Below are 71,199 nucleotides of genomic sequence, written 5' to 3'. Positions count from 1 at the left end.
AATAATAATGGTTAATAATGTTCTTCGGAGGAATTAAATAGAAGCTCAATTTATAATGCTGCTCGGCATTCAAACCAGAGTGTTCCACCTTCCTTGTACATGATAAACATTTAGTAATTAATCCTCACAAAGCCTCAGTGAGGCAGATCTCTTCACAACACTGATTCTGTGTATAAATGGGAACAAGAAGGTACAAGATGCCTCCTTTGAAGCAGTGGTTGCATATGTCTTCAAACAAGATTTGGGTCTCTGGGACCCCACTCAGCATCTGTGTTTGAATAATGAGAGGTTTGTAAAAAGCCTAGGAGCCAGGATCAGATGTCAAGGTCTCTTTGTGCCCCTTCAGTGTGCTCAGACTATCGTGGCACGTTTCAGTATAATCCTGTAGTGCAATCTCCAGAATACTGATAGTTTCCCCACATGGTCACATGGAATGGTATTTAGAAGAAAAGCTCATCGTCTTAGGTCTACAACCTGTAGGAACTGGCCCATAACAAAGCTGTTAATTATGTTGAGATTCAAAAGAACAAACTTACAACCAACTGAAAGCCGTTTTTTGCAGAAGACAGATTATAGATAGATATAAGATCGATGGGATCTGGGTTGTCAAATAAAAGCAAATTTAATTTACATCAGAATGGTGGACTACTCATGGCTACAGACAAATTAGAATTATCTAGTGCCATTTTAAATCTCCTGTCTCCCTGTCACTGTTTAAGCACAGCATGAATAAACACGGGGTGTAATGAAAGGGAGTTTCCACCCAGCAACTAAGGTCCCAGGTAATCCATGCTTTGAAGAGTTTAAAGTGTCACTGTGGTGGCCTAAGAAGTAGTCTCCTACTTTTAGGCACCACCAAGCTTAGCTGAAATTCTGGCTTGGACAAGGAAGCATTTTTTCCAAATAATTTGTGGCTAAACCACCCTTGCTACAACAAAAGTAGTAATTCCCCAAAAGAACAACTCAGTATTGGGGATGGACTGTCCAGAGAAAGCAGCACACTTTTTATATCCTTGGTAAAAAAAAGGCAGCTCAAGAGTTTATTACACTTTTTGATACATCAGAATTGTCACTAATAATAATTTAAAATATGTTGGAAAGAAAGAAAATGCTCTTTACTAGCTGTAGAGAGATTGGCCCATGGTTAGTGCAGGTCAGAGTCCCTTTCAGGGGAGCCAGAAGATTACTCCCACCCAACTCATCTTCTCTTTGAATTAATTAACATTAAAACTATGCTTTTACAAGACAAGACACACTAGATAAAGCTCTGATTCTCTTGAAATCAACAAAAATTTGTCCACTGCTTTCAATGAGGGCAGGGTTTTTCCTAATATTTCTAACATTCTCTTATAAAATAGTGTTGAAAAAGACCTCAAGGGCCATCCTATTTCTCTTCTTGCCGCAAGGCAGGATCAGCTACATCCATGTCAGTGCTGATGGATGTTTGTCTAACTGGTCCTGAAAGAGCTGCAACACTTAATAGCACCTTGAGCTCTGCTTCCATTTTCACCTGCCCTGAGACAGGAAAAGAAAAAGGGCTTTTATCCCCAACTGTGCCAGGATTTTTTGCTGGTTTAAAGGACCAGTGACAATTTTAACATTTGATGTCCCACGGTCTGCTAAAGATAGAAGCTAATACTACCAACTCCAGGGAGCTTTCCCATGATTTATTAACATTTTTCCCTTTTATCTCTTCTTCTTGAGATATCTGACATGAAATCATGCCGTTCTGATTTCCATTTTCTCTTTTTCTCCACCATTTCAATTTGGGTCTGATTTCAGTGGCTGTTCCATAAGAACCCATAGTTAAAACTAATGCTTTCCTCTCTCTGCAGGCCTGTCAGTCTTCCAGTGGTGCAGTGTAAAGTGGGCAACTCTAATTCTAGGACTGAAATGCCAACTACTGTAATTATGTTGGCAATGTGGAAAGGCGGGAAGGCAACAGAGCAATAACAACCATGCGGGATGGAGCCTTGAGAGGAGGCAGGAAGAGAAGGACAGGTGGGCAAAACAATATTCAAGTTTGGTCCTTGCAGAAGAGAACCCCCATGGTTTGGTTATGCTTCCAGAAAGAAACATCATCAGTCATTAACTGCCCTTTGCCTGCAACCCAGTGCTCACAGAAACAAAGTCTTTGCTTTGGTTTCAAGAAGACCTGGATTGCAGTCAGAAATAGTAAAACATAGTTCCTAGTTCCTCATTGACAGGCAACTCGAAATACACTACTTGCATACCCTGAAACTACAGGAAACCTGCCCACAGCTGCTCAAAATACATTTATCATTTAGAATGGGAAACACGGACACAAGGATTAACATTTACAGCTGGTATTTCTGAACGTAAAGGTCTGAGACAGATGCTTACACACAGCAGATGGGGAACGAGAGGTGAGTTTCCCATGCATTCTCTCTCATCCCAGAGTACACCATGCATTAAGATTTCACAATAAGTATTTTTTTAAAAAAACTTGCTACATAGAATCCAACAGCAAATAGCACAATTTGTTGTTCATAAAGTATGTGAGAAGAAGCTTGGTACCCTTAACCCTTACCAAGGGTTTTATTCCCCAAATACAAACACTTAGCAGTCTTTATGGGTGAAAGACAACATGAACCACGTTTTCAGCCAAGTCATAAAAAATGTAGCTTCATATGTAATCACAAAACCTCCTGACATTAAAGGGTCCTATCTTTGCACATGGGGCAAAGTTGATTAATGCTGTGAGTGACCAGCAGTGGCCAAAACATTTCAGATCTGACTCTTTGCCAGTGGATTCCTCTGCACCACTGCTGCCACAAAACAAGAGTGTCACTGGGGAGGTGGGAGGAACAGAGCGGGGCACTGGAGCAAGGATGCCATGCTGCTCGATGGAAAAACCCTTACATGCTGCTTGCAGGAGAAATAGCAACTAACTTAGAGTCTGGGATGGAGGGCCAGACTAGAAAATGGGACTGTTGCTGGGACGTACAACCCTTGGGGATGCATTTTTAGCATCACCTCAGTATCTGTGGCTTTGAACTTCCTCAGAAATTTGTCAGGAATCATCAACATTTGAAATCAGCTTCCTGGGGCAGCAGGAAAGCTTTTTCGGATCACTACTGCCTAAAGAATAGGTTCCTGAAGGCATTGTTGTAGTTTTTATTGAAAGCAGTGTAGATGAGTGGATTAAAAAAGGAATTTGAATAGCCCAGCCATAGAAAAATGCTCTTCCAAATGGGTGGGATGTCACACGAGCAGAGTGGGTTGATGAGCTCTGTGATGAAGAAGGGGATCCAGCAGAGCACGAAGACCCCGATAAGGATGCCCACCATGAGGGCAGCTTTCTTTTCCTTCTGCTCTCTCCACGTGTCTCCGTCCGTCTGGAACGTAACAGTGGCATGACGGACAGTGAAGACCATCTGCGGCTGCTGGGCAGCTTCTTTTACCTGCCAAACACAAACACAGGTTGCACCGTGTGTACCTCAGGCAGCTGATCCCACACAGCAGGTACAGAGCCAAACAATGTAAGCAGTGGCCAGGGCTCCCAGGGAAACACAGGCCGTCTACGTCGTGCTCTAATTGAGGAGAGAGTGGCTGTATGACCCTCTTCTGGGTAATGGAGACTATTTTAAGTGAGGCTTGAAACTAGAAAGAGTAGTGATCTGTGGGGACTTGGGATTGCTCACACAGGATAGAAATAACATTATTTCCCCACTTAGAGTCTGATCAGCAGAACAGGCACACACCCACATGCCATGCACAAAAGTCTCCTTGCTTTCTCTGAACCCATTGAGTTTGAGTCCTCGGTAGGAGAGGCAAGAAAACAAGGACACATTTGCTTCGTCCCTGCAAGAAATCTTTACAGTGCACAGTCATCGTGCCTCGGATGAACTGACACGATGCAGCCACGATTAGGAAGGATTGACAAGGACATTCTGCACGTGTGTCTTCTGTCTGAGTAAATTCACAGTCAACCCAAAACCACAGCCGGTTGCCAGGTTATCATCCCCTGTGGAGACAGGACCCCATCCATACACCCTCCCCTCATCTCATGGGAAGGACAGTGACCCCTTACTCATGCTGGCAAGCACTGATTCAGCATTCCACAGGGGGACATCTGTGAGTCACCACTCACCCACGTGGACTTCAGATTCACAATCTGGCCCAAAGTTGCTTTAGCTACACTTTGTGTGCTCTCAGCTGGGGGTTCAGAAGGAGCCAAAAGACAGGGCTTGCAAGCTTTGCAGTCAGCTTTCCCTTGGAAGCCTCCGGGATTCAGAGGGCTTTTATGGGATGCTGTTTGCTTGCACACTTGAGCTCTAAGTTTTCCCCACTTCTGCAAGGGCTTGGCTGCTGCCAGCGCTTCACCTGAGCAAAATGCAACCAAGCTGACCTACCTCCAGGGCTTCTGGTGTAATGGGGGTGATGGAGTTACTCTTCCGAGATCCAATTCGAAACTTGGCAGCCTTGTAGATCTTCCAGTACACAAAGAGCACCACACACAGGGGTAGGTAGAAGGCCCCAAAGGTGGAGAAGATGGTGTAGGAAGGTTCCCGGCTGACTTGGCACTCTTCACTGTCCTCTGAATAAGTCTCTCCCCAGCCAAAGAGCAGCGGGGCCAAAGAGATGAAGGCAGAGAGTGCCCAGGTGAGGGCAATCATGACGTTGGAGATGCGGCGCCGGGTGCGGAGCGTGTACTCCAGGTGGCGGGTGATGGACCAGTAGCGGTCGAGTGCGATGGCCGTGACATTCCAGATACTGGCGGTGCAGCACAGCACATCGAAGGAGATCCACACCTGGCAGAGTGACCGGCCCAGTCGCCACCGCCGCCCAGACAACTCGTGCACCAGGCTGAGGGGCATGACGAGCGCTGCCACCATCACGTCGGAGATGGCCATGGAGGCCACCAGGTTGTGGGGCACCCGGTGGAAACTGCGCACGCGGAGGATGGTGGCCAGGACCAGCCCGTTCCAGAGGAACGTGGCCACCACCAGCATGGCCAACAGGGTGAGGACCAACACGCTGAAGACTGAGAGATGGGCCTGGCCGCTCTCGGGGCCGGCAGGGGACCCGCTCCTGTTGCCCGTGTCCGGCGTCGCATCGGCGAAGCAGCTGAGGTTGAGCGGGCGTTCCATGCCGGGCTGCTCCGGGCTCCTCCGGGCGCGGTGGCGGCGGGAGCGCGCTGGGAATTGGGGGGAGGAGGGGGGGAAGCACCGCCCTACCGCGGGCGCGGGGGGTCCCCGGCCGCCCCGAGTGTCGCCGGGCGCGGGGGCTCCCGGCTGCTCGGCGCCGGGGGCTTCATCCCCGGCAGGAACAGCCCTGCGTCAGTCGCGGCTGACGGCAGCCCCCGGCCCGCCCCGGCGGCGGGAGGCGGCGGCTCCGCGGGCGCGGGGGGTGCGCGGCTGGAGCGGGGTTGGAGCGGGGCTGGAGCAGCGGGAGCGGAGCGGGGCGGCGCTGGCGGCGGCGGAGCGGCCGGAGCGGGGCGGAGGAGCGGCGGCCCCTGCGGAGGAGCGGCGGGCTGGCGGGGCCGGGGCGGGCAGGTGAGTTCCCCGCCGTGCGCGGGTGCGGGGCGGGCGGCGCGGCCGGGGAGCGGAGCGGCCGCGCCGGGCGAGGTCCTGCTTAGTCATGTCCGTGCGCGGGTCGGGACCGGCGCCGGGCCGAGCGGGGAGGCAGAGCCGGCCGCTGCCCCAGCCGGCTGTCCCTGCCCGCTTCCCGCTGCCCCTGCCCCTTCCCCAGCCCGCTTCCCGCTGTCCCTGCCCTGCCAGCTGCGCATCCCCTGCCCGCCCGCTTCCCGCGCCGTGCGGGAATCAGCCCCGGCTTTGTCTCGGGGTTTCTTCTCTTCCCCTCGGGGCGTATGCCGTGTGCCAGCCGCAGAAAGTTAGCATCCTTGTGAAATTGTCCCCAGGCTCCTCTAAAAATGTCACAGTGAGGCGCCGCGGAGATTTCCAAGCTCCCAGTTATGCTACGGTCTGCGCCCAGCAAACCTGTTAGTAATCCTGGTTATCCTGTGTAGGGGGAATGTGACAGGGGATTATTTCTTTGAGAACTTCTGTGATGGCATTTCCTAACTTGTTAACAATTGTAGGGCCTTTTATTAGAAATATTCATTCACTTGGCTGCTGTTATTAATTGTTCAATTAATAGCATTAGCCATTAATGAAATGCTTGAGCATTTCCCCTGCTTTTTAGCACGTTGCTTGTGGTGAGTGGTGGGATTCTGGGCCTCATAGCAAAAGTCAGAATTTTACCCCACGGAGCAGGTTTCCCTGTGCCCCAGTTCCATGAAGGGATGTCAGCCAGCTCCAGCCCACAAGCCTTGGATGGCATCCAGATAGGGCTGCACCGGTGCTGGCACACGGCTTCTCCAGACAGTCCCGGGATAACGAGTCCCAAGAGCTGTGGAGTCACAGTGATGTGAGAAGCTGCTGGGCACTGACATGGGGCTCACGGTCTGCATCTCTGGGGAGAGAAGGAAGGAAGGGCATCCATGTTAAGATTTGGTGACAGTGACATTTGCCAGTGAACTGCACTTTCAGAGAGTTTGGGGAGAAGACACAAGCAGAGGAGATGTTCAGGGAGCACCCAAATCATTCCATGCTCGCAGTATATGGAGGGTAAAACAAAACTGGTGCTTTCTGCTGCCTCTTCTGAATCTCTCTGGAATTTTTGATGAAAAACAGCAAAGGAACAATAACAAGGGGTAATGAAACAAAATGTTTTCTGGTGCTGCTGCTTGTTTCTCTGTGCTGTCAAATGAAATGCAAGGCAGCGTATCCAAAACAGGTCCAGGACCTTGTTTTGGTGGGAGGGGATTTTCCCCATATGGATTCATTCTGTGCTGCTGCTACTTGTTCTCAGAGCTGGGGATCTGGCCTGTTGTAGTTACTGGAACAGATGTAGCCTTAGAGACTATAACATAATTTTGGAAATAAACTGCCATCTCTTGGGGGGAGGAATTATTATTTTATCTTTTATAGACAAGGATACTGACAATTTTGGAATGAGTAGTTTTTTTACTTACAACTTAAGGGACAAATGGGGTTTTCAGGCTTTCACAAAGACTCTTGATTTCAAATTCCTGGTTAGCAAGTGCAAAACATCCTTGACTGTCATTATATTGATCAAAACACTTAGCAACTGCCAGGACTGAGAGCTTTTTGTTGTGTGGGCTCTTCCCAGAAAAACCTATGACCCAGAATTAATAGAATCAGCAACAAATTATGGAATATGTGCTCCTGAAAATACATTATTATTTTTTCCTTCAAGAACAAATAGACAAAAATTACATTTAAAGGGAAATGAAAATAAAATTTATTAAATCTGAAGAATTAAAACTAGATTATGTTCTCATGAAAAATTATTAATATTTTCAGTATCTCACTTACTTGACTTTAAAAAATATATATTGGCAGATTCTGGAGCTGAATGGGTCAGTCGTAGTATCAAAGTAGAATCAGAGTAGTAACAGAAATAGAGAATGTAGACAAATATATATATGTGTGTGTATATATATATACATATATATATATGGAAGCGCAAAGATTAAGGTGAAAATCTTGCTGCTGTCTCCAGCTGCCTCAGGGGTGGGTGTACAGGGGGTGAAAGCAAAGTCTCCTTAGAGGTGCACAGCGATCAGATGAGATGAAATCAATGAAAGTCACAACATCAGGTATTGACCTGGGGGTGTTGGTTGATGAGAAGCTCAACATGACCCAGCAATGTGCACTCACAGCCCACAAACCCAGCTGTGTCCTGGGCTGCATCAAAAGCAGCGTTGCCAGCAGGTCAAGGAAGGTGATTCTGCCCCTCTGCTCCTCTCTGGTGAGACCCCACCTGGAGTGCTGCATCCAGCTCTGGGGGCTCCCAACATGTGAAGTACGTGGAGCTGTTGGAACAAGTCCTCCAAGAGGAGGGTCACAAAGATTCCTAAAGGGCTGGAGCATCTCTCCTCTAGAGACAGGCTGAGAGAGTTGGGGTTGTTCAGCCTGGAGAAGAGAAGGCACTGGGGAGACCTCCGGTACCTAAAGGGGCTACAAGTGAGCTGGAGAGTGACTGTTTATGAGGGTATGGAGTGATAGGACAGAGGGTAATGGCTTTAAGCTGAAGGAGGTTAGGTTTAGATTGAATAGTAGGAAGAAATTATTTCCTGTGAGTGTGGTGAGGTACTAGAACAGGTTTCCCAGAGAAGTTGTGGATGTCCCATCACTGGAAGTGTTCAAGGCCAGATTGGATGGGGCCCTGAGCAACCTGGTCTAGTGGAAGGTGTCCCAGCTCATGTCAGGGGGTTGGAACTGGATGGTCCTTCAGGTCCCTTCCTCCCCAAAGCACTGTATGATTCCCTATTCCAATTAGAAACTGGGAAATAAATGTTCACCTGGAGAGTGATCAAACACTGAAACCAGTTCAAAGAGGCTGTGAAATCTCCATCCTCGGTGATGTCCAATCTGGACAGCACTGCGAGTCACCTGATCTGACTTTGAAGTTGGCTCTTCTTTAATGGGGGTTAAATTAGGTGGTGTCCAGAGGTCTCTTCCAACCTAGATCATTCCACAGCTCTGATTCTGCAATATTTAGGCATGTTGGCTGAATGTACCAGATTCTGGAGGTGACTGAATTTTGTTATTTTTAAGGACAAAATGCTGTTTACTTTACACAGATTAATAAAACCAGTCATTTCCTCAGAACTGTTGATATTTATAAAGCAAGTGGAAGGATGGGATCTGTAGCAAGCAGATAATGTTTGTGGAATGATCACATCAATGAAAGTCTCTGAGAAAAGTTTTTATGCTACAAAGTCAGGATTATCTCACATCCTCATTAATGGAGCCAGAGGAATTAAAAGTGACGGGACTTCCTCAGATTTAGCAGAATTCCCTCCGGTAAAGACATCAAATACTGCTTGCTACTAAATACCATTTACTGGAGGTACCTTCCAATTCAAAATACATACCTGATGGTTGGAGATTAGGAGGGAATTCCCAGTGTAATCAGTGCCACTGCCTACATGCACATCCAAGTAGTATCTGCTCTTGGAAACAGGGTGAATGGACTCACATTGTTAACCTGTGTGCAGATCTTCTGAAGCTCTGCCCTTATAACAGGTAGAAAATGGAGAGGAGATGGCTCAGGAGGAGTTTTTGCTGGGCATGCTTAATGAGTGAATGAGAATTTCTGTCTACAGGGTAGGTGGAGCTGCTAGGTTAAACAAGGATTACAGGAACACATATTCTCACTGTATATATATGCACCATCACTGGAAGCTCTGCTCAGTTGCCAGCCAGACTGCTCAGTAAGTGCATCCTGTCTCGGCAATTTCTAAGCCTCAGATATTCATCACTTAAATTTTGTTTAACATTCAACCAGCCTCAGTCCAGCCTCACACTACATCCAGCCATGCCTTGGAACACAAACGCAGATCACCTGCTCCTCTCCCGTAACAAAAATTTCAAGCACAAACACAGTTAAAATGCACAGACTGTGAGGTTATTCTCACACCCTCAGAGCCCATCCACAGTTCTGATGTTGCTCTAGTCTTCTGAAACCAAGATCATAGAATCATAGAATGGTTTAGGTTGGAAGGGACATGAAAGATCAGCTCATTCCAACTCCCTTTCACCAGGGGGACAGGGACACCTTCCATTAGACCAGATTGCTCAAAGTCCCATCCAGCCTGGCCTTGAACACTTCCAGCGATGGGGAAATCCACAGCTTTTATGGGCAACCTCTTTCCATGTGTCACCATGAGCACAGTAGAGTGAAGAAGAAATCTTCCTTACATCTGATCCAAACCTACTCTCTTTCAGTTTAAAGCCATTGCCTCTAGTCCTGTTACCCCATGTCCTTGTCAAAAGTCCCTTCTCCAGCTCTCTTGTGGTCCCTTTAGGCCCTGGAAGGTGCTCTAAGGTCTCCCCAGAGCATTCTCTTCTCCAGGGTGAACAACCCCAACTGTGTCCATAGGGGAGGTGCTCCAGCCCTCTTATCATCTTTGTGGCATCCTCTGGACTTGGTCCAACAGGTCCATGTCCTTCTTACGTTGGGGGCCCCAGAGCTGGATGCAGCACTCCAGGTGGGATCTCACAGGGTCAGAACTGAGGGGTAGAATCACCTTCCTTGACCTGCTGGCTATGCTGCTTGTGGTGCAGCCCAGGGTGTGGTTGGCTTTCTGAGCAGCAAGAGCATATTGACAGCTCAAGTTAAACTTTTCATCCACCTCATCTTCAGGGATGGCCATTATCAGCACAGTGATTGACTCTCAGAATGTTTCACCTCTGGCTCAAGTGACCCATGCCGTTAGGACTGTCATTCTGGGAGTGAAGTAGGGAAATGCCAAATCATGGACTTCTACCAGCTTTTATGAAACTCGTCTCTTTGTCCAGTTCATCCCATAAAAGCTGTCTCAGGTTCAGGGTAGCAGCTCGAGTTGGGAGGAAGACTGGGTGATTCCCTCCCTCTCCAGGTGTCCATGACAGCATGTCCTTGGAGCATAGGCAACCAAGGTTCAAAGCATTGCAGCTCAGGCTGTGAGCTTGGATCATGATGCTTTGTAACTCATGTAAGCATTTCCACGGCCAAGCAGCTACTCTAGGTAGCTATCTCCCAGGTTTGTGGCATTGAAGCTGGTTAATAATCACATACTTACTGGAGCATGAACTTACCTGAGGTTTTCTAACATCCCAGCCAAGAGCCAGAGCAACCGAAAGTTGGAGTCAGCCTTTCCCTCCCAGTAACATGTAATTACTTACTGCAAAGTGGAGCAATTCCCACTGACTGAGAAGCAGAGATCAATCCTGTTGTGTATTAGTAGGAGACTCAGCAGGATTGTGGGAGTATGTCAGAGCAGGAACAAGGAGGACCTGAGTGCCCCACATCCCCACGTGTCCCATTGACTGACCTGTTTGCCAAACTGGGTTCTCTTCCTTCAGATGCTTATTAAGAACTTAGAAAAGTCTCTCTGTCTTGGGACAGAAATTAAAACAATGAGTTGAAATCCTGTTGGTTTTTTATTTGTATGACTGGAAAACTATTCCCCAGGCAGGTCTAATCCAGTTCAGATCATCCAAGCTTTCCTTTAGGGAGGCACCAACTGAATGACTGTCATCCCAGCTAGGAACTAAGTACCATGCAGCCACTTCCTCCCCTCCCAAATGGGGAGGAGAGCTGGAAAAAATGAGTAAACTTCATGTAGTGAAATAAGAACAGTTTAATAATTGACACAAAAATAATGATTTTACACTTGTATTATATATATTATGTAATGCTTCATTCACATGAGGAGCAGCTGAGGGATCTGAGTGGGCTCAAACTGGAGAAAAGGAGGTTCAGGGGCACCTTCTGTCTCTCTACAACTCCCTGACAGGAGGGTGGAGCCATGTAGGGATCGGGCTCTGCTCCCAGGGAACAAGTGACAGGACAAGAGGAAACGGCCTCAAGCTGCGCCAGGGTAGGTTCAGGTTGGACATTAGGAAGAATTTCTTAATGGAAATGGTAATCAAGCATTGGAAAGGGCTGCCCAGGGAGGTGGTGAAATCACCATCCCTGGACGTGTTCAAGGGATGACTGGATGAGGCACTCAGTGCCCTGGTCTGGTTGACAAGGTGGTGATTGATCACAGCTTGGACTCGGTGATCTCGGAGGTCTTTTCCAACCTTAATGATCCTATGATTCTATGATTCTAATGATACCACTCTACTAATGAAAAAAAGAGAGAGGGACAGGAATGAAACCCAGGAGACGCAATTGCTCACCACCTGCTGACCGGTGCCCAGCCTGTCCCCAAGCAGCAATTGGTGCTCCCAGCCAACTCCTCCCTGTTTATATACTGGGCATGATGTTCTGTGGTGTGGAATATCCCTCTGGCCCCTTCAGGTCAGCTGTCCTGTCCATGCTTCCACCCAGCTCCTTGTGCACCTGCTCGCTGTCAGAGCACGGGGAACTGAAAAGTCCTTAACTTAGCGTTAGAACTACTTAGAAACAACTAAAACATCAGTGTGTTACCAACATTATTCCCACAGTAAATTCAAAACAGAGCCCTGTAGCAGCTACTAAGAAGAAAATTAACTCTATCTCAGCTGAAACCAGGACAATGACTTTAATGACATAGCTGAAATGTTGTTAAATTCTACAGCAGGAACAAAGCAGAACAAGAACAGAAGCTGTTCAAGAGTGCAGCCTCTTTTCATGTCTGTCTTGCTTAGAGCATAGTTCTCTCTCATGTAAACTCAGTGGTAAGTGAATGCTTGTGTTTCCTGAATGTGGCCACAATCCCTGTGACCTAAAGGGAGGATGGACTCTGTTACCTTGCACTACTATGCAGATCTCAGTAAATGGAGTGCCAGGAGTGCTTATCTGTCTTCTGCCCAACACAAATAAACCCCTGCTGGAATTAAACCCTTTGTTCTTGCATAGTGAAAAACATGTTCATGGTCAGAGGACCAGCTGGAGTGTAACTTTAATAAAGCCTGAGGATGACTCCCACATCATTCACCGTCGCAGTTAGAGTTGCACTCTGTGTAAAGAAATGAAATGTAAATAATTTTATCGCTTCTTTCGTACCTTGAGGGACAACATTAATCATCTGTGTAATTTCAGGGGAGTCAGCAGAGTTACATTAGGCGTCATATTGGCTTTTAGTCAAAGGTGCTCTGCAGTGAGTAGTTATGACAGTAATGCAATAACTTGGAGCCTGCCTCGTGGGGTTCCTGCCCTCATAAAGCATCTACAGTTTTCATTTATTACTTTGGTGGTAGCAAATGCTTAACACATATACACCAGCACCTGTGATCTCCTTCACCTATGGTCAGTCCCTGAGAAGTAAGTCTTTCTCTACACTCTGATGGACTCGATGTCTACAGGTGGCTTGCAAACCACAGTAGAAAATTACCCATATTTCTGATTTAAAAAAGAAAAAAGGAAGTTTAAAAATACCAAAATATATTATGTTTCTGGGAGTACGGGGTATCCTGCAGTTCTGTGAATCATCTAGAATAGCAAGGCCATAGAAAAATAAGAAACTCTGTGTGGGAAGTCTAGGTAAATCTAACTTAATACATGAGCTTTGGCAATCAAAGCTGCCAGTGCAAACTGTCAGGACTCTGCCAGGGAGACAGATGGCATGATGACAGCAAATGGATGGGTCTCTAAAACTCAATTACCATTTCAGTTCAAATCCTTCTTCCGTATGCCGAGTTGTGGAAGAGGTTTGTTTATCTTGAGCTTCATGCATTGTGGCAGATAATTTGTATAGGTGTGAAGCTATAGGAAAGTCTATGATAATGTGAGGCTGAACACGAGTTTTTCTGCTGTGTGGTGTTTTCCAGGTTACCTTCCTGCTTCCCTGCAAGTGGCAGGTTTCTGAACCTTTGTTGACATAAATCCATCCATAGTCTGGAAGCGATTTTTCAAGCTCCAGAGGCAAAACATTTTAGGATCTACGTACCACAATAAGAACTGAAAACACTCTAAGTTTATTGGGCAAGAAGTTCTTCAACTTTTTTTCACAGACCTGCTTTCACCCCCATTAGGCTCCTTTGGCTCCTTGTCAGTGTGTGTTCCCATGCCCATTGGGCAACCCACTTCCATAGGTTAGGCTGCCTTATTCCCAAACCTCCACTAACTTTAGCATTCAAGACTGGTTTTGTTATTGTAACTGGTTGGTAATATGTGCAAAAATTAAACCACTGATGCCATCATCAAGTGATATCTTTTCTCTTCTTCCACTCCAACAGCCTTCGGTTGTTGCCTTCTTCCCTGGAGATCCATGAGTAGCCACATCCCTACCTGCCAAAGGAAGCACTGGCATGGTTGTACAGCCTTCTTAGCTTCAGTACCACTGATGACTGTCTCAGGTTCATATTCCAATGTTGCTTCCTTCCAGCTGTGGAATATTCCTCCACCTGATTTTTTGGAGTATCTGGGTGTTTCCCTGCTCCTGCCTGCTCAGGTCACACAGAGCAGCAGAACTGCTCTTAATTTAAGTTAGGTAAATTCCCAGTATTTTCAAGCTGTGCAACATGACTGGTCACTAGAGAAAATGGGAAACCTGTAGAATTTTTCTTATTTATATTTCATATCTGTGTTGCTATTTCAGTGAGTGAGAGGCTCATACAAACCAGAGGAATTATTCACAAGTTAGAGAAAGTCAAATGGTAGGATGTGACCACACACTTTCTGTCTGCAGCTAAAATGAGTCTAGTCTCATGTCTGTGCAAGAAAAGTCCTTGTAGACATCTCCTGTAGGCTGATAAACACTTTGCCTCTGGTTTGCATGCCAGCAAACTTCTCCAGCTCTTTGAACAAAGACAGCCATTTTTAACAGTCCCCAAACATAATTTCTCTTGTAGAATTTGACAGTATCATGTTAGAAATGTTTTATTTTTGTTCCTTCTACCACAGCAGCTACCTGATCAAGCAGTCTTCTTGCTACAGCTATAAAATTCTCTGAACACACGGAACGAAAGTGGTTGTATAAATGTGTCTAAATGTCTCTCTGTTTTTCACAAGGGTTTTTATTAGTAGCATCATTATTTTTGACAACCAGTATTCACTGCTTTGACAGCAAAATGTTGCCAGACTTTTCTTATTTGTCTAGCAATACATTTTATTATAAAATAGCTGATTTTTTTCCAGCTGCTGGTCTGTGAATCAAGGCTGGTAGACTGCAGCTCAGAGGTGGTGGACCAGTGTGGTTCCCAGCTCGGGAATATGACATGTAATACTGGGAATATGCTCATGCAAGAGCTGGGTTTGGGAAAACCTATCCAGTAAGAGGGCCTGAGCATCTCTGGGTCACCTTGGGGTACGGCTGTGTGCCCATCTGGGCCTTGTCTGACAGTGAAGCCACCGGGCTTGGAGGGAGCTGTTGGCATCTGACACCAGGGAGTTTCTCCTTTCTTTTAAGAGCCCTCCCTTCCCTTCCTTCAGGTGCCTTTGGGTAGATGCAATGTTTTGCATAATTCTTGTCCCTGAAGAGATTTCAGAATGTGACCTGAAAGCCAATGGACCTGGCTGGACTTGGTCAGCTGGTGGCTCCTGTAAGTTCATCTTCTGTAGTTACTTTTTCTACTTCTTCTGAGGCTACCTTCTATTTTGGGATTTCAACTGAAACTTTTCTTATGATTTTATCAGAATTTCAGTGTAAATTTAGTAAAAATCTTCCATTTTGATACCTCTGAATTATTCAGGGTCTCATGTCAGCATACTTCCTGGGGTGTCCTCATTAAATTCATCTGTACAGACGATGGCTCATGTATTTAAAATCTGAATCTCATTTTGGAAACAAAGAAACCACTGTTTTTTAAAAGGACTCCTCATCTGACCTGATACACCTTCAAAGCTTTCTGGGCAGACTGTCAGTGTCCTTCCTCCTCCACACATTTCACCATCTTCACTGTATGCTCCTGCCCCTCCTTTTTTCTGTCTTTTACTGAGCACTAGAAGAGTTAACACGGACAGCTTTTACTACATCACCACTAGCAACTGACTTGGCAGTAGGGTTATAAATGCAGTTTTGTAATCACGAGCAATAACTCAATAGAAAAAAACCACCAAAGCAAACCCCATCATTTACATGTTTTAAAGTCTTTCATCCAACATTCACACACACGACATCTCCTGTCCCTTGGCTTTGAGTCCTAGCACCAGTCTGAGTCTTGCAGAGCTGCCCACACACATGCTTCCCATCCCTCCTGTTTTGGTATCACTCCAGCCAGTCTGTCTGCTGGTGCTCAGTCCTTCTCCTGCCATCATTCCTTCTGCAGCACGGCCACGTCTTGATGGGAGGCTGCAAGTGGAGTCCCGGGCTTGACACATCATGAGGAAGATGCAGAGAGACAAATGGCCTCTTCACAGTGCGTGTTCTCCATTTCAAGGAGGCTTTCTGATTTTATAACAGCTGTGACTGTAAGGAACCATAAATCCCATGTCCTTTCCCCAGGTAATCCCTCCTGCCCAGTGAGAGGCCTGGCCCATTAAACATAGCATTACAGCCTCAGATTAATGGCAAGTGTTACAAAAGAGCACCATGGGTTGTGGGGAACCACAGAGGGTTCATTAGGGTGCATCTTGCAAACAAATACTGCTGAACATCCAGCTGGACTGTTTTACAGAGGTGTGGTTTACTGCACAGGCTTGGGCTGTGCAAACAGAGTTAGCCATCCATGTGCCTAGCATTTATTATAGAAATTTATGGCAGCTGCTTTCTGTGGACAGTGAAATAGGTGAGGAAATAGATTTTCTGAAGCAATCTATGCTTCCCTTCCGTTCATTTCAAGGAGGATTATTATTTTGAAATGTAATAAGATTTTTTTATATAAAACTGAGGTGTCTAAAATATAGACATCTAAATCCTGTGGACTGCTTGGTAAATCTCAGAAAGACATCTCTATATTAATCAAGCTTTTTTTTCTTCATCTGAATAGTAATACTCCTCCAGTATCTTTTATATCCTTTATCGTTTCGAGTGAAGACAGACATGGGTGAGCTTTTGCTGTACAAAAGCAAGACCAGTCTCCAAGGTGTGTTCAGTAAGCAATTAAGGCAGCCTATTATGACAAATTACCCTTCACAAATTTAGCTATAGTGAATGATGGCATTTTGCTTCTGTTCTTGTCGCCTTAAATTATAAAGGGAGTTAGATCCACCTCCCTGCATGTCTCTTTTCCTTCTCTTGCGCTGAGCCAGAGCAGGAGCACGGACACAAAACCAGTGAGGGGATCTAACCTTCTGATATTTACCAGCTGCATTATTTATGAGCGTATGAGTCGGAGGAGAGCCACGTGGTATCTGGGCTCTTCTGGGGAGAGCAGATCTTCCTGTGTTCTGTGATGGGCCTAAAATCCCACTTAGGTGCTGTTACCATTTAATCACTATGACCACTGTATGAATCATAAATTATGAGCATGTACACATAAAGCACAGAATGTGTAGAGCACTACAGCTAGATGGTGGGTATGGAAGCCACTGGAATGTGTCCAGTGGGTCATTTTTTAGCTGGACTTATTTCAGGAACGCATCCTCATTCATGGCTGTTTAATTTCAAGCATGTGCTTTAGTCCTATCCAAATGAGCAGGGTTCGAGGATATGCTTGAAGGTGAGAATGGGATTTTGGAGCATCCCTGACTCAGAGATAAAGCTTGGGAAAATTGTCAAAAAAATTTTGAGGCAAAAAGCTTAGACTGTAGAAAAATGTAACTTTGGAAAAGTCTCTTCCCTTTTAGGGGAAACGTGTAGAAATGTATCCAGTTCTTTGAATGCAAACAACACTAAGGAAAACACTACACTACACGTTTAGAATGAGTTAAATCAATTGCTGGCTATCCAGCCACAGAGAAAAATAATGTAATTGTAACTGCGAGCAGCAAGATGGTTCTGTCTAATAGTTAAACATCAGCGAGCTCCACTGTGTCTAATAAAATGCAGATCTCATTATCTGTTTGTTATGTGCATCGAGAGATAACTGTTCAAGTTGAAAAGTATAAAAATTTGATTTAACTCGGTGACATTTTGGATACAAGAGGGTCAGGTTGGTCTTGTAACAAATAACAGCTTGGGGCATGTGGAGAGGAGTGTAATTGAAGATAAGGCTCTAGCAAGATGAGTGGAAAACGTAATAGAGTTCAAGGATACATTAAACAAATGCATCCTGGCCCTCACACAGTAATCACCTACACGTGCCATAAGGCAAACAGCAATTGACTCCCTGAAGGAAGATCATTACAGCTTTGGGTCTTGCTGCCTCATGCCACGATTTCTTCTTCCATTTGCAACGCTGAGAATTCAGATGTGGCAAGTCCTGGGATCCTGAGGCTGCTCTGAATAGACCCAGAGACGTTTTCAGTGGCTTCTTCAAAGGTTAAATCTGTGAGTATCTAGCACAGTGTCACAGATCAAAAATGAGCAACATTGACATGAATATGGCAGAAGCCTCCATGATTAGGGAGGAGAGTGGTCTTTTAAGGGTTAGGATGGTCCTTTCAGGAGGATAGTCCTTTAAGTACACAGGAGAACTAACAAGTTTGGCTGTACTATGCCAAAATCAAAAGAAACAGCTTCTTTGTACCCTGGTGTCTTGAAGAGCTTCAATGTGATCACAGTTTCATGTGTGTGGTGTGGAGCTCCTTCCTTTTCCCCAATTCTTGGGCAATTTCATCCATATCTGACTGGGCTGTAGAGCTGTCAGGGATATGGTAGAAGTGAAAGACCTTACTGGACACTGAAGCAGACACACTGTGAACTTAAACCTTACTTAGCCTCAGCCAGTTCATGGAAGAGTAGACCTTGAAACATAAATCAGTGGTAGGCTTTCTTGGTTCAGAGATCTATGTGCTCCTACTGAGGGAGCTCCAGCATGTCACAGAGCATTACCTTTCAACTATCCAAAACATTCAGGTACTTACAGAGTCTTTATTTCCCTGAAAGCTTCCTGGAATTAAAAAAAAAAAAAAAAAGATTTAGAGCCAGGACTGGCCTGAGAGTATAAGCAGTATGCCTGCATTTGTCTTCAGCTTAGCTCTAATGAGAAAGTCTTGATGGTGGCACTCATTTGTTTGAATCCCAGCTCCTGGTTAGTACTGAATAGTAGAGATCATTCAAACAGACATACTCTAGATACCCAACCAATAATTTTTTTTTTTTAATTGAAGTGTGGCAGACAATTAGGGACCTAAGTAACAAATGTGTTCCTTCATAAGGTTTTCTGCTTGGCATGCTAAAGAGGCAGAGTTCTAGATATCAATCTTTAATTAATTAAGATGGCTCTGGGGTCCTGTGAAGATGGATCAATTAAGAGCAGCAGTGGATTCATCTCTTGATGTCTTCGAATCAGCATTCAGTATTAGCTCAGCTCATAGAAAGAGTGTTTGGGGTGAAATTTAAGGGCAAATAATAAGAAAGGATGACCAGAAGACCTACTGGATTCTTCTGGCCTCGAGGCTGTTACCAGAATGCTGTCAGAACATATTTTTCAAGGAGATCAGTGTAAGTTGTTAATTTCATTTGAAAACACGTGAGAAATAAAAATCAGGTTCCTTCCACAGAAAAAGAACGTGGTAGTTCAACCTGGCAAAAATAACTAGTCTACATAGTGGACTCACATCCACGTGTAAGAACTGGGAGCCTCCCAAAACTGCAACCACAAATGTGTGACAAATACAGTCAGCTTCTCTGTTTGTACCCTAGCACAGGCAGATAACCATGTCTGCCTCTGTGTCTGCATTTTAAGGATGTGCAGGCACAGCTTTCAGCTACCCTGAAAGTGCTGCTTTAAGCTTTAGCATTTGGGAAGGCCATAAACCAGAAATGCGCTCCCAGACTGTGGCTGTTTTCAGAGACAAACAATGGAATGATCAATTCTTCTTCCAGTGCTCCATGTGGAAGGTTAATCTAAGTGACCCTCCGGCCTTACACTCCATAAGTTGGAGGAACTGCTCCGAAGATGATGCAGTTGCTGTGTTTTTACGTCAGTCAGGGAAAGTTTCCTGGCAGAAATATTTTTCATTGGTTTTAGCACTAAGACCCAGTGGCTACATACGAATTTCTCTGGTGGCACAGGTGGGCTTGGGTAGCTGCTGCCCTCCGTCTCCTATTCCAGAGTAGGAACCCTGAGTCGCTGCCTGCACTGGGCCAGCACTGGATTAACTGAGTCAGGAGTATGACCTGTGGAAAAACCAACCCTTTTTAATAGACTGTTCTCAGCAAGGTCAGCACGGGGCATCCCCGAGACACTGAAACTTCTCTGTGAGCACAGAGACGCATCCTCAGGCAAGTGTCTTGTCTCCATTCTTCTTTCTGGATGAGTAAAACGAATATTTAACTTTCTGGACTACATACAGAAGGAGAGCAATGTGATGTAAATGTTTTATCAGCACAGATTTAGGGTTTTCACTGTAGTCACAAGTACAAAGCCATAAATGATAACTGGAGCTCATCTCAGAGCAGTACCCAGGTTCACTCTTCACACTCCTCTGTAACATGCTCTTCAATGCCACTAACTTTAGTTGTCTTTTTCTGCATTTATCCATTAACAACATAGAAAGAAATACAAGTGTTAGCATTCTTTGAATCACAGGATATTCTGAGTTGGGAGGAACTACGTAATAAAGATCTGGCACAAATAAGACCAAGGTTGGGAGGAACTACGTAATAAAGATCTGGCACAAATAAGACCAAGTTTGTTCCTTTCTAGAAAAACATTTTAGTAAGTCCAGGTTTCATAAACTTTTTTTCAAGCCTGCATGAATGAAAGCCCAGGCTTAAAGGAAAATTTTCATTCTCTATTGTTTTGCTGATACTAATTTACCCAAAAGGAATGCCTGTAAACGGAGCAAATTTGATGAGCTTACAAAGAAGCGCTACAGGGATAATTAGCCACCATGTTTCACAAACGAATTTTTTCAAACTCAGAAAATACACAGAAATTGGTAGGTTCCTCAATTGGAGCAGAAGCAAAGACTTCTCCTGAGATGCAAAGAATGAAGCCTACAAATTATAGTATCACATTTTATTTGTGACAAATTATTTGTTCTTTCTCAGACTGCTGGGAGTACTTGCATTCTTCTCTCCTGGTGCAATACAATCAGGTCCAGAACTCATTAAGAAAGTATTATAATGTTATATATGTATAGGTAGGTATGTATGTATGTCATTTATATGGAAATGGTTATTGGTAGTCTGAGGGAAAGATAGAAAGAAAGAATCGGTCTCATTTACAGAACAGAAGATACAGATCAGATATTTGGGCGTTGGAACTAGATGATCTTTCATGTCCCTTCCAACCCAAACCATTCTATGATATTAAGAAAGACTTCTAACCTAATATTACTAATAAGGAATTTTTACAACACTAGAACAAGGTATTGAGAAAGTTATCTATAGAAATTTTAAAGGAGGAGGATTGAGTGAGGGTCCCTCCTGCTTTCCCCATCCCTCCTGGCAGCTCCTTTCACCTGTATGCGTGGAAACTCGGCAGTTTTGACGAGTCCTGCATCAGTCTGCATCTTTAATTCCTTTAGCAGTTTCCAATGCAGCCCTCCCAGTAGATCTACTTCAAGCAAGACCTGTAATGATGTCAGTCCATGTCACACTTGTTGGAGAGGGTCTTGGAGCAGCAGTGGTGTCAGCCAAGGGTAACTGGTGCAATTACTCTGTGTACTTCCCCACTAACTCTATTTTGATAAATAGAGTTTATTTATCAATAAACAGCAGCCCAGCTGCAACTTAGGGCTGTTTTTTATCCTTGCAATGTGACACACAACATCTCATTCACCTTTCCCTGTGGGCTGATATGCCAGAGACATTCCTTAGCAGGTAATACAGAGGAGTATACCTCCTTTAACACTATGCCTCACTTCTGATAAAAATTGCCCTTACTCTAAAATGTGCTAATGAGACCATTCTCCTCCCCTACTCATTTATGCACAATTATAGTAAAGGTATAACTTCCTACTTGGCACTTGTAAAAAAAAATAAAATAAACAATTTTATTAAAAAAGAAAACTGTCAAGCAAATGACAAGGGATTCTCAGCGCAGTTCTGGAACTAGAAGAGAATGGAAAATGAAACCATCAGTTCCAAGGGAGCCTTTTAGGATTCAGTGTTGCTGTACAGATAAAAAGAAAGTTTTTAATTATAAATCATATTTGCCATTGCAAGCAGTCCCACTGAAGGAAAGAGGAAAAATGCATAGACAGCTCAAGCCAAAGCAGAGCCCTCTGTGTACCTGTTTTGCACATTTTGATTCAGATTAAAAAACAGATTCTTATTCATTTTAAGAAATGGGAACGGTGATAATGCAGGCAGCAAGCCTTCTGGGATTCTCAGCAACTTTCCAGGCACATTGAAACTAACACATCTTTCTGTAAAACACTGGGTACTTTGTGAAGATATATTTTATTGGAAAAGTAACATCTAGAGAGCCAGCTGCTACCAAACAAGTATGTATTATTAACAAAGGACTTGGAAAGCCTTCTGCTCGCTGGAGTTAAACAAATATACAATTTAATCTAAGTTCTGAATTTAATTAACTGCGAGAAAAAAAATCAAGCTGTTGTTTTTTCACAAGCAATTATGCCTAAATATGATATTGTAGGTGCGTATGAATTTTTCATATAATCATTTCTGCACACAAATAAGGCATTTATGTAAGCAAAGAGTAATTGTCTGCACAAATCTTGCCAGCTCAGTGGGCTTTCACTACATGAAAGCAACACCCATTACAAACTTTAGATCACTTTACAGTTTTTCTGGAAGCATGGTCATAAAGTTCTGTGTACGGAGCTCTCATAGTTAAATCAGGGACCGTGCTTGTTGTGTTTATAGCACAGATAATGTGCTATAAAGATCATTGTGAACCATGGTGATGTGCACCATCTCTGTTCAGTCTATTCACCAGAATAACTAAACTCAGAAATAAAAGTATTAAGGCATAATTGACCCTTGCCCGTGGTTGCTCCCATGGCAATTACACTGAGGCTGCATCAGAGCAGAAGCTTTATGTAAAGTAAGAGTCTGCTCATGGATGTTTCTTGGGGATACTAAGGTTCTGCTGCGTTCTCAGAACCTTTTTTTGCAAGAGTTAAGTTCCTTTCTGCTAGTCTAATCCCTGTGTGCTGTGACCAGACCTACCAACAGTGGCTTGGCTCAACATAGGAACGTGTCACCATGTGACTGAGCATCCCATGTGACAAGGTGGGCACAGGTCCAGTGATGTGACAGGGACAGGCTGCAAAGCTATCTGAAACACAGTGAAGGGGAAGAATGAATAATTGGAAGAAAACATATTGTCCTGAATCCCACAGGACTGAGGTGAGGCTGCTGCTGCTCCATGTCTCCAGGTCCAACCAGTAAGTGAGGCTGTACTTGTATTCTCAGCTGGCACACACACATAAACATGACATACACACATTACCACCATAATCTGACTTGTATTGCTAGAGAATTTTCAAACTGTTGTGATTTAAAATATCAAGTTCATCTCATATTCTTCTGATTTGACTAGCTGAACAAATGGAAGATCCAACGTTGTCCCACCTGTTGCTGCAATAGCACACGAACTCCATCTGAAGGTTTGGGAAGGGGCATTATTGTGCAAAATGTGTGCTGGTTGTTTGCATTATGCTCTTTGTCAGTATTAGCATAATGCCTGATTTGACATACTTGTAATCTTAGAGTTGTGTGAAGAACCAAAAATGATGTGACTACGAAAAATCTAAAGGATAGGAGAGCCAGGAGAACTCATTACAGTAACAGAGAAAAAAGTCTGAGGAGGAAAATTAAGAGGACAAACCCCTTGGAGGGCAAAACTTTGGTTTTCTTTGTGTGGAGTGGGAGTATGTGACAGTTTATGGGATTAGATATAAGGAAAGTAATTCCTGTGAGAAGGGGCAATTTAGCAATCACACTGAGAAAGATGAAGCCAAGTAATGAATGACATGAAAAGAACTCAGAGAAAAATGTGGAACAGAAACCTGAGAGACAGCGATATTTATCAAAGAAAAGAGGTGAAAATTACCAGCGCTGGAGGATGCAGATGATTACAGAGGCAATGAAATCCAACAGGAAGGGAAACTTGGGAAGCAATGGTGTAAATGATATCTAATAGATCAAGAAGAATAAGAAAAATATGTTGCTGCAGGTGAATGAAGATTTAGGTCAAAGTAGTTCTAATTTAGTGTGAAGAAGTCAAAACGGATCAAAAATGGACTGGGAAAGAGTGAAAATTATGGAACTAAGAAAGCAAAGGCTGGACTTAGGGGCCTGGAGAGTGGCTATAAAGGAAAGCAAGGCTCAGAGAAGTGTTTTTCAAGGACAGTCCAGGAAATGCATGGGACAGAAGAAAATTGCTCTAAACAAGGGTTATTAGAAAAGATAAAAAGTGAAATGAGAGTATGAATTATTGGATGAAAAGGAAAAAATGGATTTAAAAGCAGATGGTTATCTCTACTTCTTTTCCTGCACTACCAAAAAAAAAAAAAAAGTGTATCATATAAAATGTTAAGGACTTTTTACTTTGATTTTAACTTAAGAAAGTAGATTGCAATTGGGAGGGTGGGCGAAACAGTAAAACCTGCAATCAAAGGGTAAGATTCCTTTCTGGAGTAGGGGAAAAACAGGTGATAGGTTGGGTATTTCTTATATAGCTGGAGTAGAAAGGGGAAGACGTTATGTGGAGATCCAGAAGAGCAGGAGAAAGGTGGTTGAAGCACCTTCCTTGAAAAAGGGTGAGAAGGAAGCTAAGAACTTGTATACTATACATTTCCCTACAACTCCCCCCCGAACACTGGATAAATAACTTTATCCAGTGAAATTTGATAAATAAAACTGGATACATAACTTTATCCAGTAAAATTATATCCAGTAAAAGTAAATAAATTAATTGTAAACCGTTTAATGGTTTCTGCCATAGTTTGAAGAATAACACAAGTTAAAGAAATCCAGTTTTCTCCTGGGAAAGTGAGACAGGCCTTGCAGGCAGGAGGCAAACAATAGGTGTCCTGTATTTTTATTTCAATAAGCCTTTCAGTGTCACCTCATAACATCATACTTAAGGATGGGAGCAATATTTAAATAATATATAATATATATTATTAGAATAATATTATATAAAATAATATATTATTATAAATTAACATACAATATCATATTTTATATTATGTTTATGTTGTATTATAAACACCCCTGTCAATGCAGGGATGTTTAAAATATGCCAGATGAACCAGGCTGTGAAAGTGCTCGTTTCTATAACTGATATAAAGTGATGATTTCTGTTTTCTGTTATCTTAAAAGTCAGGTAAGACACATCCCCCTCTAGGCGTGGATGGTTCACTGTGAACGTAGAAGGATGCTCTGAGTCAGCTTGTGAGGGAAAAATTTCTGATTTCGGTTGGACTCGGTGACCTTATAGGTCTTTTCCAACCTGAATGACTCTATTCCGTGATTTCGGGAGCAGGCAGTGTGTTCAGTAGTGAGCTCGGTGCTGGAACACGCATCACAACGCGGAACCCGCCGCCATCGCCCCCGTCCCCTCACGGCGGGAACGATGGGGCGGGGCCTGGTAGGAAGGGGGCGGGGCCTGGAGGGGGCGGGACCTGGGCGGCCCTGAGGGGCGGGGCCGGAGGCGCGCGCTCCCCTCCCCCCCGCCCGCGCTGCTCGCCAATGGGCGGGGCCGGGTATCCCCGCTGCCCGCCTCTGTCGTTCGCGGCGAGTCCATTGCACTCCGCGCGGGGGGAGCGCCGGGCCTGGAAGCTGCTTCCCGACCCGGTTCGGAGAGAGGGAGAGTAGCAGGGATAGAGCCCGTGCATCAGAAGCGGCCTTTGCCCTGCGGCAGCGGTGGTGGCTGATCGGGCGGAGGGGGCCGCTTCGTGCTGGCGGCGCTCCTCTCTCCCTTCCACCCCCCCTGCGTCCCGGCGGGGAATGGTGTGTCCCGCAGCGCGCGCCTTGCTCGCGCGGTTCGGCGGCTCGGCGGGGGGAGGGGGACAGGAGAGACCCGGGCCCCGGCGGCTTCTCCACAGTGAGCGCGGGGGATCAGCGGGGAGCCGGCGGGGGGAACGCCCGGTGCTGCCGTCCGGGACCATGTTGGCGGACGACGAGGAGGAGCTGAAAGTCCCAGAGGAGATGTTCAAAGATGTCAAGTTCTTCGTGGTGGGAGACATCGACCCCAAGGTACCGGGTCACCCCTCGGATCATGCCCGCCTTCTCTTTCAGAGCGCCCCAGCCCCCCCCCCCGATGGGGGGGCACTGTGGGAGCGTCCGCCTGCCACGCGCGGGCTCGAGGCTCGCGCCGCCTCACGGGGAAAGGGCGGGAGTGGGGGGGGGGTCGCGCGCGTGAGGGGCCATGAGGGAGGGCGCGGGGGGAGCGGCCGGTCTCGGTCCCGATCTCGGCCCGGATCCCGATCCCGGTCCCGGCCGTGCCCGCGGGAAGCTCCGCCGCCGCCGCCATGGGAGCCGCGGCCCCGCCGCGCAGGCCCCACCGCAGCCGCCTGAGCGGAGGAGGAGCGGGCGGAGGGACTTCCTGTGCCGGGCCGGGCCGGGCGGGCAGCGAGGGCAGCGCCCGCCGCTCCTCCGGGGCGCCCCGGGGGCACAGCCCCTCCCTGCGCCCGCGGTCGGGACGGGCACAGGGACACGGGGATAGGCCGTGGGGAGGGCTCTGCGCGGGGGGCCGGACCGGCTCTTCCCTCCCACACGGACCTTCCCGCCTCGGCGCGGCCCCTGGTGCCGCCCCAGGACCGCCCGGGGTGGTGCTGGTGGGGATCGGGCGCGTCTCTGAGCTCCTGCCCGGCTCCCCGGGGGATGAGGAGCAGAAGGGGCTGCCCAGTGTCCGTCCAGCCTTCTGCCCCTGCCCTGGGTGGTGCAGGTGGCCTTGCAGTGAATAACACCCGGTCCTACTGTGCGAAGGTGGTTTAAACAAAGTTTCTGTGGCGTGTCCAAGTAGACAGGTGCTTGAAGCGAACCATATCGCGCTTTAGGACAGCAGCTCCGTGCAAGCAGGTTACTGCAACTGAAGTTGGAGTCTTTGCTCCTCTGGTATTTGCTGCAGTAAAGTCTTAGTTCAGCGTTGGGTTCCTTTAGCCTCGTGCACTGGCACTCAGTGAGCCTCGTAGGCCTGTAAGTGACCTGGAGACACTGGCACTGACAGGTTGACATGGTTTTTATTCCTATTATGATAAAAGAAATACGGCTCTTGTGGGGAGCCTGTGTCCTGGTTTAAGCCCAGCTGCCAACTAAGCACCACGCAGTTGCTTGCTCAGCCCCCAGCCCTGCCCAGTGGAATGGGGAGGAGAATCAAAAGTAAAACTTGTAGGTTGAGATAAGGACAGTTTAATAATTGAAAACAAGGTAAGATATAACGGTAATAGTAAATAATAATGATAATAAAAAGGGAAAGGATAAAAACCAAGTGATTCACAATACAATTGCTCACCACTCGCTGACTGATGCCAGACCCCCCTTCTTGAACCCAGATCGGCCTCTTCCAGGTAACTCCCTCAGCTTATATACTGGGAATGATGTTCTGTGGTGTGGAATTTCCCTTTGGCCAGTTCAGGTCACCTGTCCTAGCCACGCTCCCTCCCAGTTTCTTTTTTGTACCTCTTCACCGGCAGAGCATGAGACACAAAAAAAAGTCCTTGACTTGGGATGAACTCGACCTGGCAAAACCCAAAACATCAGTGTGTTACCAACATGATTCCTATTCTGAATCCAAAACACAGCACTGTACCAGCTACTGCGAGGAAATTAACTCTGTCCCAGAAGAGACCAGGACACCCCTGTGGTACCCTGGGGACACCTGAACAAGAGGAGCATTTACTGGGTGTGTTTTGAGCCGAGACAGAAATTCTAAATCAAACAGTTCTTAGAGTGAAATTTGCCCCATTACTGATGTAAAATTACAAATATATTTGGCGCTTTTTACTTCTTCATATAAAAGCAGATGCCAGCTTGATTTTGAATAGAAGTTTACTCTTTTATCTTTTGGGGAGGAGTACACTTTGATCAGCTTAAATTTCCAAACGGTTTCACGGAAAACCAGTTACCTTAATAAATATTAAAACAGGTTTAGCGCAAGTAAAGCACGGTAGAGCACGGTAATCAAAACAAATCCAAGAGTAAGAAAAAAATAATTTATTCAGGTGAATAACTGCATGCCCACTGCCTATTAAGGCATATGCAGCGTAAATTTTAAGGGAAACAAAAGTCTGGAATTGTGCCTGGATGTTCTTTGTCAAATGAGGGAGAAGTAGGGCTGCTGGCTCTCAACTTTAAATCCATTCCACTGGGATGTGCACTTTGCTGCTCACACCTTACCAGGGGTGATGAGTAGATGTCAGCTGCTATTCTGTTTTTTTTAATAAGTGCTTTTCCTGCTTTCCTAAAAGATATAAACTCAAACCCTCGTGTTTTGGGAACACCAGTTAAAATCAGTATTTGATTCAGAAAGAGATAGAAGCAATGCAGTGCAGCACAAGGACTTTGAACAGAATATTTGGTTCTGGTTGTCTCTTGCTCTATTTATTTTTTATGCCCATTGTCTTACTTTTTAGTTTTGAACAATTCCTCTTGTTTCATCCAACACAGATTTTAGTGGGAGAGGATAAGATAAAATTTATATGCCCCCCAGTAAAATAAAATTTCATTTAGTGGGTATAAACTAAGACCTAAAGTACAGGATTTTACAATGTTCATATTAGGGCTTTTCAGCATTTTGTTTTCTGGTTACAAGTATGTGGTTGATACAAGTATAAGTGAAGTTCTTTAATTGTACCAGCATAACTTTCCAGTCCAGGAACTACTTAATCTGAAGAAGTCACTTGTTCTGAGAGGAGAGTTGAAGCTGACATGAGCTGAATTAGAAAAATTCCTTTTTATGAAATAATCATGTGATTATTTCTGTCATGGTTGTAGTGTTTAAATTTTGTACCTGAAGCTGGTGTAACTTTTGTTATAAGCAGACTCTTTGCACGAGCTCTTTAATGCAACATGGTTTTGATACAAAAATGTTCATACTTTCAGCACATTAGTTGCAGCTTCTTTCTGACACTGTCAGATTTGGGCGCTCAGTTTTCATGATGTTTATTCCTGTTTTTAGCCTTCCCCTAAATAAACAGTCAAATGGGATTGTAACTCAGGGAGAGCTGTGTGAGACAAAGAGCTCATGTGCTGGGGCTGTTCTTAAATACCTACTATTTTCAAAAGGGCTTTATTTTTATTTATTGGAATGATAGTGTCCCGTGTTACCTTGTGGATAACTGGATTTCATGCAGGAAAGTGTCTCCTGATGTAGGAGATTGATGTGTAAAATGGAAACATTGTCTCCTGTTCCAGGCTGTGGTGGCAAGAACAGCAAGCTCATGATCAATTTTCTTGGTTATTTTAGAGTATTTATTTTGTAATTTGATAATATCACATATTCATCCACTTCAGAACAAGTTGATTTTTTTTTCTTTAGTGTAATTTTAAAGTCAGATACTTCAGTCAGGAAGTGCTGAAATTGTCTCCTTCTGGAGCGGTGATTTTTCCATCTTTGTTTTTCTGCTTAGCACAGATGCTTTATAAAACATCCTGATGCCACCTTTTGAGAGAGTCTCTTTTTCAGTGCTTTTCTGTCCTGGTGAGTTTATAGGGTACAGAGTAATTGCTTAAGGACCAATTAATTAATATTTTGTTTGATGAATGCAGTGCCTTGCTCTCAGCTGTTCACTGTTGTGAGGAGAGCATCCTGTTACGAAGGGAATGTCCCCAGCATGTTTTCAGGGATAGGCATTTGCCCCTGGCAGCTTTTGGAGGATAAGCATCAAACCAGTTTTGTCCTGCTAAATCATTATTTCTGAATAATAAGAGGAAAATGAAACGATAATCTTAATTTTCATTTTTAGCTTTTGAACTCTAGACTGTAACATTTTAAAACATTTTTATCTTCCTCCCCGCTACTCCCCACTACCTTCTCTGTTACTTTTGTTGAAATGAAAGTCTGGTTTTTGGGGTCAGGGTCATCACACAGATCTCTACAACAGAGCTGAGAGTGTGCTGAACTCTTAAACCAGCATCTGCTGTATGGGCCTTGCAAAACTAGGAGTGAGATGGGCTTTGTTAGTTATGAGGTGTTCTGCATTTTCTGAGGACAGAGCAGTGGAGTGAGACACATCCATTCCAGCTCTTTGTGGTAGTAACTTAGGGGGCATTTGTTCTACTTGTTTGGTTTTCTAGTGTTTTGGGGTTTTTTTTTGTATTTCTCTTAATCACTTAGTCCTTAAAATTCAACCTCTTATTTTAAAAAATATTCAAACACTTCCAGAGCAACCATATGCAAAAACAAACATTGTGAAGAAGAGTTTTCGTACCTTGCCTGAGAGAAAATTGTTTTCAGATGTTTTTTGAGGAATATATGTTTTGGAAAAGTATTGACATTTTCCAGATTTCTACCAAAGCCCGAATTATTCTGGAAAGTAAATCTTCAAATTGAATGATGCAAATATGCAGAGATGTAAACCTTTGGCAATCAGGTTTTAAATGGGATGCATTCAGAACTTCCGAAAAAGTGCTGGCCACCTACGGGAGGACAACCAAGGGAGAAGGTCATGTTCATTCCTCCAGTGTTAGTGTCTTCTTGCAGTGATGTTTTTCTCAAATAAAACGTGCTAAAAATTGTTGACTTCTCCCTGTTCTCTTTTGGGTTTAGGTTATTCAACTTCTGAAGGCTGGGAAAGCGAAGGAAGTTTCTTACAATGCACTGGCTTCACATATTATTTCAGAAGATGGGGACAATCCAGAGGTTGGAGAATCTCGTGAAGTTTTTGATCTCCCTGTGGTAAAGGTGAACGACTTATCCATGATACTGTCAAAGTACTGACGTGGGTACTTCATTGTTATAACAAAATATTCATGTTTGGATGATCACCAAATGAAACATACATTCAAAAATCTTCTATTCTTGTTGCACAAACTTTTATCCTGACTGATAGACTTCTGCTACACTTCTGTTCTCTCCTTTCTGTTGTTCCTCTGTATCTGTCAGTGGTTTGGGTGTTTTTTGGTTTTCTGCTTTGTTTTTTTTTCCCCCCAGATTCTTCCTTCAGTCATCTGTGGGATGGTGTCCTATTGGCTGTACTTTAGAAATGTTTCTGATGGGGAGGTTCTTACAAGCTTCTGGCAATGGAAAACCTCATTTTAGAATAAGTAGTAGATTGCTGAGGGTTTTTTTCAAACACATATAATTGACATGGTGAAAAATGATTTTGTTGATTCTGCATATGTGTACTATGCTAATTTTAAACTACAGGAACTTGTGGAAAAATAGATTTTTCCCTCTTAATTTTAGTTTTTAAAGGGTTTTTTCTTGTTTTTTTTTCTTTCTTCCTCACACTGGAATTACCAGTAGTTTGTTACTACCTTGTAATACTGGGGGATTTTTCCAGTGAAAAATTCTGGGCTTCATGTTTGAAAATGTGAACTTGTCACTCTGGAAGTCATGAGAGAGCTTAGAAGAAATAACACTAGAATTTCACTGCTAGTACCTTTGGGTACATGATTTTGGGTTATTTTTTTCAGCAGGGTTACAGGTGACAGTAGAGAATTTTGATAGGTTATGTCATGAGAATTCACCTGAGAGTGTAGAACTATGAATTAATTCTGAAAAATGAAAGGTGCTTGGCTGGAGACCTTATGGTTATAGTGGGCCTGCTGATTAATGTTTAGTTCCTTTTTCTGAAGTGTTTTTTGGCGTAGTTTTAACCTTACAAACAAGAAGATTTGCTGCCGCTGTTATGTGAGGGGAGGACATCGGTGTCGTAAGAGCACTTCCTGCTTTCTAATGCCATTTACTGAAATAATTCAATTTTCTTCAGAACTGCTGCTAACTGCTAACTCATTTGCCAAATGAGAGCAAGTCTGTCACTAATGTCAGTTAGTTTGACCTGAAAACATCACAGCATGATCTGTAATCAAGAAGATTAGACTAAGTGTTAAGGGAATGGAAGCCAGAGGCAAAAGTAGCTGGTTATAGGGAATAAGGAAGAGAAATTCTTGAGGATTGAGGAGTTAAGAATGAAATGTTTTTGGCTCATTTTTTTGTATGCTGCCTTAAAAGGGAAAGAGAACAGCAAGAACTGTGACACCATAAACACAGTTGCCACAGTGTATTTTTTTACTTGTCTTTTGAGAAAGAGTAATTTCATTCTGAATGTGACGCCACTCTTTGCCCACTCTTCCTTGTCTGCTGCACTGGGACCACTGTCCTACATCTCCTCCATTCTCTGCCACCTCCCTGTGTCCCTTTGAGCCCTTCTGTCCCAGAATGCTGTCAGGTAGGGGCCATCACTCTGCTCACCGCCAGCATTGCTCTGTCTTCAGAAACTTTCTGTACAAGGTTATGGTTCCTGACTCCTCGGTGATGAGAGTAAGACAGGGTTTTATACATAGGGTTTTTTTTTAATTATTTTTTCTTAGGGGTGGGGAGAACTGAAAAAAAAAAAAAGGGAGAGGATGAATAAATACTGTAAATGGCACAAGAGAAGGGAGTCTTGCTCCCATATTGCTGCTCAACCTTTGAGCTGTCTTTACCTGAACTCTTACAAATAAATGAGAACAGCCTTTTTTGCAGACTGACTACAATGTCTGTGAAACACTTCGACTTCCAGCTGAATGTTACATATTAAAACTAGTGTAGTATGAACTTGGAAGGTAATTTGTATTTTGTACATGTAGACCAAGGTTTTTAACATCTTGTGGTTTTTGGTTTTTTCAGCCTTCCTGGGTGATCTTGTCTGTTCGCTGTGGAGCTCTCCTGCCGTATCCTTTTAAGTTCAAAATTAAATTAATTCTATAGGAAACATGTTAAAATAGATGCCATCGAGGGATTAAACATTGTTTCAAGTAGGTACGGCTTAAATTTTTAAAATGATAGGATGTGTTTTGCCTGCAGTTTTCCTGTCCCTGTGGCTATTTTGTGCTTCATAGGCACTTGCAGGAAAGCCATTATCAGATAGACTCAAAACATTTTAACTGGCAGGTGATACATTATTTACCTGAGGTGCCAGGAAAACCACTGGAGTGCACTAAAGGGAGGAAGGATGGCTCAGAGTAGAATGGCCTATTCCGCCTTTTCTAGCAAAGTTAAATAAGGAATAAATATGGAATAACTCCTAATACTGTATTATAAATAACACTTTATAAACAGATAGTGTTAATATTCACATTTTTGGGATAGTCTGTCCTTGCCTTTGGTAGACCCTTGTTCGTGTTTGGCGAGGTCTCTGTTTTTTAACTTGTTTGGAGCCTGTATTTTGCATATGGATGGCTCATTCCTTCCTCTTCTTGTCAATTATTACTATCCATCTTTGTTTATGTTCCTGGCAGTTCTTTTCTTGGAATTACAGGAATGGTGACAATGGCTATTTTTATAGAAAAAAAAAATTGCACATCTTTTTCTCAGGCCATTCAGGATAAATATTCTGTATATGGACAAGCTTAAACAGAGCACTACATTTCAGTACAGATACAAGCAGGTGATGGCAACAAACAGTGCCAGGACTAGAAAGGAGTGTTGTCAGGCATGAGATCTCATTTTGCAATGAGGTAACAGGTAGTTGTGTCTGTAATGGAAAACAAAAGGTGGTAGACGTGAAAATCCAGGTGTCCATATTGGGAATTCAGGTCTTTATATGCTTCAGTGGCTCGAAATTCCTGTTTTATACCTGGTATTTTAAGGTGTGTGACTTTGCATCTCTGTCTCTGTGGTGTGATCTAGGCTAGTGATTTTTGTCTTTTGTGTCTGGACATAATAAATGTGTTTATTGTCCTGTCGTCATCAGGATGGGAGTGTACAGTTGCTTATGTCACATATCTGTAAACCTTCTCTCCCGGTTCCTTTGGACTGTGACAAAAAATAGCTTGGAATTAGCTACATTTTCAGGCTTAAGTAACCTAACATTTCATTATTGATGTTCTTTCCCACGGAGAAATTGCACTATTAGAAAATTTGTCTTCCATCTGAAAATAGGGTTTTTAAAAGGGTGTTCTAAGAGCTGACGTTATTAGATATACCCAGAAGAGAAATAAACAGATAAAACAACAGAGTGACGCAGTCCATAACTAAATTGTAGCAATAAATGTGGGAATGTAGCCCTCAATGGCTATTGCTCAGGAAGTCTTTATTGTGGGTATAAGGGAATGACCAAATGAAAAGACCAGGTCTCAGTAGTGTCATGTTCTTGAGTTGCATGGAGGAAGGAAGTTTTGTCCACCTGCCAGCAATAAATGTGTTCCTTGGACCTTTGACTTTCTCCTTTCTAGCACTTCATGTCCTTAGAACACGGTGGGTTTAGATTTTATTCTGAACCTTATTGTGCTCACTAAAAGGGGTTGTTAAGTCTTAACTTTGTTTTGTTCTGTGTCAGGCACTTTATGACTTCGAGTGCAGTGACATCCGGCCTTTCATTGGGGATTTAGGTACTACCATAATGAAAAAAATAGAGCAGTTAATAGGAATAGCTTAGTTTTTCCAGTTGACTGGTTTTGGACCCAGTTTAGGCAGAAGTTTGAGATTCTGCATTTTTGTCTCTTGTTTATGTTTTAATTTGGAGATGTAATGCTCAAAGTGGTCTTTGAATTTCTGAAGAAAAAAGTCCTACAGTGAGACAAATGGATGTAACAACGTTAAGGGTTTTACCCTGGCTTTCCACTTCTGGTACTTGATGGGCATTTGCCTGTCAGTTGTTAAAGGTGAAGTTTAATTTAGAAATATTTAATACAATATAAAAGCGTAGTAATTTTGCCTGTTTCTTAGTGGAAGTTGTTTTCACCGGGGGGATCTTCAGAAGGCAGAGTGTTCTCCTGTGTCCTGCTATCTGACATTCTCAAAATCTGACTAACCTGCAGTTGAGGGGAAGTAGCAGTAAAATGAAGCTGGAAGCAGACTTTGTGAAGAAGGATAAGGAGTTTCATGTGTGAAAACCTTGGCTGTAATGCCATAAAGAGGGCTGGGACTTTTTTCACAGCAAAAGTAAGAAAGAGGAAGGTTTGTTTTTCCATGGTCTTGTACAGATAAAAGAGGGTCAGAGCACTTCTGAACTTGTGTTGATGGCAGGGGAAAAAGTGAGTTTTCCTGCATACCCTCTTTTTTTTTTTTTTATTGCTCTGCTGCTTGTAACTGTTTCACTCCTGTTGTTTAGAGAGTGCAAGCTGCAGGCAAACTCACGGACCTCCTTAAAGTTAAATACCGACTGTTCCTGCCTTGTGTGTCAGCAGTAGATATTAAGACAGGGAGTAGACAAATGTACAGTTTTGGAAGATGCAGTGCTGAATTTCTACCTTAGATGAGATGCAGAGCAACACAGTGAAATTCAGGATGTTCGTCAGATTTGAACTTCTTGGAATATTCTGGGTAATAGCAGTAATCTGTTAAGTTTTAAAGTGCTCTGGGCTTTGACTAGTCTCTCAGGCTTCGGGTCTCAAAACTTAAATGTTGTTGGTACATCTGTCAGCATCGTGGGGAAAATAATTTTATTTCGTTTAAAAAATCTCAGTGTGTACTTGTGACACAATGTACATCTCTTTCTGTAGTCATTTTTTTCTTACAAGATGTGACTGGATCTTAAGCACAAGATCATATGGACATGTAGAAAAGGGAAGGAAGTTGTCAAAGTCAAATAGTCCCTCTGTCTATCCCAGCTCACTTCTGTCAAACCATTCTCTCTCCTGTTTCACGTGACCCCTCCCAGAGTGCAGATTTCAGTCTTCCCAGTCAACTTACAGTGCCTCAGTATTCTGTTGCTGGAGTTTAACCCCATTACCATGCTACAGTCTAACCCTGTTTTGTTTTGTCTGAGCCACTCTGAACAGGGAGAACAATCCTAGAACAGAATCCTTTAGGTTGGAAAAGGGCTCTGAGATCATCGAGTCCAACTGTTAACCCAGCACTGCCACGTCCACCACTAAACCATGTCCGTCAGTGCCACATCTACATGTCTTTTGAATACCTCCAGAGGTGGTGACTCTACCACTGCCCTGGGCAGCCTGTTTCAATGCTTGACAACCCTTTGGTGAAGAAATTTTCCCTAATATCCAATCTAAACCTCCTCTGGTGCAACTTGAGGTCATTTCATCTTCTCCTATGGCTTGTTACTGGGGAGAAGAGACCAACACCCACCTGGCTACAACATTCTTTCAGGTAGCTGTAGGGAGCAAGAAGGTTCCCCAGAGCCTCCTTTTCTCCAGTCTAAACACCACTAGCTCTCTCAGCTCCTTTTTGCTAGACTTGTGCTCCAGACTCTGCACAAGCTCCGTTGCCCTTCTCTGGACACGCTCCAGCACCTCAGTGTCTTTCCTGAATTGAGGGTCCCAGACCTGAACACAGGATTTGAGGTGCAGCCTCAAGTGCAGGGGCACAGTTACTCTTGAACTTCTGCTGGCCACACTATTCTTGATCCAGGCCAGGATGCCATTGGCCTTCTTGGCCACATGAGCACAGCCATGTTGACCAATATCCCCAGGTCCTTTTCCACCAGGCAGCTTTCCAGCCACTGTTCCCTCAGCCTGTAGCGCCGCAGGGGGTTGTTGCGACCCAAGTGCAGGACCTGGCACTTCACCTTATTGAACCTCATCCATTTGTCCTCAGCCCATCATTCCAGCCTCTCCAGATCCCTCTGCAGAGCCTTCCTGCCCCCCAGCAAATGAACACTCACACCCAACTTGGCGTTGTGTGCAAACTTACTGAGGGTGCACTTGATCCCCTCGTCCAGATCGTTGATGAAGACATTATGAGACCCTGAGTTCATGTGCCACAATTAAATTTGGTGTTAATATCGTCTTAACATAATTTTTCTATATTGTCTTCATTAGGTTCTCCTGGGTTTTTTAAGCATGGCCAATAAACATTTCATAACAGAAGGAAGCTCTTCTGACTCCTGTGAGCAAAGCATTCTGAGGTGGGCTGAGGGAGATGTTCTGGGAAGAGGCAAGTTTATGGTGTTACCAAAATCAGTCACAATGTTAGAGGTGTCCTGATTTCAGTTTGTACATCAGTTTTTTCTTGATGCATACAACTTGAATTGGAAACAGACAACATGCTTTTAAAGATAAAAGTTTTTAAATGGTCAAATAATTGATAATATCTGAGAAGTACTATGCTCACTGTTTAATGTCCTTCTCGTGTCCCTCAGGAAGCTCTCATTTAATTATTTTGCATCCTTGACATCTGCTTTCCAGTGTAAATGGCTTTTCTCCAGAATCATGTCAGATCTTTTTCGGAGTCACTGCTTGTCTCTCTCAGGTAAGAAGTGAACCATATATTAGTCTACTCCACCGTACAGTATATTTGTGATGCTTTGTTTTTTTTTTTTGAGGAAGGATACCAGTTTTTCTGTTGTACTGTGACTTTTTTTCTGTATGTTAGGTGAATTATCACCTGACAGTTTTTCACTGAAAATGAGGCCGTGAACAATTCAAACTGAACATTCAGTCAGTAATTTATCTTCTGTTCAGCTGTATGATGATTCTCAAATGCAGAGTACACTGGATTACAAAGTCTTTGCTCCTATTCTGCATTTTCTGTTTCTGCACTAATACAATATTCAGTCAACATGTTTTGCTACTAATGCACTGAAAACTTAACAGGGGTTCCAGTGAGTAAAACAAGTGGAAGGGTGGTGCTTCCATGGCTTGTGTTCATAGGCAGCTCTGTAGATCTGTCACCAGAGTGAGTGCAGACACAGGATCAGGGCCAGGTGCTAATGGAATAGATGTGTGAGTGTGCTTTAGACTTTTTAACCAGTTATTTCTGTAATACTGTCACTGACTCTCATTGGTAATGGCTTCAATGCATGTGGCTTTCTTAGCATGGGAGGGGGACATTGCTGTGACATCAATTGTAAGAAATAAACACTTTGGTTCTTTACACAGGCTGTTAATTTGGTCTGCTTGTTAAAATTCTGTTTAATGATTTTATACAGCTTGTCCAAGCTAAATAACTCCAGTTTGCTTGATCACTAACTTTTTTTCTCTAGTGGAGGGTGATATACTAGTGTTGAGTTTTACAGGAGTGAAGAGTGTTTTTATTTTCTCTGCATGGGTTAAGAATTATTATTTAGAGGGTTTTTTTCTTGTTATGTGTCTTTGTCACCGTTTTTCTCTGTAACTTCCATGCTAATTTGGTATTTAAAAGTTCTAGGTAATACATTAGCTAGACTTGTAAATGCTGTGTCACGTATTATAGTAAAATTCTTCCAGCTGAAGACAGCTGGGTGTGTAGAACTAAAAAGGCTTTTTTACCTTCCTTTTAGGTTTCGTCTGAAGACCGAAGTACGCTGTGGGCTTTGATTACTTTTTATGGAGGGAATTGCCAGCTGAGCCTCAACAAGAAGTGTACTCATTTGATTGTGCCTGAGCCAAAGGGGGTAAGAGTTTATTACATGTACGGTTCTTCTTGTTGTAGCTCTCATTTACTTTTGAATAATCAGAAATTTTCCAACTCCCTGAAGTTAGAATTCTTAAGACCGTTCATTAACAACTAAATTCAGCACAATTATGCATTGCAGCTCTTCAGTGCATACTTATTTTCTGCATGGCTTTGAGCGTGATTAATTCAAAAGTTGTTCAGTTTCCTACCATTCCTGTTTGAACAAAGAATTTTAATTTTATTCTTTGTTCTGTTTGTCTTAATCTAATTTTGACATGTCATAGTCAATAGTGTTTGTGATTTGTAAATTTGTAGATACGGAATCAGTGAAGAAAATGAAGGACGAAATTGAAAAATTGCATAGAATGCCCTTCAATGTTAAGAGGGAGAAAGGAATAAAGAGAGCAGAAGGAGGAATGGGTTTTTTCTTGTGTTTATCGTTGTGTGCTGACCAGCACAAGGCAGAGCAGGACAGTGCCTCCCTCAGCCAGCTACAGTGCTGTGCTTGATGCACCCGGGACAGGGTTGTCCCACTTGCATGCCAGGGCACACTCATATTCAACTACCAACCCAACCCCCCAGATGCCTTTCTGCAGGGCTGTTCTCCAGACTTTTATCCCCCACTTTGTACCTGAAATCATGGATATGCCATCCCAGGTGCAGGATCTGATGGTTGCTCTTGCTAAATTTCATGTGGTTGGTGATGGCCCAGCTCTGTGGTGTATCCAAATCTCTGTAAGGCCTCTCTACCCTTTGGGGGGTCCACAGCTTCCTCTAGTTTAAATACTGTCATTTGATTTCTTATTCCCATGTAGGAAATCAAATGCTGCTGTCCTTATGCAGGTGGAGAAACTGAATCAGGAAGATCAAGTAACTGGCTAAAGGCAGCATTGAGCACATCAGAATAGCCTCCTGTACTACAATGGCAGTAATGCTTTGGTTGTAGATAGTTCACTGAAACATCACGAACTGTTCAGGTATTCCTCTTCCTGAGGAACAAATACACTTGTAATTGATTTAGTGTGTTAGTTCAGTGTTGTATTTATTTGAACATCTTTTTGACGGAAACCCCTCAATATATCAAAACAGCAAGGGAAAAAAAAGGAAAACTTTCTTTAGAAAATTTGAAACTAATTTCAGGATCTAATATTTAGAAGTCGTTGAACTGGGATTTTCTTTGTATGTCAAACAATATAAGTTAACAACAAGCACATTCAGAGGAAATTAATTTAATTTAATGATTCTCTGGAGTTATTTCCTACAATGAAACTGTCATTCATACCCAATAAAGAGATTAGAGATGAAATCAAGTTTACTTGCTGACATGCGTTTTTATTCATTCTTGGTGGTGAGAATTATTAACAATCTTGTTTTATCATCTTGTGTCTAGTCAAAGCAATCATTCAAGTTTTCCTAGTGACAAAACTGTTCTTGTTTCAAACTGCTGCAGATTCCCTTGATGAAATGAGAAGGAAGGAGGGAGGGATAAAATTTTCTACTTTGTCAACATTGTAACATTGCACTGAAATGGATTTAGGTAATATTGGACAGAATGTGACTTTGTAGTTGAGGGCAACATTACAGTTTGCAACTTCTGAGAAGGTGTATGGGAAGTACCTGACTGGTTTCTGATTTGTATTTCTGTTGAAATGCATTTTTTTTCAGTGACCACCTTGTAAATATTTGTCTCTACTTTATTATTAAATTCTGACTTTCTTCCTAGATGCATTTTGGTTTTGGTTTTGTTTTTTTTTACCTTTTATTTTAGTGGACAAAATGTAAGTATAAACTGTATTTAAACTCACCATAATGTCCACCTAAAATCACCTGCATTTTAGTATTGACTGCTGATGTATTGACTGCTGCAGGAGTTCTGAAGGATTTTTCAGAACCAAATTTCATTTTTTTCAGAACCAAATTTCATTATTTTCAAATCTTTTGACGACTGGGTTAGAGAAGAGTTGTACAAGTGAAGACTTCACCTTCTGCAATTGTGCCTTCTGAGTCCTTTATACTGTAAATGTGGAGAATTTTGTTTTAATCTCTTGGAATTTGTGGTTCTGCACAGTAGTGTAGTGTCCTGTTGGATCTGGGAGAGATTATTCTCTGGTTTTGGACAGCCTCCTGTGATCTTCCTCTCCATGCTCTAGCTCCGCACTCAAAAAAGTTATTTGGGATTTTTTGTCTTTAAATAAAATCTTTTTTTTTCCTTTTTTTTTCCCCCTCAGGAAAAATATGAATGTGCTTATAAACGGGACAGCATTAAAATTGTGACCCCAGACTGGGTACTGGATTCTATAACTGATAAGGGTAAAAAAGAAGAGACTCCTTATCATCCTCGTTTGATTATATACGAAGAGGAAGAAGAGGAGGAGGAAGAAGAGGAGGAAGAAGCAGAAAATGAAGAACAAGACTCACAAAATGAAGCTAGTACTGATGAAAAATTGTCAAGCCCAGCATCTTCTCGAGAAGGATCACCTTTGGGTGATCAAGTTTTCTCACCAAAATCTACTTCTGCTGACAAGGCAAAAGGGGAACTGATGTTTGATGATTCTTCAGATTCCTCTCCAGAAAAGCAAGAGAGGAATTTGAATTGGACACCAGCTGAAGTCCCACAGGCATCTGCAGCAAAGCGTAGGTTGCCTCAAGGGAAGGACTCTGGGTTAATTAATTTGTGTGCCAATGTCCCACCAGTGCCAGGTAACATTTTGCCTCCAGATATGAGGGGCAACCTCATGGCTTCGGTACAAGGTGCCCAAAGTTCTGACCGACAGGAAATGATGGCCACGTGGAGTCCAGCCGTGCGGACGTTAAGGAACATTACTAATAGTGCTGATATTCAGCAGATTAATAGACCATCAAATGTAGCACATGTAAGTGTTGGATTTTTCATTTATAAGCTGTTGGACTTTCTCTTAGGAGCTATTGTATCCAAGAACTTCAGTTTCCTTTTCTTGTTCTTAAAGCGTCCACAGTTAAAACTTAAGAGTCCAGAGTATTGGAGTTCTGGCCAAATTCGTAACCTCCCCGTAATAAGTAACTTCATTCCTAGCAGGTTCATAGAAGTAAGAATGCAGTTGGAGAAAATGTTTGGAAGAGTAAAGCTGTGTTTAACTACAGCGTGGTTTAGAGTTTCAGTAATGATTTCTTGATAAGAGCAACAAGAAAAAAGCATTAATTTAGAATTATTTTGCTAGTTCTGAAAACCTGGTTTCATACCCTTCAAGCTTTTCAGTCAGTACAAGGAATTATTTGTGCTATAAACACATAAAACTGTGAAATTGATTGTTCCCAGAGTAGGTTCAGTTCTAGACTGTTGTTCTGCTGGGCATCATTAAGTTCTTATATAGTATAGCCAGGATTATGATGTAGAAGTCCGGACTTAAACTTTCTTATGCCACTTGTGTATTGAAATAACTGCAGCTCTTGTATTGACTTTATTTCTAGAAGAAAATAAAAAAGCAAGTGAGCATGCTGCACTTGCAGCATTGAGATCCTTAGATGTGTATGGGAAGGGAGCATGAGAAAAATAAGTGCTGGTAAATGTTAGACATTTAAGTAATTGAATTGGTGCCTTTCTTTGCGTGTTCATCTGATGGTAAAACTTTGAAAGGTGCCTGAGTAGTACAGTGGCTTCCAGCCAGTACTGAAACACAGAGTGTGGAGTCCCTCAGAAATGTTGGTCCTTTGCTGTCTATATGATTTCTGAATATGGAGTGGAAGTACAGGCTTCATTTTAAATCTTAGTTCCCTCTTCTCAGTGCCTGAAATTGCTTAAGGGCTGAGACTTCTGGGTAGAGGCTGAGCAAAAGCACCAGCGTTGAGCATCAGACCTACAGCCCGGTCATTGTGTTATCAAACACACTTTGTGCAAGTGTTTCTCTGTCAGTGATATTTACAGAGCTCCAGGGCAGTTGGTGGTGGTTTGGCTGCACTCTGTTCTCCCAAAGTCTGTTGGAATAGCAGTTGGACCCATGTGCAAGGGCTTTGTAGCAAGTGCTGTATCAGGCTGCTGTGGAGGTCACCGTGCCAGCTCCCGCACCTGGAGAAAGGCTTTGCATCTTATAGCTGTGAATCTGCTTCCTAGAGGGAGGAATTACCAGTTCAGCCTTTTTGCCCTATAATTTCCTTTGTCCTCTGTGTCCTGCATGAGTGCAAGGCTCGGTGCACAGTCTTGGAAAGTTAGGGGTTTATTTGAACCTCAGATTTCTGCAGAATGGCAAGATCTCTAAAAATAAGGCGTTTTGCAGGTACAAAGTTACTTTCTGAATGTAGCCCTAGGATACTTTTTAAAGTTTTATCCCTTTATTTTGAAATAAGTGTCCTGAAGCTTCTGTAATTTTGACTTCTGGGACTTTTAGTGGAGAACAGCTCCTCATACTGTGCCACAGAAACATTCTTTTATTTCATGTGTTATTTTTAGTTAATGAATGTTTACACTGTGGTGCTGTCAGGACATGAATGATGGGCAATGCATTCATAATCGTGGTTGTACATGTGTGCTGTACCAACCACATCAGAATTACTCTGGATTACACCTGAGATATTTTGTGTGTAAAAACACTTGAGCCACCTCTGGTGGAGAGTTGATGGACATCTCGTTGAGAGGATCCAGTTAATTTGCTTTGTGCTTTAGTGATGGGCTTTGATACCTCTCTCACACGCTCACGTTGCTGAAGGTGACACTGTGTGTGTTGAAATAGGATTCACCAAAGCTGATTTCATATTTAAAAGGCTTTATGAATGGCAAGTCTAGAATTTCCTGTAGCTCCTTCTCGTTTCTAATAGGTAGTTTATATTAAAATATTTTAATAAATATGTAGCACTCACCCTAATCTATTAGAACTTTGCCTAATTTTCCCTTTTCTGATTCTTTAAGAATTCACTTGGTAATTTGTCTGCTTAGTGTGAAATGATTTCTCTCTTAACAGTGAGTTGTATATCTAAAAATTAAATTGAATTCCAGATTACTTCAGTACTCTATATGAACCTAAAACCTATTATTCTTAAGTATAGATAGCTTAGGTTCTTTTTTTTCCCCAAGAAACCATTAGTGCTCAGCAGACCAATGTTTTTTTGTTGTTTTTTTGAATTCTGGTTAAAAAGCCATATATTCCTGAATTAGTTCAAAACAGCACTAATTAATGGAGGCATCATTAGCAATTTTAAAGTGAAAATAAGACTGTGGAACTAAAATCTTAATAAACTAGCAGGTTTTTTAAATTAATATTACAGTTGATTAGTGTAATTATATAGTGTTAAGAGTCACAATGCTGTTGAAGAAATTGTCAGTAATACAGGGATGGGTTTGAATCTTAAATTTTGCTAAAATGTGCATTGCCTTTTATTAGGAACCACTTGCAGCTCAATGCTTTTCTTTGTGTAAGTCCTATCTTTTAATTTTGCTATTAGCAGTTAAAGATTTGTGTTTAATTCACAAGGTATTTAAGCGTAGGGTTCATTTCTTTTAGGAATTGTATTTTCCCAGTAGTTCTTTAAATAGTTTTAAAACTGAATGACAACCAAAAGGTCACAAAACTAATCTTTGTTTTTCTAGATATTACAATCACTTTCAGCACCTACAAAAAGTTTAGACCAACAAGTAAATCATAGCCAACAGGGACATCCAAATGTGGTGCTGTTTAGTCAAGTGAAACTAACACCAGAGACACATTTATTGCAGCAGTCACATCAAGCACAGCAGCAACAGCACCATCCTCTTTTACACCTTCAACCTCAACAACTCATGCAGCTCCAGCAGCAGCAGCAGCAGCAGCAGCAACCCCAGATCCCCCAGCAGTCTTTCCAGCAGCAGCAGCCTCACCAGTTTCCCCAGCAGCAGCAAGTCCATCAGCAGCACCAGTTCTCCCAGCAGCAGCTCCAGTTCCCGCAGCAGCCGCTCCACGCGCAGCAGCAGCTGCACCGCCCTCCGCAGCAGCTCCAGTTCCAGCAGCAGCATGTGCTGCAGCAGCAGCTGCAACAGCTGCAGCAGCAGCAGCAACAGCTGCAACAGCTGCAGCAGCAGAACCTGCAGCAGCAGCAGCTGCAACAGCAACAGCTGCAACATCAGCAGCAGCAGCTGCAGCAGCAGCACTTACAGCGACTGCACCAACAGCATCAGCAACAGCAGATGCAGAACCAGGCTGCACAGCACTTGACTCAGACACCTCAGGCACTACAGCATCAGCTTCCAGCCCAGCAGCCACAACACCACCAGCAGCAACAGCAACAACTGCAGCAGCAGCCGCTTTTTGGGCACGATCCGGCAGTGGAGAGTTAGTAATTATTGCCTTCTGATCCTGGAAAAAAGTGGTGAATGACATGATTTGCGCTAGAATGTCGAAAAAGTAGTGCTGTGTTTGCAGGATGGGATTGTAAGAAATGCCGTTCATGGCTCAGAATTGGTTTTACTAATTTTTAATACTTAAATAATAACTAAGGATGATCTGGCAATCTGAAAAGCATGAGAGTGCTGAGAACGTTCTCTTTTCAAATATATACACAAGTACATAAATTGCACTATCAGTACAGTGTTAGTCTATGCACACTGTCATTGGTTTATGTTTTTATATTCATTTGGAAGAGGGGAAGGGGGGGAGCTTTCCAGCAGAAAAAGAACTCGAAAGACAGGTAAAATTTTGCAAATACTAGTAAATAATGAAGATTCAGTATCAGAAAGTTGTCACACATTGCTTTGAGTTCTCTCCATGCTAGTAGAACTGAAATATTTTTTATTGTTTTGGCTATTCATAGCTAATCTTTGTAAAACAGGAAGTTGTCTTATGTTTTCCTTTTAGTGACCCTTCTGCCCCTTAGCCTCCCTTCATCCAGGAAAAAAACCACCCAGAACAAAATCAATCCCCGGACTGAACTGTGCCTTTAAGGCTTTCAGCTTTGAAATGTTGTATCCTACTTTTTTCAAGGAAGTGCACTTTAAAACTGAATGAAGTTTATAACCTGGTAATAGGAAAAGCTTAGTGTAGTGAATATGTTCTGAGATTAACTCCTCAGACCTGTAAGTATTTAATTGTTTGTTCTTTTATGTGCCAAACTATTCCAGTTCCAGAAGAGTATTTCCTACTGGGCTGTGTCTTTGCAATTGCTGATTACCCAGAACAGATGTCTGACAAACAGCTGTTAGCGACCTGGAAACGGGTAAGATTCTGCTGTATTTTTAAAAAACTATAACATAATGTCATAGTGCCTAAATTTGAAAAGAAATCACTGGAAGTGTGTCAGCACTGTTCACTTTTCTCTAGGCACCCTTTGGTGTAATTCTTCTGTTACAACCTAAAATCCATTTTTCAACTGCTGCTGACCAGAAAAAGTAATAAAAATGCTTTAGGTGTGCAGCCTGGTTAAATTAAGTCTTCAGTCAGAACATGAGTTAAATAAGTTTCAGCCTTAATTATTTCCCAGTTATTTATGCTTTTAATCAGCTGTAATACAGCAAATGTAATATAGCATCACTATCTGTCTTTAACTTCATTGTATAAAAAGACTCTTTTTTGCATATAATTTTGGCATTTCTTAGCCTGTGAGGTATCCACCTGAGTGAATACGATGGAAGAATAGAGTGTTTCTATTTTTTTGCCAACTTCTATTTTTCAGAAAAATCTGATTGTATCCTTTCCTAAATAAGAGGACTTTGATGTTCTTCAGAAACTTCTGATGGATTTTATAGTTGAATTTTCCCTACAATTTTGCATAATCAAGTAAGCTGTTGACATTTCTAACAGCACTTGTGTTTATTGCTAAGATAGAATTGAATAGTTCATGAAAAATTGTGTAATAGTTATACTGCAAAAAAATAAAAAAGTGAGAATTTTTTTTTTGTTTATATATCTTTATTTTGCTTTTTTTTCTCCATTTATTCTAAAAAATAGACTTTTTGTTCAGAGAAAAGCTGCATATTTAATTTTGTTTTTTGTTTCCAAGAATGTTCTTAAGCTAGATAACAAACCTGGTTTTGGGGGGTAACTCTTCAGTGAAATGGTGCTAATGGTGGCAGTGTCCTAAAGAGTAGACTTTGATTTCAGACTTTTTGTTTCTTAAGGTAATTTGAAAATTGTTATACATTAGAAGTTCTGGGTTTGCTCTCTTACCAGATCATCCAAGCACATGGTGGGACAGTGGACCCTACTCTGACAAGCAGATGTACTCACCTTCTCTGTGAAAGCCAAGTCAGTAACATGTATGCTCAGGTAAGCAAACTGGTAGCCTGTATTGGAGCATGCTTTCATTTTATTGCTGGAAAGTATTAAAATTCTTTGTGTGCGTCATGCTTAGATTGCAAGTACAAAGTTAAAAGTTTTTATTTATGTGCTTTTTTATGATTTGTGGGTTTTGGTGTGCAAACTTTCGTAGTGCATGTAGCAGACTTATTCCACTAAAAAAGACTCTCTGAGAAGGAGGATCCTGAAAAAGTAGAGAAAAACAAACAATGAAAATCAAAGCTTTGAGTTATAAAAAAAGTGTAAAGTAAAGTGAATGTGTGTTTGGGGTTTTAAAAGCTGTTTGTGTGTTCACAGGCTTTAAGGGAAAGGAAGAGATGTATTACAGCACATTGGCTGAACGCAATCTTGAAGAAGAAGAAGATGGTCCCACCTCATCGAGCCCTTCATTTCCCAGTGGCATTTCCACCGGGAGGAAAGCCATGCTCTCAACATGTAAGAAGGAAAAGCTCACTTCTAAAGAATGCTTCCTTCATTGCCTGCTTCGTTACATGAGCAGTGTTAAAACAGAGCTAGAAAGTGCTCACTCAAAGCAAAATACGCATTTCTTTTGCCTTGGAAGAAAAGCTCCTGTTAGTGTCTGGGTACTGTGTTAATGTGGTTTGTGCTGCCAGGTGGTTTGAGTGCTTTGCAAGTCTTATTGAGCTCAGAGTAGTGAGGGGAAACACCTGCCTTTGTGAGTTACTCTCTCAGACACCGAGGGGCAAAGATTGCATGAGTGACACATAGCAAGATGGCAGGAATCCAAGCTGCATAGCTTTTTACTAACAGCACATCTAACAGTATGTGCTGCCTCTACCATAACCCAATATTTTGAGAGCGTTTTTTTGAGGGTTTTTGTTTTTCTGGGTCAATGCTTAGCAAATATCAAAAAAGGAAGCCCGTGCTGGTAATCAGAGAATAGGAAGCCACACTTCCAGTAGCCTGTGCAATAAGGAGACAGGGGAAGTGGAATTTTGTGGGGCTGAAAAACATCATTCAGATGCATCTTAAAATGCACTGTCCTGTATAAAACAAGGTGTCTTGGCACTGGATTTCTTCATACTTATGCAGACATACAGGATGATGGCCTGTTCAGAAAGACATAAAAAGAAGTACAGATTTGGGAAAATCAGAATATAACAACATGCATGTGAACACAGTGGTTAGTGGTAAATGTAATATGTAATGTAATAAACATAATTTAAACAAAATTACTGTCGCCTTTTCCTAAAGAAAAGGAGAGAATGGTGAAAATGAAAACCTGGCAAGATTAAAAATAATGGAAGATGTGGAATTATAGTTCACCACCTATGATCAGCTGGCACAGTTTATTTGGCTTCATGGCAGAATAAAGCACAGCTTCCAGGAGATTTTAAAAAATATAGTAGAGCAAGTAAGGGTAAGCATTTCTCTGCCTGAATATAAACAGCAGCAGAAGGAAGAGATGAGACGTGAGGAGCAAATTAGCTCTGAGCTCTTTCCTAATAAAACTACAGTGTCTGTAAATGAGAAAAACATGACCAGAAGAATGGAAATTATTCTTCCTGAGTCAGTACTGGTGCTAGAAACCTGAAATTTTTAAGTGTAAACAAATCACTTTTAAATTGTTCTGTTTGTATACAGTATATGCTTATATGCCACACTTATGATACTCTGTATTTCGCTGTAATGTAAAAATGTTAGTAATGGAAAAATCTTTTCCACGGGAGTGTTCTGTAGGTACTGTCCATGTTCAGGTGTTTATAACTGTCTCTTTCTGTCTGCAGATAATCTGTGTGACGGGATTTGTTGACAGTGACAGAGATGACCTCAAGCTGATGGCCTACCTAGCAGGTGCCAAGTACACGGGCTACCTGTGTCGCAGCAATACAGTTCTCATCTGCAAAGAGTAAGTACTCTATCAACAGCGCTCACCTTCTCAGCAGCCTGGTGCCAGGCAGTGCTTTTCTGGATGTGAGGTGATGGCTACAGCTCATTGTAAGAGTGTAAATTCTAATCAATTCTGCAATTTGATAGCAATAAGCTTAGTGATGTTGTTCATTGAACTAGATTACAGCACGTTATCTGATAAATTTGGCCTTCTGAAGACAGGCAAAAGTAATTTCTGATTTTGCTATTTTATAGTATTTCATAAGGGATGCTGACTCTTGCATCAACTATAAGTAAAATATGTATTTTTTTTTAAAAGTTAGAGGAGGGAAAATGTAAATCCAGGTCTAACTTGATTCCATTTAGGGCAGAAATTCTCCTCTAATTGACTTGCTCTAGCACACAGAACGAAAGTATTTTTCAGACTATCTACTCTGTCACAGTTAGAGCAGATAACAGAAATACCGGCATTTTAGGTTTATTGTTAGAAATTGCTGTTTCACTTATTTCCTTGCAATACAATCCTTTCTCTTCACCTCTGAACAATAAGGCCCAACGGGCTGAAGTACGAGAAAGCCAAGGAGTGGAGGATCCCGTGTGTGAACGCGCAGTGGCTCTGTGACATCCTGCTGGGAAACTTCGAGGCCTTGCGGCAGATCCAGCACAGCCGGTACACGGTGTTCAACCTCCAGGATCCGCTTTCTCCCAGTCAGCACCTAGTGCTCAACCTCCTGGGTAAGAGTTCCACTCACAAAATCCTGTGCTCTGTAGCATTTATAAGTGCCTGTTCAGTCGATAGGAGCGTATGTCCTCTGTTACAAATAACTTGGCAATGGTTTCATTTTTGTTCTCTACTCCATTCCACAGATGCTTGGAGAGTCCCACTAAAAGTGTCACCAGAACTTCTAATGGTATGTTGAATTATTGTATATATAGAGCTATTTTGATAAGATTCACTTCATAGTGTTTTTAACGTGTGAACACATGTATGTGGTGTGAGCAGCATGTCACAGAGACTTACACAGACCTGTACTGAAGCTCCTGGTGGTACTTTCTCCTAATGTTCTCTCTGTTTTATTTTGAGAAATCTGAGAAATAATCTTTTGCAGAACTAAGAAATTGCAGTGGGTGTACAAAACAAAGTTGCAGTTGAGACATCTTGGGCTAGTGCTTCACTCTTCAGTTGCTACATCAGACCTCTAGAAAGGGCTTAGTATTTTTTTGAGTCAGTACTGTGAAAATGAGACCACATAAAGGTTTATAAGACAGAACACCCGAAATCGGTAAGAATTTTGTTAAATACTGATGAAATTTAAAAAAAAATGGATAATGTAAATTAAAGGTGGAACTGCTTTATTTTAGAATTTAAGCATATACCGTGCATTAAAAAGTGTCCTGAAATAGTGGACATGAACAAAGAAGAATTGTACCGTAAAAAAGATACCCTACGTGACACAAATTAAATGTCTTGTGTCTGTGAAACATGCAAAACATGAGATGGAAACTGCAGCTTGTTCTGAATATGTAGAAAACTACATCAGCTTTTGTATTGTAAATTTTCCCATTTCAGATTTATACTTGATGACTTTTTCCAGTGTGTCTTCATGTAGATAGATCCCAGTTTAGGCTGGTGAACTTTCAGTTCGTTTATGCAGCAGGTGGCTGTCAGATAACATTTTATATTGCACAAAAACGTTTTACCACACCTCTGGTGTTGTGGATCACTCTGTAAACTCTTCAGAAAAGAGATGCTTAGTAACTCTTATAACTTAATTTGTACTAATGCTTTAAATGGAAATTCAGCACAGTTTGTTGCTTTAATACCTTTCAGCTTTATAAACAGCCACTAATGTATTCCTGAACATAAGTTTAAAACATTTTTCTTACAGACCCCTGTGGAATTGTTTTGTGGCCCCATAGGAAACTAATTTTTAAAAAACTAAATGCTTTTAAAAATTTGTGTTCTTCATATTTTCCTGAAGAAGAATACATTTTACTGTTGCAAGATAAAAAATCCTTGAGGAGATTCAGTATGCACTATTAGTATTTAAAATAGCTTTTAACTAACTCTGATTTGAGTTTATTAACCACCACCCTTTGCATCCACACTACAGTTGAGCTCATTTTAAAATTGTACACATGCCTTCCTTGGGGGGGTCAGTCAGACGATGTAGTGATCAATATCTTGTCTTGTGTAGCCAATGGAGAGACCTTAGGGGTCAGATGCCTAATTTAGTACCTCCTCTTCTGTATTTACTATATGGGGACCCTTCTTGTCCTTGTGAAGTGGGAATTTTGTAACTTAGATTGAAAGGGACTTCTGGCGACAGTCCTGTCCAGCTGCCCTCAGGGTGCCCGCACAGGAAGAATATGGTTTGGAAATAGAAAATGCTGGGCATGTGGAAATGCCAGACAAGGTACTTCACTGCCTTCACTGTAGGCATTTCTATTTGTCCTGGGATTTGGGGTCCTCTTGTGAGGACAGCTCTCTTGTCAGACAGAGTTGATGCCACCTACCTCTTGCATTTTCATGGTTGAAATGTCTATCAAAAAGCGGATGCGTGCACTGTTCTTTCCAGCTGCTCATACTAGCAGTTGTCTGGCATAAAAATGCCTGTCCCTGAGAGCAGGGAACAAAGCCCTGTGGCCTGTTCCTCCCAGAGGAACATCCTCACAGTAAGGCTGGAACAATGGTGCCTGTCTTTTGTGGTCCTGTACCCTTAGCATTCCTAATTAAGTATCAGGTGTCGATTTGAAGGTTAAAAAGGAATAGATGTCACACACTCCTCACCTGGGAGCTGTGGTTTCAAGTTTCTCAGGCCAAGGAGAGCCTAAAAGCTGCACATCTTTACCCTGGGCACATGCTCTAGAGGCTGATCTGGTACTGGGGAGGTAGGAGTGTCTATCCAGCTTCTGTTTATGTAGTTAGGGAACATGAGTTTAAAACAGGGTTTTTTTTGAATATTACCACTCCATGATATTTAGCACCAGGAAGAACATTGTAGTCTTTGTGTATTTAAAAATGGACAGGCTTTTCAGTCTCCTTCTCATTTAATTCATTGGGTTTTCCATTTATGTTTGTCTGTGTTATTTAAAAGAAAAAAAAGTCCCACAATATTTTATGTGGTGTACACTTACATGGGTACGTAGGTTTGTGGAGAAGCTTTGGTCAACACCCAGCTTTGCTCTGGGGCAGGTTGTGTAAGCAGCAGGTGCACCATGTGTTCATGTCATTTTCATTTGTTTAATTGTCTTTAATATAATCTAAAATATGGTCGTACAGCTTTCCTCTTTCACAGTAGAAGTTGGTTTCCCTGCTCAATTCAGATATAAACATGCACATGGTCTGATTTCAGGGGGTGAGGTTGCCTTTGAAACCAAAGCAAAATGAATCCAGTCTTCAGCCGTCTTCCAAAAGAGCAAGGTAAGAACAGAGAGCAGTCAATGCCCATAGTCCTTAATTGACTTTTCCTTGGAAGTTTCAGCTGGCCATCAGCTGCTTCCAGCCTGTGGGCTACTCACTGAAATACCTTATCAGTATTTTTTGTATGTTGCCAGCCACTCAACTGGCAGGAATAAAACAATAACTAGAGCGTGAAGTAGTAAGAGAAGTGGGAGAGAACAGAAACAGGAGAATTTGCCCTGTTCTCAGCATGGTAATTTTTATTTCAGAAAAAATCCTGCCTAATTCTCATTCATCTGGGTCATTCCGTTGGTAAAAATTGCAAGAGTGTGCTTGTTTGATTTCAGAATTGTAATTACACAGCTTTGGGCCCAAACATCACATTGTGCTGTATTTCCTGTATTTTGCAGGATTGAAGACCTGCCACCACCTACTAAAAAACTCACCCCCGAGCTGACACCAATGGTGCTCTTCACAGGATTTGAACCTATGCAAGTGCAACAGTACATTAAGGTAACTTTCAGGCTTATCTCTTGTGAACTACGTTGAAACATTTGATAACTTTTTTGTTGATGTTGAATTTTTGCTAAGACTTGATTAGCATACATCTAGTGGATAAAACCCGTACTGACTGGGCCTAGGTTAAAGTTTGTGAAATGACTTTATGTGAAATGAGTTTTATTTGTTCTGCTTTAGTGAACTACTTCATACTAATGTGCTACTTGCTTTTACTTTCTGTATGATTGCTTTAAAAGGCAAGAAAGCCCTTTATACATTTGTTTTTAAATCATCAAACTTCATTACCAAAATTAGGTGAGAAAAGTAGTGATGACTGAGCTGGATAAGACCCAAGTTTATTCTAGTGCAGTTGCTATCTGTAGTGCCAAATGCTTCAAAGAAAGCTGATAACAAAGCTTATGGCAGGTGTGAGAGAAGTTCCTACTGAGGTTCCCTAATAAAGCTGTCCCAAAACTTAACTCTAAATAATATACAACATTCAGATAATGAGAAGTAAGTGAGGCCTAGTTTGAGTCCACTACATTTCTTAGAAATATGCACCACTTTGGTGTGCTCAAAAATATCTAATACTTTCTTTATTACACTTAAAGTTTTCTTTTTTTAAAGTAGTTGGACTTGGGAGTTTTTTTCCCCTTGCAGTGTTTGCATTTGAAGCTTGATATTAAATATTTTGGGTTAGAAAATATTTTTCAGTGTATCCCATGAAGTTCCAGTGTCAGCTCCTCACTTTCAGTCATGTTGGTACCAGGTTAATTATATAGAGAATCTGTTTTGGTAACATCTGTTATGGCTCACAAATATCAAAAATTAACTTCAGCCTCAGGGCTTGTGAAGTTGAATCTAAACCTGGCAGTGCTGATGCCATCAAGATTTTGCAGGGTTTGGGGTTGGATGCCTCTCATCTTCTTGAGATGGAGGGGCAGGGCAGTATTTTTACCTGTGTGCCCAAAGGGTTCCTTGCGTGTCAGAATGGAAATCTTGCAGGATCTGCACTCATAAGTGTTAGAGGAATAGCAGCCTTTGCCATTTATAGGGGTGCAAGTGTACTGTTCATACATGCCCTGAAGGAAATAAATAGTGGAGAGGTTGAGTCATTGAATAATACTTTTGTGTGTCATCTTTATGCAAACCACCAAAGCAAGCACGGTAGAGAAGAGTTTAAAGCAGTGTCCCTGTCTATCCTGTGTGTTCATCATTATCAGTGCAGTAGAGTACACAGGGCTGCCAGAGACCTCTCAGGGCTTCCAATACACCCCTTAGGCTTTCTTGCTTGGGGGACTCCCAATGACTGATGTAACAGAATCACCCTAGTATGTTAAATATTTATACTTTAAGATATTGGTGGGGTTTCTATTTATTTGTGCAAAATATTTGCCGTAGAAAATCAGAAATCCATGGTGCGTAGTTACTAAAGCTGTCCAAATATTTTTTCATATTTGAAATTTTTAAAAGGGAAGCATTCTGTCTCTTAACACCCGTGGTAATCTGATGTGCCTCACCAGCTGATTTGCTTTATTTTTAATCCCTTCAGATAATGACTGACTTAACTGACAAGATAGCAACTATGATGTATTAGGTTGGGTTTGGTAGTTTAAACCAAGGAAAAAGGAATAGTTGCTCAGTATTGTCAAAAATACATTGGGGAACTAGTGTATTTAAAGAATATGTGTTTTGCATGAGATGCTTTTCAAAGAAAAGACTTAACAAAATGAAGTTTGCTGTAGCTACAGCATTTATTATACCTTCCACAGAAAAGAGCAAACTTATTAAATCCTCTGCTTACTTCAATTCAATACTATGTTTCACTTAAAAAAGATTTTCGTTTGTAACTTACAGTTTTTTCCTTGCTTAAAAAAAGCAAAACCCAAAATCAAAAAACTGCAGAAGTAGGAAATAGCTTTCAGTCTTGCCAGGTGATATTTATGTCTGGAAATACCTGGATTTTCAGTGGCTGTAAATTCTGTCAGAATTAATCAATTTCAGTAAAGCAATGACTGTAACACAGAAATCTATATTTACTGTTTCATTAGGAGCTTAGTTTTATTTGATGGTGATGTTAGGATTTTTTATTTACGTTTTTCCTCAAGTTATTTAACAACTCTTCCCTTTTAATTTGTGTTTGGTACAACTTTCAGAAACTGTATATCCTTGGAGGTGAAGTAGCAGACTCTGCCCAGAAATGTACCCATCTAATTGCCAGTAAAGTGACCCGAACTGTCAAGTTCTTGACAGCAATTTCTGTAGTCAAGCACATAGTAACTCCAGAGTGGTTAGAAGAGTGTTTCAAATGCCAGAAATTTGTTGGTAAGTCAAATTAGTATCAATTCTTACAGTAAACTTAGGGTTCATTGACCTATTTAAATATACTTCGCTGTTTTGACTTCAGTGTTTCTTACTGGTTTTCTAAAGAGTTCACTTTTTAAAAGCAGAGATTTTAATTCTACAGAAGGTCTGTCATTGTTCACACCTCTTGAAGAATGTTGTGCAACGTTTTTAAATAATTATGTCAGCAGCTAGTTTGTATTCCACTTGAGTTGTAAGGTTATGTTAGTATGGCTGGGTAAAGCTGTGGCTTGATTATTTTTTTTTTTTTTAAACAAGTTGTCTTTCAACAGAACATTTTGTTTCATTTAGTTTTCATTTGATTTGATACAGTTTCTTTACCTTAAATGAAAGAAAACATACTTAAAAGGTTTTCTTTAGGATGATTAAATATTGGATGTTGTTAAACCTTGTATTTCTTTCTTCTGTAGCCAGTTTGTAGATTTTTACCTGTAGTTGCATTATTTAGCTTTCTTAAAAGCTGATTATTTGGTTTATGACTGTTTTGTGCTTTTTATATAATTTGTTTGTAAGAAGAAAACATATAACATCACTGCCTAACCATCATAAAGACTTAAATCTATAGATAATTAACTAATAAAAGCAGCAAACATTTTTATAAATCTCAAGAAGGCAATTTGCTTACCTCAGCATCAGTGAACTGAGAAATCAATTCATTTGAAAGCTATTTTAGAAGATGAAGAAAGTCAGGGAATTTAGGATGACTGTTCTGATCTAGTACTTGAAATACTTTACTTGTCTATTGAACTTGAGTTGATTTGTAGCTCATGGGCTGCCTGGAGTTTTGTACCTGCTACAATGATGGAAAATGTAGCAATTGTTTACAAAACTTGTCCTGCTAGTTTCTTTTGTCTTTTGGAAGAGTATTAACACCATCTGTTGTAGGTCATCAGAATTGCCCTTGGAAAGACCAATTTGTTCTCCATATAGAAATACATTTTTTCTTTATTCTTTGAGCTTAGGGGTTTTGAGTTGAGTTGGATTTAGAAATGTGTTTGACATAGATTTTTGTGGAAAGATAAAGACTGAAATGCTATCCCTAATAAAAACTGAAAAAAATTGGCTGAATAACAGGACAAGTGAAAGAAGTGGGAAAATTTCTGGGCTCTCATAGGTTGTCACAGTAATTTGAACTTAATTATTCTGCTTTTTTGTTTGCAAAGACTCAACAAATAAAAGCTTTAAGTTCCTCCAAAGTTAGAAAAAGGGACTTGATAGGACAGTGGTTGTTGTTAGGTATGCAAGTGTAAAACAGTTTAGTTCTGCAGGTAACTGGGGGTCATCGTTGTAAAGTGCATAATAAGAGGGGGTATTGTAATCCTGTTAAAATTATAGTATGTTTTCCATTCAGAGCCACCCTGACCCCCACAGCTCACATCTGGGTCACATGAATGTTTGTGCTTTGTGTGTTACATCTTCAGTCTTTCTTTTTCAGATGAGCAGAACTTTGTGCTCAGAGATGCTGAAGCTGAGGTGCTTTTCTGCTTTAGTTTAGAAGAGTCTCTAAAGAGAGCACAAGTAGCTCCACTGTTCAAGGTATGCAGTTTAACGTGACATTTAAATACTTGGAGTTTTTCAGCCTGGTTGTTTCAGCATTGGGACCACAGGTTTTATATCTGAAGGCAGTAAAACAGACTGCTGTATAACAGGAAGCATTTGTTGTAAATTTTATTTTTGACTTTATGCCTATTTCCTGCCTGAGCATCATTGGGGTGGATATAAGTGGAGTGACTGCATCCTGGTGGTGTGAACAAAACATGTTCAACTTATTAACAGTATTTGTTCCCTTATAAAATTTGTAACATTGCTCTATTACTTGTGAAAAGCCACCTGTGGAAGGAACCTTCTTTCTTTTCTCTTTTCTTTTTTACACCAGCCTGGTAGTCAGAGCACTTGCCCATGAAAATGGGAGTCTGAGAGTGAGTTTGCACTTCAGTCTCAGGGAGTTCTGGTCTGATTCTTCTTGGAGACACCACTTTCCACCAGACTGTTTGCTGGGATGGTGCAAGATGTTTTCATGCCCCTGGTTAAAATTACGTTGCAGTGCAGAGAGGGATCTGGAGATCTGAGCTGCTAGAGATTCTTCAGCCAAACTGAGTTTCAGACTGTTTATTGAGGCAAACCACCTAAAAAGGGTATTTTTTTCAACCTGTAATGAGTAAGAATCTCCATCTTTTATTAAGTTTGAATGCTATGTTTTGCTCAGTTTTGCAGTGTAAATAGTAAGGTTTTTTCTGTTTTTTTTATTCCTAGCTGGTAAGCAGAGATAATCTACTTTATGATCTGATCACCTGTAGCAGTCTGAGCAAAGTAGTAGGATAATTTTTGTCAGGAAGTAATAAATTGGCTATTAGTTGAAAGGTAAAAGTTCTTTTGTAACACTTGAGATGTCCCTGTGCTTGAAGAAGGAGCATTGTTGTTCTTACGTGTCTTACCACATGCAGTTACTTTTGGTTTGGGGTTTTTTTTTTGAACCATAGTGAGTTCCAAAGTCATTTGAAGGTTTCCTGGTTGTTATTTTACAGTTATTGAAATGGGAACACCTATACTTTTCAAATTTATCAAAATTGTGGGTTTGCCCCTCCGGGGGAAAACATCAGAGGCAATTAAGGACAACTCACCAGCTGATGAATCTGTGTCCATAAGCCTCGTAGCCAACCCCAGCTTACAAAGCCTGCCCCGTGGTTGTGTAAGAGAGGAGTCACATGACAATAAAACTTCATGTGTTGCACTAATCAGTTAACAAAATAATGTTTTTTCTTGTTCTTCTTTTCCTCTTTTTAGGGAAAATATTTTTACATTACTCCTGGAATTTGTCCCAGTCTTTCCACCATGAAAGCTATTGTGGAGTGTGCAGGAGGAAAAGTATTATCTAAACAGCCTTCTTTTCGGAAACTCATGGAGCATAAGCAGAATAAGGTGTGTTGAGTGTTGCTTTCTAAAATTTACAGGCAATACCTTCCCTTGTTACTCTGACCTTACCATTAGTTTCTTTTGTTTAGAGTTTGCCGGAGATAATCTTGATTTCCTGTGAAAATGACCTACATTTATGTCGAGAATATTTCGCAAGGGGCATAGGTATGTGGGAGCTTTCCTTGTAATTCCAATAGCATAGCTGTTATTTTGGGGTTTTTTCCTTTTTTACAATTATTATTATGTGAGTATGGAGATTCTTGAAGCTTTCAGATAATAATAGAGGAATATGTGGACTATCCTGCAAAACAGGGAGAAATCCAAGCCAGCTGTTTGTTAGGTATTTTTAATGGAGTTATTGTATAGGCAGGTCACTGTGAATCTCTGGAAGAGTAGGATTGAACCTGGGGCTTCAGTCCTGTTATGAGGCAAAATTACCTGTTCTGTGCTTTAAGCCCAGAAGGCAACTAAGTAACATACCCTGGCTCCCTCTCCCCCAACACTAGAGAGAAAGAGAATTGAAAAAAAAAAAGTAAACATCATGGGTTAAGATAGAACAGTTTAATAATTGAAACAAGATAAGATAATATGCTGCTAATACTAATGACAATAGTGGCCCCTCCTGACACACCTGCAGAAGGAGGCAGAATGTCTGTGTAGGGTGTAAACTTATGTTTTTGATATTTCCAGATGTCCACAATGCTGAGTTTGTCCTGACTGGAGTACTTACTCAAACACTGGATTATGAATCATATCCTTTTTGTGTGAAGACTTTCTGCTGCTTAGGGAAGAGTGGTTTACTAAAAGTTTTTTAAATGAGGAACAAATATATAATGTTTACTTGATAGGAGAGTAGTTTAACACCCAAACCCCTAGTTTAAATTCAAAATGGAATTACTTTTTGATAGGAAATACTTCAGGGGAGGTGGGAGGCAGGGTTGTCATAAAGGAATAGGGATGAAATATTGGGCAACAGGGAAAAAAACTTGTCACTAAGGAAAATACTTGTCAGGAGTTACTTCAGATGAGGAAAATAGTTTTTTACTGAAGAAAATTCTAGACCCTGTTTGATAATTGCAGTGGGGGGACCAGTAAGGCCTCTGTGTCATTATAAAAGCTGTATTTTGCAGTCATTTCTTACAGTTGTTCTTTCTTAACAAGCATACATATAAATTTACTTGATGGATAGTGAAATGCCTTACTGCTTCGGAATCCTTGGAGCCTTATATCTAGCTGTTCAGCCATTGTACAAAGCAACTAGAACTTCCTGTGGATGCTGTTTTCCAGCTGTTTTTTCCTAGGGATGATGAGTGGTTTAAAGCAGGAAAGCAAAAATAAACTGCATCTTTTTTAGGATGTGTAATTTTATTATGCTGAAACATAATTTACTATGTTTTGTATTATACTACCATTTTAAAAGAGCCCATTTTAGGTATCATGATTAGCCCGTTTTTAAGCATTTTAAAATAAATTATGGTACTTCAGCCAAAAGTGTAATTTGGATGTAAAAATGAAAGGGCTTGCTATCTATTAAATTATGGATGTCGAAGATGAAAATGTTTTGTACTTTATTTTTATTTCTTATACTCTATTTTCTTTTATATTGATATTTTGCCCACATTTGAAATAAATGTACTTTTAAATGTTTTACTCTATATTTTAGTGGTTGTTCATTTTTTTGAATACTGTGCAGCAATGGCACTCTGGTAAGAGTAAATTACTCAAATCTTTTTCCAAGGAATGTGAAATTATTTTAAGCTTATTTTACCAGATATGTTTTAATATATGAATCCCAGTGCTTTAAAGGGAAATAGTTGTAAATGTATATATGTGTTTTTACTGAGGCAAAGAAGCAGCTTGAAGGAAGGAGAAACTACAACCCTGCCTATTACACTGTTGTGATAACTCTTTGTTTGTATAGTGAGTTTTACTAAATAAATATTAAAAAAACCAGTCTCCTGAATCTATATTCAGTTGTGTTTTCTAAAACGCACAACAGTTCTAATAATCTGACTTGACCATTTTTATCAGTTCAGACTCCAGTAGATAAAAAAGTGATCCTGAAGGCATTTATTCTCTGATCAGCAAGGCGTTCAGCTCTGATGCCGCACGGACAACTGAGTATCTGCACTCCCTCATCATGGAAATTGCTCATTTCAAATCTCTCTTTTGTGCCATGGCTTAAAGTGTAAATCCAGCTGGTGCTGGACCACTGATTCTCCTGCCTTTCTCCCAATGCCTCAGTTCAAGAAAGAGCTTAAGTGAGTGACAAGTTCCTGCTGTAAGAACATAGTGTGGTAACTGTCAAGATAATGAAGTCCCACAGAGGTCAGTACTGTGCCTGTTGCCTGTTATTGCTGGGGCTGGTTCCTCGGCTGTTTCCACAGCCTGAGCTACTCCTGTGTTTGGCTTTTCTGTTGCAAGCAGTAAGGGGCTGTGTGAGGATCACAAGAATGGTAAAATCTCTACCAGTGAGACGTTTGGTCAGGTGACAAAACGTGACAAATGAGAATGTTGTGCTTTGGCTCAAGATGGTTTTGGGTTAACTGAAGGTTAAAAACGTGTGGGAGAAAATGGTACTTTTTCACAAATGCCCTTTACTTGCTTGTTATGTGAGTGTTTTGTGCTTTTTCTTAGTGTGACATTCAGCTCTCCATTTCCTCTTCATTTCCTCAGTTTCCTCTTCATGACAAGGCAGATTAAGGGAAAGTCTGTAACGTGGAGACCTGAGGTTGGAAGTCCATGATATGATTTTACGCTTTAACTTTTAAAAATAGTAAAAAAAGAAGGAGTGACTGCAGTGGGATTTAATTGCTGGTTGATGAGTTTTTGTGCAAATGACTTAAATTGCTGGAATATGCAGACCTGGCAAGTCTGGTTTCCCTTTACTGTCAGTGGAGGGAGAGAACATCTCTAAAAACCTAACTGAAAGAGCCCTGCAGAGACCACATCTCGTAACAGTTCAGCAGACTAGTTTAGTTACTTACATCTTTCAGAACACAGAAAATAAGTAAGATGAATCCCACCCTAATGAACTTCAGTGATGCATTGCCTAAATACTGTTTTTTAATGGAGAAATAAGTACAACTTTTTTTTTTCCCACTTCAGAATATAATATTGAAATTATCTAAATCTCTGTTAATCTTTGTATGGCTTGAGATTTTCTTTATTGTACCAATTACCAGGTTGCAGAAAGATTTTGGGTTGCCTTTTCCTTTCAAACAAGTATCAGCTGTTGGAGCTTTTGAATGTCTGGAGATGTTGTGCTACACAAAACTTAACTTGAGTATGTTACTTTCTACCTGTTGTGCATTCAGCATGTCTTCCTGCCTACCTTACCAGCCATGTGTCACCCTGTCAAGTGTAAATGGTCCTTTCAAAGAGACACAGACGTGTCAGGAGTTCAGCTGTCCATGAAATCAAACTCGAGGCACATGAAATTGCAGGCCTGGTTGTAGAAGCCAACGAGACCTGGAAAAACAGATTGGTGCAAGATGAGACTCGGCCTGAGGGAGAGGCAGAGAGAAGCCAGATTTGGATGCATTGGCAGTTTCAGCCTCAGCAGCATAAACTGCTTGACCCCGTAGTGCATTTACCCTCACTAAGAGTTTCAACCTTTTTTTTAGGATCAGCTTCTTCCACGTTTTCCACAGTGAAAGAAATGTTGAGGATATGCAATACCTTTGCCAAAGACTACTAGAGTGAGACATGTGAATGCAGTAGCATCTGAAAGGTAAGTTTCCTTATGAAAACCATCCAAAATGCTGTCAGGTACTGCATAGAGAAGCTTGAAGGAAACCAAATGCAATCATGGAACAAATGAACCCCGTGGGAGACATGAGTGGTAGTGCATCTGTTTCATCATCAGTGGAGACAGTGTGTTTATTTAGCCAACATACAAGTATGACTGATTTTATTAACCTTTCAATTAGAGTGAAAAACAGAACCTGCCAAGAAATCGTCTTTCAAGAACCACAGGAGCTGTCCAGAGCCAACTGGCTTGCACAGATGTTACTGTGTGTGTGATTAGGGATAGAGAAAGGGTTTGATGAAGTATTCTGGTACTAGGAAGCTGTTAGGAACATGCTTTTCCCCTAGTGGAAGATTGTAATACTGGAGTGTCTTATTTGATCCTGTCCTCTCTACTCAGGAAAAATGTTGGTTTGTTGCTTGCAGAAACATAAGGTCCATAACACAGACTTGTGTTCTTTGTAGAAAATCTGCCCTGATAAAGCAGGTATTTAAAGGTAAATATAGAACATGTCTGTAACAGCAAAGACTTTCCATCAGTTAGGGATCTGCTGGAAGTCGGGGAGGTATGGTTTCCACTTGTCACTCTGCAGCTTTCTTTGCCATGAGTCATGAAGTAGAATTGTAGAACAGAGCTGTAGAACTACAGCTGGAACAGATCTCTGGAGGTCAAGTTTTCAGTATCTTGGAGGGTGAAAATACCACAACCTCTGTGGGCATCTTGTTTCTGCTTTTCACTACCCTCAAGGAAATAAATAAACCATCCTGGTATTTAACCAGAAAATCCATTGTTCCTCAAGTGGCTCTGGATGCTCATTTCATCCCCGTGTGCCCCCAAGCAGAGTCTGGCTCTTACCTTCTTTCCCCCCTCACTGTAGGTAGTCACAAACCATCGGAAGTCCTTCTGTTCTTAAGGCTGAGCACAGTCAGCTCAGCCCCTCCTTGGGCACTGTACTTACAGCCCCTGATCATACTGATGGTCTTCTGCTGGACATGCTCCAGTAAGTCCTTTTCTTACTGTGTGGGGAAGCCCAAAACTGTTAAAAGAGAAAACAGGTCCTGGGTGCCATGGCCTTTTTTGTGTCTTTGATCTCTAGGTCCCATGCCACACTGAGCAGCAGACTTGCCTTTTCTGTTACTTTTTTTTCTCTTTCTTTTTCTTTCCTTTTTCTTTCTTTTCTTTTGCTTTTTCTCTCTTTTCCTTTCCTTTGTACTGCTGATGTACGTACAGAAGCCTTTTGTTCTGCCTTTCACACCTCTTGCTAGTTTGTTCTTGGACTGAGCTATGTATAAAAAAATCAACTGGAGTCAAGGTGTGTGAAAGCTCTTGAGTGGAGCAATAAGCACCTGAACGATTGTGTTTAGGAAGGTTGTGCAGCTTTAATCTTTAGGCAGCTCTACTATTAAAATTCCATCAAACATATTGTAAGTGCATTTTAGTTAGTTTGTCTTACCTCAAAGCAAAAGGGGTAGATGAGGAGACAGCTCTGTTGATTTTTATGTATTTTATGTTTAAATATCCTGAGGCTTTAGGGGGGTTACATAGACTAAAGTATGTTAGGTAAGAATTACCCTATGGAAATTAAGATTGAGAGAAATTTACACTGGGAGTGGTGAAGCAGAGAGTAAAACCCAGGCTAGCTAAATTCAAAGTTCACATTTTAGCAGCCAAGGGAGCCCCACTTCCCTTCTCTTTCCCTCTGCCTGCCTTGTGTTGCTCATATCAGGAGTGAAGAGATACCAAAGGAGCAGAACCATGGAACAGCAGCAGAAGGAGAACTCACGAATAACACAAGGGAAGAGACAGGTTGACCCCTCAGAACAAACCTTTACAAGTGACTCCAGGGTTTAATAGGGGTCAGCTTTCCTAGAATTTCTATAGAATAGCATTAATGCATACAAAAGTGTTAATAAGGAAGTTGCAGGTGCTTCACTTTACCTGCAGGGCTGTGAAATCCAGACAGGCTCATGTCCCAATAATTTCATTTGCTAAAATTCATTCTGCGGGCTACATTCTACCTCCTTCTTGTTTGTTTCTTAGTCTTCAGAATGTCTGGTAGTGTTTAAGAAAAAAGGACTTTCTAGCTGTTAGGGTTCCTAAATGCCTGAGCCTGGCTGGTGCTGCAGATGGACCAGCAGTGCCTACCCAGTGCATTCCATTCTGATGCAAATGATGTCACCATCCTGAACTTGCTGCCCATCCAAGCTTTTTGGAAGAGAGAGTAGGATCCCTGTACCAGCTGCTAAGCATGGAGTGGGTTAGGAATGTGCTGCCATTTCCTTAAAAAAGCGATCCGGTGTCTCTTTGAAAAACAATAAGCTCCTCCCAAGGGAAAGGCACGCTTGAGAAGCTTCCTCAGTGGGATACAGGAGCTTTCCCCAGAGGACTGAGCCCTCAGGAGATGCTCTGAGCTCTGCTAAGGGAATTTTAACCTGCAGACAAGTGTGAAGAGTGAGTGATGCTTGGGAAAATACTCCCACCTTTACCAATAGAGTACATTCCTCTGATCCTCAAGCAGTGTTTTGTCAGGAAATCAGGCTATGTCTGTCAGAGAGGAAGCATCAGTAGCAGGGAGCACCCCAGACAAGACGCAGCTTTGAATGGGTCTGCCTAGAGTGTTTCCTTGTAGCAGGCTACACCAAAAAGAAAAACAAAATAATGTATTTTAAGCTCAAGAGTCCAAATTTTATTATTATGTCAACTATAGACTTCTAAATTAGGCAGCTACATCAAAGAGATGAAACAGAAGTTTCCCTCCCTCCTCTCTGTGGCTTTATAGGACTGATCCTCACTCAGTTGCATTTAACTTGAGGTGTTGGGGACAATTGCACAGTCCTTTCTGGTGACAGGAGGTTTGTCCTTCCAGATACTGAAAATACATTAATAAGCAGTGATACATCCTCACCATTTTCATGGCTTTTGGGATTTGACATTTAAATTTAATAAAATCTCAAACTTTTATTGACAATAACTATGTGATACAGTCCTTTCCTGCAGTAGAAAGAGACTTTGTGAGAGAAGACAGAGAAATGTCTTTGTCACTTGAGCTACATTTGGGAAGGCTGGGTTTACTCTGGGGCCCAAAAGAGGTGAAGGCCACCAGCCTTGCAGAGGCCAGGCTGGGGCAGAGGAAGGAAGAGGAGCTCAGTGATAGCTCAGATGAAGTCAGCCAGCCTTCCCAGAGGAAGAATTGTCTATGTTCTGTTAAAACAATTAAGTATTTTCAAAGGAGTAGGTGGCAGAAGAGTGTGATTTTTCACATGACAATTGTGGCTTCTATCCTAGCATGGAGAGAGGCAGACTGGAGCCCCCAGGCCAGCTTGGAGAAATCTGAATTGCAGATGAGTCAGGAGGAGTTGAAAAGTCAGGAGCACTGACAGATGTGATGTAAACCAGATGTGACTTCCTTTTGTCTGCAGTGACATTCTGCTGCTCACCTGGGGAACTGCATCCACAGAGCCCTGCGGTGGAACTCACCCAGCACCCAAACCTGAATGTTGCTGTGGCTACAGAGATACTACAGACAAGTGCAGTTTTGTGGTGGAGGGACTCTGCCGATGTGAATGAAATGCACTGGGAGGAAAAGGGAGGAATCAAAACACAGAAATCTTCCTCCTCTTCAAGCATCCTTTAGCTGAGGGGCTTGACAGTGAGTTCACATCCCCTAAGGGGAGAACTCAGAGGTGCTGTGGTCCAAGGCAGTTTAAATCACCTCTCCAGCAGAGTTGCAAACACAACAAACCCATCTGACTCTACCTGGACTGAGTGAAAGCAAGATTCCCATCTCCCTGGCAATACCAGCAGTGAGTGTGTTGGTCAGTCCACTGCTCCTTCCCCTCTCATTCTATGCTGCTTTCACCCCTGGCTCCTTCTTTTCCCTCTCTGCCCAGAAAAGGCTGCAACAGCCATGAATTTAACTTTCCAGACTCTCTAGCTGCTGTTGGGCTGTATCCTGCTTTACCTGGCCTCCCCAGTGCCACTGTCTTTGTGACCCAGCACAATGTAAAAACTAGCCAGGATATTAAAAATGCTACTGAGGGCATTAAAACCAATATATTTTGTGTCCTTGGCCTCCAATCTGTCTCTAAACCCTCTCATTTCTGTCTGTGCACTTCAGCTTTCCGTTCCTCACATGAACATGTGGTCATGGCACGGCTCTGGAGCGGAAATAGAGCATTTGGTCACCAGGCAGCTTCTCCAGACTGTCTTTGCAATGAACATCTCAACAAGTTTGTTTTGTGGAGCCTTTCCCTCTCTGTCAGCAGTGACTGATATGGCTTCATTTCCTCTCTTACCATCCCAAGAAGTTTTTTTATTGTGAATTGCATCTCTACTTCCGTGCAACAGATAATATAATAAAGTCCAGTTATTACAGAAGTATCTCTCTTCATCTTGAGGACAGAAGGCAGGTAGAAGAAAAGAATATCTGTAAACTGCTCTGATTCACTTTGCTGTAAGGTACCAAAATACCTGAAATTCAAACTAATCAAATGCAAACTCCATCAGAGATCCATTTATTTACATTTGTGGTGCAATGCCAATATGAACAAACCCTTGGAAGCACTGTTACAGCTGTGATGACACAAAAATCTAGGAGAAGCTTTACAGGGAGAGGCAATATCTTTCTAGAAGAGATGATCAAAGTTGCCAAGCTCTGAATGTCACCTGCACCTGGAGGAAGGCTCTTGTGATTGAAAACTCTCTTTTATCACCTCTCCCAACATATTTGCTCCCCAAATCAGCAAGCTGGGCTGTGGGAACCCCTGGGATCATCAGTCACTCATGAGCAATATGCTGGTGAGAGAACAAAACCTGTCCAGGGACTGGAGCTGCTCTACCTTTCTCTGCAGATCATTTCAAATGATAAACTGTTTACAGAGCCATTATAAAACACATTCTCACGTGGATGTGAGACCCAGGGACTTTGTAAGAACCCAGAAAGATATAAGGGCTAAACGAAATGTTGAGATCAATAGCCGGGTGAGCAAAGGGCAAGGGAATGCAAGAGATGTGACGGGATGTGCTGAGATGGCTCCCAGGAACAGAGCCACTGGTCCTCAGCCTGCAGCTGGAACAGCTGAGCAGCCAGTGGAGGCATAGTCCTACCCTGCCTGCTTTGAAAGAGTTGCAGGGATAATAGAAAGCAAGAGTGGAAATTTCATGCTGGTACCTCTGAGCAATGAAAGAAAATGTACTCTGCCCAAAAATAGTGTGTGTGTATGTGTGATTTTGTAAGGCTGGGAGCCTCTGGAAGCTGTCAAATTAGTAAATTATTCCATTTAAATTGAAGTATATTGCAAGAAACTCGATTTTATTGAAACCAGTTTGGAGCTTTTTGACTAGGAAGGCAAAATGAATTATTGAAGTATCAAATAATAAAGTAATTGATATGAAACCAATTGAGAAAACAAAGCAGAAACAAATCATTTTATACCACTATAATTAAATGTGCTCAATGTGGGGAAACTGAAATGGAAATTCTCATTTCCAGTTTTGCAGCAGCAGTGCTTCGTAACTGCTGAAACACTGCAGTTTATCCAAACTCTGAACAAATAACTAACTCTTCAAGTTAGTTTTTTCCTCAAGCACCACACTAGGCATAAGTGCTCGCTTACCACCTCCTCCTTGTAGCACCTCTGGCAACATCACAAGCAGGTCATGCAGCACTTAAGGGTTCAGTCATTTATTTAGATGATGTAACTGGTGTTATGAGTTGTTGAACCTTCAGTTACATAGTTCTCCAGAAATTCATCACCCTCCCTCCACATACAAGCTGCAAAACAGCCATGGATCCCTTGCTGAGCACAGGTGAAGTTTCTATCCTAAGCAGCCTCTAAGAACTAAGAAGAAAGGAGTTGTAAGGAGAGAGGTCTGTTCTTCAAAGGACTGTCAGGAAAGTGACAGCTTTGGTAGCACCATCCTATAAAATTCTTAAGCTCAGCGTGAGAAATATAAAGGCAGAAACCGAACTCTTTTTCTACCTACGAAGATTTAAATCCATTCCTTCCCCTTTGAGAAACACCCATACCAAACACCAGCTGGCACTGGGTTACATTGCATAGTGGGAAAAACATGATTCCTGGGCTTCTCTGCTCGTCAAATTTGGAAATGACAAAGGAGGTTGAAGGAGCTGTTTCACTTAGTGCTGCTTTACTTCTTTCTGCAGAAAGTCTGGTTTGCTTTGCTGTGGTGAGTGTGGCTCCCTGGATTTTTAGGAAAGCAGCAAGCCCTTTTGCGCCATATACAGATAATTTAATATGTTTATCGAAGACCAAGTTGCTCTCCCTAGGTTTTGCCCTCTACCTCATGAATCCAGTGAAGAAAGTCCAGGTAACTTCAGTCCCTGGGGAGTGAAAACACATGTTTAACACGAAGCATGGGAGTAGCTGTACTGACCTCTTGTGATTTTCCCCAAACTTAGACCTACACCAAAAGCCCTGGAACTGGGGTTACTCAGGTACCAGAGGGACAGGCTGACAATGAGCAACACAGAAGGAGCCACAGCCACCTGCTCCCACTCTCCTTCATTAACTCAACTCACTGCTCCTGATTAGTTTTTGCCTATCATGGCAATTTTCTTCCAAAGTGTGTTTTGTGGCTGCAAATGTGCACAGCCAGAGCTCTGTTTCATTGCTGACTTCTCTTGCCATTCTGTGCTCTGGCAGTTCACAGTGAATCCCAGTTTCAGCAAGGATGAAAACTCACACTTATAATAACTCAGCAGCATTAAAGAAGACTAATAACATCTGCCCCAGGGTCCTGTGGCTTCTGACAAGGAACACAAGATCATTTGTGCTCTATGGTTGTGGCAGGGGTGAGGATGCTCCCTTGTGGATGGATGGGAATCATGGTACATCTGTGATCCATCACCTACACCCCACTTCTCCTCCCAGCTGTGCTTGTTGCATCTGACTTGGTGTTCTTCATGCTCCTCGTGGCCAAACACTGTTAAAGGCAGCACTGAGCACAAGAGGGTTTTTCTTTAGGACAGCACAGAAAAAAAGTGCTTGGAGGGACCAAATTGTGTCGTGGAGGTGTTCTGGCATGGCTGTAATGAATCTGCTGATGCTGGTTTGTTTTGTTTGTTGATTTTCTTAGGCTCTGCTTAGCCTGTGTTCTTGATGTTCACCTCCTGCTTCACGTTTGGAGTAAATGGAAAGCTAGTGAGAAGCAAGCCCTTTACAGACAGGCTTGTAACAATTTACTGTTTATATATTCACTATCACAACAATTCTAAGTGTGTGATGTTTGCTGGACACAAATGTCCCCCTGTAATAATATATTAATTTAATGCTAATGAGTATTTAACATTTATGTAATGCTGCATATTTAATTGTTGAAACATTTGTATGCTGAGTCTCCCAGAGACACATCCTTATCTCTCGTGTTTGAGTTCATCTGCCATACAGCTCTCGAGCACAAACCCATGACTTTAGTGATGGACAAAGTCACTGCAAAGTTCCTCTGGACCCTTAGTCTTCTCTGCTGGTCTGGCAGCATTGGGCAGGTGGGATTGTCTGTGCAAGGACCATCTGAAATTACATGGTTTACTTGAGTCATGTGAACACCAGCACGTGCTATTGCAACCCTAGAGAGCTTAGGATTCAGATGCTGATTTGGGATTTTTGACATTTAAAACATGGTTTTGCCATTTCATTTTGGGGGGCTTAAGCTTTAAGAATATTTTCAAGCTCTTCTCATCAGCCACAGTTATAGAAACAGGTTTTTAAATAAGAATTACAGAACCAAGGACTTTGTTTTATTCTTAGAATCATAGAATGATTTGGGTTGCAAAAACCCTTAAAGACCTTATAGTCCAACCCTCCTGCCATGGGCAGGTACATCTTTCATCAAAACAGGTTACCCAAAGCCCCATCCAACCTGGCCTTAAACACTTCCAGTGGTGGGGGATCTATGACTTGTCTGGACAACCTGTTCCAGTGTCTCACCAGACTCAGCATAAAACGTTTCTTCACCTCTTCACAGGAGAGCCCTAACAGGTCCAGGTACTTCTTGTTCTGAGGGTCCTAGAGCTGGATGCAGGTGAGGCCTCACAAGGACAGAACAGAGGGAGAGAATCACCTCCCTCAGCCTGCTGGTCATGCTGTTTGTGATGCAGCCCAGGATGCAGTTTGCTTTCTGGGCTGCAAGTGCACATTGCCGGGTCATGTCCAATTTTTCATCCCCCACTGTCCCCCCAGGTCCTTCTCAGCAGGGCTGAGCTGCAGAGCTGCCAGACCCTTGCTATCTCAGTATCTACTCCATGTGCCAGGGCTAAAGGAGAGTTTTGAAAAGCTGACCCCGTGTGCTGAGCTGTCACCCAGGGCAGTGAGCTCTTCATAACACAGAACACACAGGATCATGATGGTAATTGAGTTCTTAAAAAAAAAAATCCTGTTGTATCCTGGGTATAAAATGCCTAATCAAATCATGTTTACTGCTCCTCTCCAGACTGCTAATTTGCTTTGATTTAGAATTTAAAAAGATAATTGCGGATGTGTGCATCTGCGTAGGTGGCTGTGAAAAGCCTTTCCTCTCTGTGTAATAAGCAGCACATTAATATGGACTGCCCTAATTTGACTTCTCTTTTTCAGTACGATTGATTTTAGTCCCTTTGTTAGAGCAGGAGATTGAGCCGGGGAATGCCGTGTGCTCCCACCAGAGGCGCGGTGTGGGAGATGGGGAGCTGAGGAGCAGCCTCCTCTCATGGATCTCTGGAATCCCCCTTGCCCTAGAGAAACCTCCTGGTAAAAACAGGGACAGATGCTCACACTTCAGAGCTCTGCTCTTAATATTCTTGGTTGCACTTTAACAAAGCCACGTGCACACATTTTCTCCTGGTTTAGTGTTAATAAAAGTGGAATGAGCTGAAAGTTGGATAAACATTGTATCAGCCTACCACAGAAGATTGTTCCTGTTTACTAGAACACTTGTTTTAAGGCATAATTCCTACCTTAAGATGGTCCCAGGGATGAATCCCTGCACCTATCTGCCTGTGCCCTGATATTGTTTGTTGCTGACCCTTTGCAGCATCTTGCATAATCAAACGCTGCCCAGACTGGCTGGGAACCTGGAGAGCAGCTCATCTGCCCTGTTTTGGTGTCTATTTAGCTCAAAAATCACTCTATAGCTCACCTTGCCTTGACCTGCATCCAGCCACGCTCCCTCCCAGGCGCCAGAATCTACCTGGCAGACACCCATGGGTTTTGAGTCTAATTAATCAGTTCAGGTTTTAAAGGTGAGGGATTCAAGATTATATGATATCACGTGTCAGGTGTGGGGAGCCTTCATGCCAGGCTGGCCAGCCTTGCCTCTCAGTACCCATGTTTGCAAAAAAACTGTAACTATAAGCATGAAAGTGGAACAAAGGTGAGGACTCGATGGCCGCTCTTGGCAGCTCCTTCTTCCCCACTCACAAATCAACCCCAAAGGTCATGGCAAAGGGGCTGCAGCAGCAGTGCTGGGGTGGAATTGCACCGGCTGAGTGTTGCTGCAATAACCCAGAGTGCAGCTCAGGCAATGCTGCTTCTGTGTGTGCTGAGGGTGGATATTATAAAGGACATCCCTGAATTTTGCTGTAACCTTTGTCTGTCCTCTCCTTCCCCTGCCAACACAAATCTTCAGTGGTCCACGCAGGCAGCAAAGCCCCTGCTGCCATCTTCTCACATGGGCTTTATCACATGCAAAAGCATGCATTAAAATTCAGAGATCTCCTTCCTTCTGATGTTTCTTGCAAAGAGACAGCAGTGTTTTTGGCCTTCAGGGATGGAAACTTTCTCTAGAGATAGTTCTTGTCATTTTTTTTCCGCTCATGGAAATGATGATTAACTACTGCAACTTTCCCAAAGTGCCTTAAAATGACAGGATGTTTGAAATATTGTTAAAAAGACCCAAGTCCTTGGGCATTCCAGGAGAAATCTCATCATCCCAGTGTGGCATCTCAAAGTCAACTGATTATGGGCAAAAACCGGGACGGTGAGATCCAGCTCTTCTGTAGAAACAGCAGAAGGAAGGTGCTGCCAGGGTCCTGATTCAGCCTGTTGGCCCAATGCCAGGCTCCTCCCAGTCTCTGCTTCAGGGCTCAATTTTGTGGCTTTAGGATTTCTAGACATGGATTTACTAATCTGAGTTGTGGGGTGAAAGATTGTCGAAATTCAGCTTTTGGTGCAACTGCTCCATTTTTAGCTATTACCTCTCCCTGTAAATGACATTTTATTTGAGCTGGCCTTGTAGTATCATTCCACACAAAAATGGCTTTACCTGAGGAGATGCCTTGTGCCAGGTGGTTCAGCTGTCCTTGTCCCAGGAACACCTTGGGCACAGGAG

At 42.2% G+C, this 71,199-nt stretch overlaps 2 protein-coding genes across 2 annotated transcripts; one reads left to right on the top strand and one right to left on the bottom strand.

The window, feature by feature from the left end:
* Window positions 1-2,825: 2,825 nt before the first annotated feature.
* On the bottom strand, window positions 2,826-5,114 carry HTR5A (5-hydroxytryptamine receptor 5A). The gene is made up of 2 exons (XM_017826506.1): window positions 4,377-5,114; window positions 2,826-3,425 (listed from the first exon to the last, which is right to left on the bottom strand). Exons 1-2 carry the CDS (start codon window positions 5,112-5,114, stop codon window positions 3,096-3,098), a joined length of 1,068 nt encoding a protein of 355 aa, XP_017681995.1. The 3' UTR covers window positions 2,826-3,095.
* A 20,326-nt stretch (window positions 5,115-25,440) lies between these two features.
* Window positions 25,441-59,053, top strand: PAXIP1 (PAX interacting protein 1). Its single transcript, XM_017826542.1, has 21 exons — window positions 25,441-25,633; window positions 30,147-30,281; window positions 32,211-32,254; window positions 36,671-36,734; window positions 37,744-37,857; window positions 40,088-40,732; window positions 43,417-44,134; window positions 44,920-45,014; window positions 45,968-46,063; window positions 46,391-46,528; window positions 47,842-47,963; window positions 48,495-48,679; window positions 48,812-48,855; window positions 51,301-51,368; window positions 51,758-51,860; window positions 54,002-54,170; window positions 55,645-55,745; window positions 56,994-57,128; window positions 57,212-57,287; window positions 57,813-57,873; window positions 58,289-59,053. Exons 1-21 carry the CDS (start codon window positions 25,544-25,546, stop codon window positions 58,302-58,304), a joined length of 3,219 nt encoding a protein of 1,072 aa, XP_017682031.1. The 5' UTR covers window positions 25,441-25,543; the 3' UTR covers window positions 58,305-59,053.
* Window positions 59,054-71,199: the final 12,146 nt, after the last annotated feature.

This window comes from Lepidothrix coronata, unplaced genomic scaffold (genome assembly GCF_001604755.1).
Source record: "Lepidothrix coronata isolate B3197 unplaced genomic scaffold, Lepidothrix_coronata-1.0 Scaffold128, whole genome shotgun sequence".
Taxonomy (NCBI): domain Eukaryota; kingdom Metazoa; phylum Chordata; class Aves; order Passeriformes; family Pipridae; genus Lepidothrix; species Lepidothrix coronata.
This window is presented reverse-complemented; position numbering and strand designations above follow the sequence as displayed.

What these genes read in the sequence shown, in the direction of transcription:
- HTR5A (XM_017826506.1), bottom strand. Translation starts at nt 5,114, where the DNA reads ATGGAACGCCCGCTCAACCTCAGCTGCTTCGCCGATGCGACGCCGGAC. An exon ending in TTACACCAGAAGCCCTGGAG is followed by an intron (nt 3,426 to 4,376) that starts GTAGGTCAGCTT and finishes TGTGTTTGGCAG; the next exon opens with GTAAAAGAAGCTGCCCAGCA.
- PAXIP1 (XM_017826542.1), top strand. Translation starts at nt 25,544, where the DNA reads ATGTTGGCGGACGACGAGGAGGAGCTGAAAGTCCCAGAGGAGATGTTC. An exon ending in TTGTGCCTGAGCCAAAGGGG is followed by an intron (nt 37,858 to 40,087) that starts GTAAGAGTTTAT and finishes TTTCCCCCTCAG; the next exon opens with GAAAAATATGAATGTGCTTA. An exon ending in GACCATCAAATGTAGCACAT is followed by an intron (nt 40,733 to 43,416) that starts GTAAGTGTTGGA and finishes TTGTTTTTCTAG; the next exon opens with ATATTACAATCACTTTCAGC.